This window comes from Cornus florida, unplaced genomic scaffold (assembly GCF_030987335.1).
Source record: "Cornus florida cultivar Cherokee Brave unplaced genomic scaffold, ASM3098733v1 CherokeeBrave_3.0.0_Hap2_Chr06, whole genome shotgun sequence".
Classification (NCBI taxonomy): Eukaryota; Viridiplantae; Streptophyta; class Magnoliopsida; order Cornales; family Cornaceae; genus Cornus; species Cornus florida.
Genome location: NW_026775576.1, coordinates 107,867,062 through 107,930,554, shown reverse-complemented (window position 1 = coordinate 107,930,554; position 63,493 = coordinate 107,867,062). Strand labels below are relative to the sequence as shown.

Here is a 63,493-nt window from a genome sequence, read left to right as displayed (position 1 = left end):
AAACCCCAAACCCGAACCTGAACCCCAAACCCCCGAACCCCGAACCCCAAACCCCGATCCCCAAACCCTAACCCTGAAACCCTAAAACCCTAAACCCTAAACCTTAAAATCCCAATCCCCAAACCCCAAACCCTAAACCCAAAACCCTAAACCCATAGATGATTATTTGTTAAAAGGAGTTTTTGATCCTTCAGTGAGTGTCCATTAGAATTTTCAATAATTCGACACATTATTGTAGTTCTCGAGTGACCTAGTCAATCGTGCCAAAGCATAAAAAAATTTGGGTCACAAGATTATTGGTGTATCACAACATTTGACTCAACTGTCCTAATAGTTGTATAGTATAACCTAGAAGAGAAAACATGAAGTTTTTCAAGTACATGCTTTTTAGAAGTAATGTAGAGATATTCCACATTTTCTTCATTCGTGGTCTCAATATGATACCCATTTTGACCTAAGTCTTTAAAGCTCAACAAATTTCTTTGAAATCTAGTAGAATATAAGGCATTATCAATGTGTATTATTGCCCCACATAGTAAAACGATTTCGGCTTTTCTAGAGCCTTTAATCAGATTTGTGGGATCTGAAATTGTATTAACACTAGCCTTACTCAATATTAAGTGGGAAAAATATTTTTTATCTCGAATAATTGTGTATGTCGTTCCACTATTTACAAGGCATATATCATTACTATTAACCAATGCATTTGTCAAATCCATATATATATATATATATATATATATATATATATATATATATATATATATATATATATATCATGCAAAATTCATATTTAGACTTTATTGTGATAATAGAAACTTTAACACAAGGATAACAAAAGAAACTTTTAATTCAATGGTAACTAAAGAAATTTTAGTAGAAGCACAATAATAAAAACAAAGAACAACAATAAAATAATAGTAATAATAATAATAATAACACAAACTAATGATGACATAATAAAAGAAAGTAAAGTTTAATTGGTGAGGATATTTTCATCACTAATTAAGTGGTTAATTTTTTCATCACGTTCCCCAAATAAATCAGACACATCTAGATTTGTGATATCCATTGGCTCATTGAAATTAGTGAAATTCATTTATATCTTTTTTCCTTTTTTCCTTCAGTGAGGCTTGGTACAGATCAGCCAAGTGTTTAGGCGTACGAAATATACTTTACCAGTGCTTTGTCATTCCACACTGATAACAAATATTTGCATCAGTTTTCAAAGTTTGGGTCATACCTTTCCTCCTTTACCCTTTTCATTATAATCCCTTTATGGGGATATGGTGTGAATATCTGATTGTTAGAATTTGAGGATTGATAACCTTCATGGTAATATGAATGAGTTCTTCCACGATTAGATTCAATTCAATATAAGAAAATAAAAGGGTAAACTACAATGTCTTTGATCTAATTGTAAATAAATTTGAGGTTTATCATTTTTTGGCAAAGGCCTTCCAATGTCAGATTTTGCTGTGAATTTATTTCTCTACCTTCTTTATTATATTTGTTAAAATTAATTAAAATATTTTTGTGTCAATTGCGTTATGAAAGTGGGATCCACTTCATTTCATAAGTGTAAATGCAAGTATATCTTAATAATAAAATGGCATTAAGTGAAGTAACAAGATAATATAAACTATTATAATTTAAGCAATAAAGACGGTAAAACTGGCCATTAAATCATTAAATATTAAAGGCGGTAAAACCGACCATACTATGAGCATATATATCACTTGAGTGAACAAATTAATTAATGAATAATAATAAATAAATAAGATTTTTTTATTCTTTGGAGTGATAAATACAACATTTTCTTCAATAAAGTAAGCAAACCCAATAATTTATCAAAACTAATATTACAAGAGAGATATATAGAGTTAAGATAGAAAGAGGGAAAAAAAGCTTCTTTTTTAAGTTTCAAATGATTAGAGCTCGTGTTGATAACGTTACGTGAATATAAGAAAAGAGATGAAAAGAGAAAAGATAGAGAGCTTTATTTATTCATAAACTGAAAGATACCTCCTATAGTACGATCAAGCATACATGTATATAGCTACAAGACACCGCTTAATGCACCAATCAAATGTATTGCATATCCATCATCAATAAGCCATTAGACACCAATCAAATGCATTGCATATACATCATCAGGCATGTACACACATCAATGGACCAACACAATTTTTGCACGTCGACCATCACCGCCTCACTGATCCCTACGTCCCTAACTTGCATTTACACTTATGAAATGAAGTGGATCCCACTTTTATAACGCAATTGACATACAAAAATATTTTAATTAATTTTAACAAATATAATAAAGAAGGTAGAGAAATAAATTCAGCAAAATCCTTTGCCAAAAAATGATTATATTGAATTGAATCTAATTCTTCTAACAAAAATAATTACAAAACCATCTGCAGTGTTCAAAACATCTTTGTATGTCCTATTCTAGTGATGTCTAACCAGAAAGTAAATATTTAATTTTCTGAACACTTCTAGTCACGTGTTTAATATCTTGTCTTATTCAGTCTCTGGATCTTTCACGATGGTTTTAGCTCAAAATTGTCATGTCCTATTCTAGTGATGTCTAACCAGAAAGTAAATATTTAATTTTCTGGACACTTCTAGTCACGTGTTTAATATCTTGTCTCATTCAGTCTCTGGGTCTTTCACGATGGTTTTAGCTCAAAAATAGCAGTCTTTAACTATGGTTTTAGCTAAAAAATATCTACCTGTTGCATGAGCACAAGTTAGATGTACCATTCACAATAGAGAAGCAAACTACCCGCTAACGCATAATAATATTTAAGAGACCATGGCTGTGGAATATATGTTGGATATCATATACACTAGCCTTTCCGATCTAAAGACAATGTCAATATACAAAGTGATTACATATGACAAATTCTGAGCATTCCGCCCCTCCCGGTTGTATATGTTGATGCATGGAAACCAAGCATATCCATGAACTATCTCCCCCACTCTATTGAGTTTCTATTGTAAATTCACCAAGTAACCATAGCCTCTCAGTCAGACTTCTTGATTTCTCGGAATCTCCGTTCCCACTCTCGGGCATCGTAGTCTTGCTCAACCAAGTCCCGATCAGTAGTGTAGACAATCCGATCCTGTCCGATGAATGTTCTTTGGGCCATGTCCCGCGCACTCAGAAGCTGAACGATATGTGCATCAATAAGTTTATTTCGTAGTAATGGAGGATTAATCTATGGTGAATGAAAGTTCAACACAAGCAAAAGCAAAAGCAAATTCATCTCTTAGAACATATGATATAATCAGAAAAAACCATTGACCAAAGCAGGATTCCAGCTACAACTTAATTTTATTTATTTATTTTTATAGATCCAGTTACAACGTAATTAAAATTACCCGAATGCAACAATAAGAGAAAGGAATTCTCGCACATCAAATGATAAGTGAAGACCCAAGAAGAAAAAGCAGAACGAACACATACAAAACGATTAAACACAGATGTGAACTGCAAACATCAGTATGCAACCAGATACATGTGCAACCACCTCGTGGAAAGAGCAAATTTCCAACTGTGTGAAAAGTGGATGTATTCAATTCTCATCCTAATATGATCACTGCCTGCCTGATTGTCTTATTGTCCGACCATGTCACATGTTCGAAGGTGAAAAATGAAGCACACAGGTCAATTTTAAGCTATTTAGTGTTCAATGTGTAAAAATGACGAAATAGTTATGTTACCCAATATAAGACCCAAGAGGGAGGGTGCATTGGATCTTTGGCAAACAATGGAATTTAAATCAGTTTATTATGTGTGCAAATAATAATCTATTTAAGACAAAGGATAGTAATCAATAATGCACAAACAATAATTATAATCAAAAGAGGATGAATGCAATATAATCAAATATAATTCAATTAAAAGATTCGTGCAAAGATAGATAAATAGAAACAAATTTTTTTTAATTTCCGAAACCAAAAAAAATAAAACCAAGGAATTGTTTGCACTCAAAAGGATTCGAACCTTGGATGCTTTATTAATAAGAAGCATATTGAATCATTGTAAGGCACGTATAAAAAAAAATTCACGACCACGACAACGGACTCCATTATAGCCGATACAGGCCCATGTCCATGTTGGCATTGGCAGTTGCCTCCCCGACTCAAACCATGGTCATAACATAATTATGCATAACCTTGTATAAAGAGCAGCCTAATCCATGCCTCAATGTAGAATGTTTACTCAAAATTCTTTCAACTACCATTATGGATTAAAATTCTCACGAAACCAAAATTCTCCGATCAAAAGATGAAGAGATACTATTGACTCAGATTCCACACAAAAGTCCATTTTAATCGTACCATTAAAGAGACATCGATAAGATAATTCTATCCTGTGGTGATATAGAAAACCAGTACAACGAGTCATACAAGAGATTTTAATCATTACATGCAATGGTGTCAGCTTTCATGTCATCCACTAACAAAGCAATTCGTAATTAAGGAAACACAAAAGATTCCTCATACAAAGGACATGGTTGCACAAGCATCCAAATTTTCTACATACTGTATTTTCTAATAAAGTTGTATGCAATTAATTTCAGAAATGACAATATTTTGGTGTTTTTAGTCACTTGACAAGCACCATGTCAAGTTGAGGTACGACGTTGAGTTGATCCAAAAGGATATGCTTAGGCAACTGTTGGATTATGTGGGAATATTCCTGTAGTTAGCATTGTGGGACTGACCAGAATATTTAGTTAGCATAATCAGTGGGATTTGACCACAATTATTGTAATTCAAATCCCACAATTATTGTAATTACAGTTCTGAATAATATAAATACATGGGTGTAGAGATGTCAGAATCAATTTCTACAACCCTTTCTTACATTCTTTTTCTACTCGTCTTTTCTCTCTTTCTTTTATCTTTCCTCTCCAAACCCTAATCATCCAAAACCCTATAATAATTCAACCTGGTATTAGAGCCAGGTTTCAACATTAGGACTCAAGAATTGTAGAAGGCCTAGAAGTGTGCTGACGTCATCATAGTACGCTGATGTCAGCATATTAGGGCTCAAAAGTCTTCATCCTGGATCGCTTCTCTGTCGAAGATCACAATCCTTTTTCCTGATTGTGAAGCCATCTTCTAGAAAAAAAGAGGGGTGGTTTGTTGTGATTTGGTTGATGGAGCCTTTTCTATTGGATTTTCTGCTTCCATCTATCACAGAGGGGTGCAACTAGGCAGTGTTGACATTTGTTTGAAGTTGGTTGCATGATTTGAAGCATCCAACTCTGGTCTGATAATTATATAAATGTCCTGCTTATTTCTAGTTGAGTTCATCCTTAGATTCCTTGTTTATTCTTTGACTATTGTATCTATTTTTGAGATAAGATGTCGAAAGTCTCTACAAGTACTGAGAACGGTGGATTAGGTCTTGTCTCCACCATTCTTGACAATTCATCTCTTCAGCTAAGTCTTGTGAAATTGGATGGAGCAATTACCTAGCATGGTCTCGATCATGCCTTTTGTCAATTCAGGCACGTGGCTTGAGTGGTTATATGACTGAAGAGCGCAAGAAGCCAAAGTAATGCAATCAGCTATGAAAGAAAAGAAATAAATCTGAAGAAGGAAAAATAGAGAGCTAATTCAAGCTAATGAATAGCTTAAACACCCACAACTCAATCCCAAAGAAAAGGGAGAGGTAAAAGCTGCTGTGGCAGGCAATGTATATTGATACTACGCAAAAAACTGCTGATTACAACTTGTAACAACCCTTTTATAAGAGAACGGACGCCCTAACAATGATTTAATCCTAGCCCTCCATATTAATGTAATCTAAAGGCTAGTATCCTATCCAGCAGAATAAAGAGCTAAAAAAATGACAAAACAACCCTTAAATAGTCACATCACTCACTTAAGAGGCACATGACTCATAAAATAAAACTGAAATGACAATAATACCCTAACTAGAGCTTAAAGCAAACATTAAACATAAAATTAAAACAGATTTAAGACCCATAAACAATGATGCCCCTATTAATGCAATTTTAATCTAGTCTTCTTAGGATCTTCAACTGTTTGAAGAAATTTCTCTTGCCTTTGCACTGCATCAGTCCCTCCAGGTGAGAGAAAACTCGTCCTCGAGTTAGAAGCAAATTTCCACGATGAATAAAAAATTCGAGCATGGCGTTCCATCCTTCTTTCTTCTTTTCCGAACTTGAATCAAACATAATAATCTTCTAATACTAACAAATAACACATTTGCATAATCAACATGAGTTTTGCTAGATTTCTTTTTCCTTTGAAATTGGGTAGAGATTTGCAAAACTTACTGGAATATGTATCCTCAAATAGAAGTTTAATCAACTTTAATTTTTGTTCCAATTCACGCCTAACAGTTGTAGTGCGCTCTAAGAATTCACACCAAATCATATCATAAAAGTTAAATCCATTATTTTTCACCTCCATGAATCCAAAAGCCTTATGATCCACCATATTTTCCAAGCTACGTAAACTTGTTTTAGTGCTCGAATTTTCAAATACCAACCAATAGTCAGACTCGTATTCTTGCAAAACTCCCATCCGCCCTTCCTGTTTCTCCATTGCTATTTCTAACACCACATTCTCATAGCTTCCTTTCATGTTGAGATTCTTCTTTTGTAGCTTCCTTCTCAAAGAGTGCTAATTGATCCCAATCCATAGGCGTTATTATTATTATTTTTTTTTTGATAAGTAAAAGTCGATTAGAAGAGCGCTCAAAAGGGGAACGCGTCCCTAATACAAAAAGCGAAAATTGAACGAAAGGACCAATAGAGTCCAAAAGATCAACTAAATCATCAGTCGAGGAGCAAGCACTTCCTTTTACATAATAGAAAATAGAACGAAGAATATGAAACCAATCCATAGGCATTTTTGGCTCATATGATTCAATGTGTGGTTCATAAAAAATTGGACGCTTACTCCACTCAACGAATGGTTCTACAGTAGTAGATTTTATGAACAACCATGACTGATCACTTGTTGGATCATTCCCTGAATCATGATAGAAACTTTCTAAACATGGCTCCTCACGCTTGACGAAATTTTTTCCATTGGACTCATCATCATTGTTATAGATAGGTTCCTCTTGTGGTTGTTCTTCTTCTCCACCAAGATGTCCTACAAATCAGGAATTTTTACCTTAAAACCACCATCCCAAAGCCTTTCTTCAAATGGAATAGGAGCTGGTCTAGGTGTTGTGTTTCTGCAAAAAGGATTAACAAAATCCTCTTCCAGATTGTCCTCCTCCTCAGATTCGACGCCATCTTGAGAAGGGGCTGGGGCTTGCGCAATGCGCAGGGCTAAAGCTTCAATTTGCCTTCTTAGATCGTCTATCACAGCAAGCGCTTGTTGTTGACCAAATGCTGCGTTCTGATGAGGACGAACGGCTAGTTTGCGAGGCGGGTTTCTTCTTCTTGGTGGCATGTTGCAAAACCTAAGAGAGATATCCGATAACCCTACACAAAACCACCAGACCAGAACTTGCTCTGATACCAACTAATGCAATCAGCTATGAAAGAAAAGAAATAAATCTGAAGAAGGAAAAACAAAGAGCTAATTCAAGCTAATGAATAGCTTAAACACCCACAACTCAATCCCAAAGAAAAGTGAGAGGTCAAAGCTGCTGTAGCAGGCAATGTATATTGATAATACACAAAAGACTACTGATAACAACTTGGAACAACCCTTCTAAAACACCCAACGGATGCCCTAGCAAAGATTTAATCCTAACCCTCCATATAAATGTAATCTAAAGGCTAGTATTCTGTCCAGCAGAATAAAGAGCTAAAAAAATGACAAAACAGCCCTTAAATAGTCACATGACTTATAAAATAAAACCGAAATGACAATAATACCCTAACTAGAGCTTAAAGCAAATATTAAACATAAAATTAAAAAAGGTTTAAGACCATAAACAATGCCGCCCCTATTAATGCAATTTTAATCTAGTCCTCTTAGGATCTTCAACTGTTTGAAGAAAATCCTCTTGCATTTGCACTGCATCACAAAGTCAACTGTATGATCGATGAGTGTCGGACAATTCATTGGTGATGTCTTGGTTGCTACACTCCATGCAACCACACATCGGTTGTGGATACCTTCTTCTTGATTCAGCCCATAGCATTTGGATGGCTGTATCTCAGACTTACTCTCAGTTGGGGAATGATACACAAGTCTATGAATTATGGAAAAAGGTGCATGAAACCACACAGCAAGAATTGTCAATTGTACAGTACTATGCTGAGCTTAATAGCCCGTGGCAAGAGTTGGATTATTATCTGGACTTTCAAGCAGAATGAGATAGAGATAGTGATAGTGCCAAATTTCAAAAACTTTTGGACAAGGAGCGTGTGTATGAATAAGCCAAGTTTTTATTGTTGAACATAAGGTTTGAAATGTGTAAGAAATTACTACTTTTAGCCTACAAAGCCAATTTATTGTTGGCACATATGCAAAACCAGTGCTCAAGCTTGTTGAGTTACGATATTGGTTCCACTTTAAATTGAGATACTGAGACGTAAAACTAATAATAAAACTATTAACAAAAAGGTCCAATTTCCAAGCTATCTGACAAGAAATCATAACTGGAAACACCGTTAACCATATGAAATAAATATGTACAATAAGCCTACATATGTTTACCTTTCGCCTCAGAGAAAGATTGGGCAATTCAAGTGTGCGAGCTTGTTGCTCCCTCGTTTGATTTCTCTTCTCTATTTCAGCATTGGCCTTGCGAATAAGGAACCATCTGACCAATGGAATTGCAAAGAAAGAACCAGCATAGATCTGCAAAGTTGAACTTATAAATAAATACATAGACAAAACAGCTTAAAGCAATATAAGTTAAACAGAAGACTGAAAATGAGAATACATCAATCTAGCCTTTGAAGAATGAACCAAGATTACAGGGAAAGAAAGAACTGAAAACTGTTGACATATTTATGGTCAATGTGGGCAAATACTTGGAAATTGGAGTGCACCAGCAAGCAAAAATACTTGGGAAATTTAAAGGCAATGAGATTGAATTTTTCATAGATATGGTAGTTAGAATTCAAAGCACTGAATCTCATTGCATCAATCAGCTCCATTGCTGGATTAAAATTAATGAGCATCCTTGATTACGCAAATTTGAACATAACTCTTGATAATGCCACGTTGATTACTCTAAAAAGAAAGACTTGCAAATTACAATGTTGCATGACTAATACAACCAGTTGCCAATATAATTTCCAACATAAGACCACATGAGTGCTCTTTTTCTTTCTTTGGTAAGTAAGACCACTAGAGTACGAATCGAAATGGTAATGTAATGAGCTCCGCTTGACCCAAACAAACCTTGTCCTCACTATTCAGGCTCAACTACATTAGTCATGTCTTGCCTATCCACTATATCTAGTTATAGTTCCAGCTAAATCACAAGCCCCATGTCCTTTTAAACCTCAACCCACATCCTTTTTAGTCTTTCCTTTTGTAATACCCCTAATTTTCAGAGCATTTAATTTATTATTTTAATTGCATATTAATTGTCTTATTTGACTAATTGTTTTATTAAATGATTATTGTGCTAATTAGTTGGTTGATTATTTGATTTAAACGGCTTTGATTTATTTGGTTAATTAGGTTATTTTAAATTATTTAATGTGCATTACTTGTCATTATTTGTTTATGTGCAATTTGCTTGTTTAATTAATTGGCTTATTTTATTTAAATTAATCATGGTTTGGGCTTGGAGTTATGACCCAAAGGAATAGGTTTGGGCTAAATGAAGAAGGCTTAGATAAGTTATATAGAATTATGGCCCATGGGAAGGTGTATATATTAATATATATGTGTGTGTGTGTGTGTGTGTTAATTTAGATATATATATATATATATATATATATATATATATATATCAAGTGGATATTGATTTGGTAAAATTATACGTTTGGGGATTTATTTATTTTTTATTATTATTATTTTTTATTTTTATTTTTTATTTTAGTTAGACTTAGGCTAGGATTTATGAGTTAGTATATATATATATATATATATATATATATATATATATATATATATGTATTAGTTAGAAGAAGAGGGTTTTTGTATATACGTGAGTTACAAAGAAAGGCAGAGATCGAGAGAGAGAGAGAGAGAGAAGAGGAAGAAGAAGGTGACCGGAGATAGCTTGAAGGTTATTGGAATTAGAGAAGAAGACCGGAGAGCTTGTGTAGTTGATTTTCAATCCGAAAATCATAAGACAAGTTCTTTATCTATCTCTTCCCCTTTGAATCTATAGTCCTTTTTTTTTTTTTTTTTTTTTTTTCTAGTTGGTACTCACACACACGTCTCTTCTGAAACTTGAACCCCTAACCACCCTTTGGGAGATAAGAGACTAATACCGCTATGCCATTGCTTGTTGGTCCTTTGAATCTATAGTCTCTCCATCACATGCTAGACTTTAGGGTTTTAATCAGAGAATTAATTGGACAATTAATGTTTATATGGGTTTGTTCTCAAATTGATGGGTTCTTTGATTTAATGCATGAAACTTGTTTTTAATCGATGGGTCTTGTGTATTTTCATCATATAAATCGTTGGTAATCATATGAAACTTAGAAACCATGTTTTTGGGACCCAAACGACGAATTTACAGGCCAAAAACGGATTTGCAAAACTACTCCGCGACTTTGTGCTTGAGCACAGAGGGTTGTACTCAAGCACAACACCCTTCCGACCCCAAGTGCTCGAGCATTAGGGTTTATGCTTGAGTATAGAGAGGTTGTGCTCGAGCTCTGGGAACCTGTTTGCTTCAAAAGTGTTTCGAATGACCCCGGTTTGAGTATAAATGATCCCGAACATGTTTATAAGTGTTGGGAACAGTGACATAGGTTTTGAATATATAAATTGTATTAGACTCTTGTGATTTGATATTTGATGGGGAAGATTAAATTAACTAATAGGTTATAAATTAATCTTTATGGCATTTAAATTGTGCAATTCAATGTATTAATCTTATTCAAGATTATAATCATTGTTGTTGATATACTTATGATTTACAAACATGATACATGGTCATTCTTTTACTGCATGTATGTGATCCTAGATTCAATTTATAACTGTTTGTGGTTGCGTGCCATTGTTAGATATGCCTATGATGAGATTTATCCTTGTATATGATGAGATCATTGAGATAGTTAATAAGTTAGGCTCCTTGATATTTTATACCATTGTTAGATATTGTTTTGTTGGATTGATGAGTAAGTGGGTTAACTAATAAGTCTAGACACACTACATTGTGCCATTGTTAGATATGGCTTTATTGATGATGTATTATATATATATATATGAGCCATGATACGAGCTTGAGGTCTCGGTATTAGTGGTTAGGACATAGGCGTATATTGCCAATTTAGATGGGTAGCTGGATATAAGAAATGTGTGTACCTAGTAGAAGGGGACTCTGGACCACCTCGTGTGCGATTTTTCATGAGATACCCACTATCTGGTTGAGACTGCCCTATTGTCCAGTGAGAGTCTCAGTGTGTATATATGTATGTATCGACTATGTAGATATTGCATTAGTTTAGCTAGGGATGTATTGATTGTCGGTTCTCTACTTGGCTTGTAGTAGAAGGAACTTGTTTGTGGTCTAACCCACTATTTATTTTTCGGGTCCTCGGCAGTACCAGTCTCAGAGTTGTTCGTGTAGATCAGAGATCGTTCATCTTCACTCTTCCGTATAATCGATGTAGGACATTATCTCAGATTTCTTTTATTTCTCAGACTTAGTAGCTATTTTTTATTTCACGTTATTTCAGTTATGGGATTTTTATTAGGGAACCTTGTTATACAGATTCTCGAGTTGTACTTTGGAGGTTTATGGTTTATTGGATTTATTTGGAATATTGGTATCAAAAGGGTAATTATTTATTATTTAGTTTTCTTTTCAGCGTTATTTATTTATTTATTTTTACTCCATCTTGTATTCCGTGCTTGTTTTAAAATATTAATTGTTTGATATCCCTTGATTTTTGGACAAGGACCTGATCAACCCGCGTTCGGAAATCGGGGGTATCACACCTTTGTCTCTGCAACACCCTTAAAGTGGACCAAGTAACTCTCTCACTAATGTAATCCCCAATTTTCATTGCACATTTCACATTGAGGCTATGTTTTGTTGTGCGGAAGTGGAATTGTATTAGAATTGCATTGGGATTGTAATTTCATGATATGAAACACAGACACGCCGAAAAGGACAAAGCATCCATGTTGGACACATGTTGGATACCGACACGCGCCGGACACGCCCCAACACATGTCGAACACGCCAAAATACGTGTCCGAATATTTTATAATTTTCCGAATATCTGGACACGGCGTGGACACGATTCCGACACGCCATGGATATGTGTCAAACACTCGTGTCCCACTCTTCGGGGATTTTTATGAAAGTTTTAGAAACAATGTCGAGTTAAAGTGTAAATATTAGGAGTTGTTTAATTACACAATTACTTACAAACTTCTTGTTTCATAAAACAATTTTATATTCAAACAATTGGATATATGTTTCTTTGTTTTTTGTTTTTTTGTTTTCCTCTTTCTTAACCCTCTTTCGATCATTCTTTCTTTTTTCCAGCAAAACAATATTTTTTTTTTTTATCATTATGAGATTGTAAAAAATAATATTACTCTGAATTTCTTAAAGTACAACATCATATATATATAAAATATATTTCTTATTTGCCGTGTTCCTGATGTGTCTGTGTCCTAATTTTGATTTGCCGTATTGCCGTATCTGTGTCGCGTCGTATCCATGTCCCGTATCCGTTTCCGTGCTTCTTAGGATATTACAATCCCACCAATTCAATTCCAAATCCACTGTTTGGATAAATGTTGGAATTCAAATGTAATTGAATTACAATTCCAATGTTATTGCTTGGATAAGATCATTGATTTGGAATTGAATTAAACAATATAAATAGATACGTATATAGGTATATGTAAAATAAATTATATGGAGACATATATATAATATATAAGACAAATTTGAATCAATATTGCACTAATATATTAAATTACATGATAGGTTAGCTCATTTAAAAATAAAATCTTACAAAAGAAAACTGTGAGAAAAGATGATGGATAATAGAAAAGTGCTATCCAAAATCATTGAACTTTTGGAATTATCATCACCTGAATAGCTATGAATAATTTTATTTTTATTTTTTATATTGGCTCTCTCTTTTTTATTTATTTTATTTTTTTATTTTTATTTTTTATTTTGGTACAAATTAACTAATTAAGTTACTTAATTGGTCTGTGAATGATTCAAGCTTTTTTTCTTTTCTTTTTTTTTTCCCCCCTATTATTTAGCGCGAAAAAGAATGTTACCCTAATAAATGTTATTTTTTTAATTTAAAATTACATTTTCTGTAGTGTTTGAAAAAAAATGTTACCCTATTAAATGTTTTTTTGAATTAACCTTTTTTATTATTGAAAAAATATATATTCACTCTCGAGAAAACATTTGTGTAAAAATAAAAAAAAACTCCAAAAATGATATCAAATATCTTCACATATGGGTTTGGCTCGACTGAGACAGTGACGAGGTGGACTTCATCACTGGGTTGACTCAGAAGATGGCCCACTCAACTCTTGTAGATGAGTTATGGAACTGGTTCGCCTCAATCGACACTATGTGGAATGATTGGTGGGTGTCGTTGCAAGAACTGTTCAACTCGTTCATCAACATCGCCGTCAATTTTCTTCTTCTTCAATGGCTTATCGCCGTCGCCGGAGTCCAATGAAGATGCCAAAGCATCAGGCGGGTATGACACGCGCCAAGTTTGACTCGGCGCCAACTAAGAATCGCTTTACTTGATTTTGAAGCTTCAGCACAAGCTTCAACTTCTTCTCTCTCCTCCCCTCGTCCTCTTCATCGTACACGTCGTTGATGTCGAAGTTGTACCTAACATTCCGGCGACATACACTCCGCCGCAGGTCACGCTCCTGTGCCTCCGTGACGGCGACGTGGCGTGCAAGATCTGCCTTTGACGGCCTTCTCTTCTTGTTCCTCTTCACGATCTGACCAATCTTTTCAAGTTCGACCCTCCTTTCCTCACTTTCTCTCTACACTTACTCTCACTAACACTGTCTATCTGTCGTTTTGGGTGAGAAAAATGCTGACATGTAATTTTTGGTCACATGTAAATTGGTGATGGGCTTACTGCTATTGACATATATACATATATATATATATATATATATATATAAACAAAACACACATGGGAGAATGAGATGCACCTAATACATCCTATTCATACCAAAAAGCGTCTTTCTTCAACCTTATCTATGAGAAAGTCTCTCTAATTTTTTCATATTTTTTAATGTCAAATAATCATGTAAATGTGTGTGTATATATATATATATAAACACACAAGAATGAGACACTAAATGTTGCAATTAAAATTTTCATCACCCAATTATGACATTGTATGAGTGCTGGGGTTGAGTGAGTATGGGAGAGAGAGAGGTGTTGTGTTGAGTTTGTTTTGGTATTGGAAATCTTTGCTTGAATTGTAGGGTTCAAATTGCCGATTTGGGATGTTTTGGCTATGTTACATGTACTTGGGTATATGTGTCGGACACAGTATGTATCCATGTGTCGAACATGTCAAATCTCCAAATAGAAGGACACACAGACAAGGCTAAATATTCATTTTATTAATTATTTTATTTTATTTTCTAGAGTAAAGTAATTTTTATTTTTTTTTTTTAATAAAATGTTCTATGTAGGCATTTAACTCATTTTAAAGCAATAATATAATATAATTGAATGATTGAATATGCTTTTTAAGTACACATCCAACCAAAAGTGTCGGACACATATCCCATAACTATGCCCGAGTAATAGGTGTCCAACACGGGTACTTTACTACTTTTGAAGAGTTCATGTAACATAGTGTTTGGGATTACAATGCAATCCCAATCCCAAATTGGTTTGTAGTATCCAAACAATGAATTTGGAATTGAGGCTCCCAATCCCAATTCCGAAGCTTCTGCCAAACATACCCTGAGAATCAAAATGAAGTGCCTGGATGATACAGCAGGGCTCTAATGCTACAATTGATGCAGCACAACCTTAACTTAAGGAATATGGATGCCTTTTTGCTAAATAAGAACGGCACAACTTAGGAGTTACGAGTTTGAAATGAAGTAACAGTGAGAAATAATAAAAATATGGATGTGCTGAAACTGAAAAACAAGAGAAGGAGAAGGATTGAAGAGACTCGTGTTGCTAGAACAACAACAATCACTTTGAGCACATAAGGTTTCTCACCATACAAAAGTACTGAAAGTTTTGAAATTATTCCTCAGCTCATTCATTATTCCTTGGAGTGGAAAGTTACAGCCTTGTCTATAGCGAGCAAAGGATTTTCCTTAAAAGCTAAGAAACTAAAACATTAAGTTAATGGCTAAGCAACCAACTAGGTGGTAACCATTTTCATAATAAATCATATATATGGGGAGAGGTAAAATGATGGCATTGTTTTTGACAAATGAAACTGATCGGACAGGCACTTTACTGTTACCCTAAACAAATTTCGGACATTTCTAACTTAAGAAAATAAAGTACGACCTACATTTCTGTTATGAAGCAGGTACATGTGTTATAATTTCTTATTTTTTGGTAAGTAGTACATGTGTTATAGTTGAATTCATTAAATCATAAAAGCTTGTTTATCTTTTTCCTTTTTGGGAAAATTGAAACAACAATTCATACCTGAAGTAAAGGAAAGATGCCCGACACAAATGTAATGAATCCACTTGGTGTAACTGCAGTATTTCTTTAATAAAAAAAATATATATAATGATAAATAAAAAAACATAGACAAACACACAAAAGAAGTGATGTTAGAGAGACGTGGAGTAAAAATCACTGGGTAAGAGGCAATGTTAATAGAACCATACTTCAACATGGCACCAAGAATAATAACCCCAAAGAGATTAAGCCCACCCAATCCAATTACCATCGCCCTCTCTGCAGTGCTGGTTTTACTGCATGGTCAAGATTATTTGTATTAAGAAACTCAATGGCATGTGACACCTAATAATGTTAATATGACAGGAACAAACACAAAGAGAACCTGAATTGCCATTTCTTCTCCTTGAAAAACTTCTCAACCCCTCCCACCCAATCAGCCCATCTTTTCCCAACATATTCCTTCCTTCCACTCCTCTGATGAGAAGCTGTACGTTGTAGTGATGGAAATTGATATAGAATATTTCCCTGCAAAAATCAGTTTCTATAGTTTTATGATAAAACTAATAGTAGATTAAAAATATACTTCAGCATAAGACAAAGAAGGATACAAAAATGAAGATGAGAAAATTTTGTGGGACAAGAGATAGTGAGCTTGATATCATGTCCTATCCAGAAGTTTCAAACTTGGAACTTTGAGTTAGAGTTCAATGAGTCTAAACGTTATTTGGAAAGAAGAAGAAGAAGAATTGGAATCGGAAATTTTCCAAAATTCAAAACAAACATTAGATGTTTCAAATGAATGTCATGATTTTAAAGCTACCTTTTAAGTTTCAATATGAAGTAAACTTTTCCCACATTCTGTACATTGCCAGAACTTTTGATCCATTATTGATTCGTAGGAAAGCCATGTCTAGTTAAAATAATAATAATAATAACAATAATAATAATAATAATAAAGCAAAAAGAGGGTCTATATTAGAGATTAAAGTGTTTAGAAGTAACTAAAAACGGAAAAAAGTTTATAGCACTTTCCAGAAAGCATTAAAAAAATTATATTATATGATTATAATCTAGAGCTGCCGAAATAGTCTGGTATACTTAGATACTATTTAGAGACTGTCAAAGATGATAAGTCATGAGCTTTGCAAAAGCATGAAGGATATCAAAAAAGCAAGATTAATAAAACAGAACTATCTGAACGTTAAAACTCTTATTGCATTTTGTCCAAATAGAGTACTGAAAACACCTCGTCATCTATTTCTGGCTGACCATCAAACCGCAAAAGCACAGGTAAGATGTACGAGTCATCAGTCTGGCACCCAAAAAAAAAAAAAGAAAACCAGGATGAGTAGCATAACAAGAATTTACACAGATGCAGTGTATTGAGTAATGAGCAAGAAAATTTTCAATTAGTTGATAGAAGTCCAATATTAATTAGACATGCGCAAATATACTATATGCAGAACGGACATTGGAACATAAACAAAAAAAAAGGTACTTGCATAAACAAACAAATGAAATCAAAATATAAAAGACAACAAAAAAATCAAAATCAAAACACACAAAATTAACTTCTTTCAAGTATCGACTGAAACTTTGATTCAAATCTCAATGAACATGAATTCTACTAACTTTCAAGAAGAGAGTTTAAAATTTCTAACTATACAGATTTAGGGGCTATAAAGTGCATAAAGAAAATATATTAAACAATTGAAATAAAAATTAACACGAAACTAATTACAAGAACAAATAAGTCAAACTTTTTGGGGTGGTGAAAGTTACATGCAAAGGGTTCTATCAAGTGAAAAATAAAATAAAATAAAATGATAAATAATTGTTACTTAAAGAAGCCTGTCAAACATTATTGCAAGCTAGCATTATAATGCAAGGGCGAAAGTGCAAACTAGGTTTGCAACAGCAAGCTAGATTACATCAAGCATGAAAATACCGTCTCTTCTGTAGTCTCTAAATCAAGATAAGGAGCAAGTTCTTCAGCTGTGACAACACCGCCATTTGATGCTATGTATTGTCCAATCTGCAAACAGAGTTCAAAGAAAATGATTATATTATTAGACACCAGAACTAACCAATTGCTCATTTATATACAGATAATAAAAATTAAGTTACTAATTCAATTTAAGGACAAAAAAATTTCAAGGAAAAGGGCAGGTCACACAGGCAATGACTGATAATATTTTAAATTCTAGAGCAGACGAATTTGAATGGGTAGATGAGAATACAACATTATTGAATAGCTTACACATTCAAAAACTCTCAAGGAAGGCATTGTTCTTGTTTCTTTTTTAGGACCTCCGCTCCATACAACATAGCTGGTCTAATAACGGTCCTATAAAAAATTTCTTTTAACCTAAGTGTTATTCTCTTATCACATAAATTCCACTAGCTTGTCTCCATTTTGTCCAACCTGCTCCAATTCTACTAGTTACATCACTGTCTATCTCTCTATCCTTTTGTATCATCGATCCTAGATAACAAAAGTGGTTATTTTGAGTAATCTTTTGGTTTTGGAGTGCTACCATTATATTCTCAATGTCCAAATCTTTATTAAATTTACACTCCATATACTCAATAATTCTAATTTAAAGAACTTTTTTGCCAACTAAAACTATGTTTTCAGATATATGACTGGCTACTAAGACTGACACTAATCAACATAGAAACTAGGTATCACGAGGCATCCACACTAAAGCATGTAAAAATGGTATTGTTCTTCTACGTTAAAGCAATGATCTAGACATTTTTTTTTTTTTTTTTGATAAGCATGATCTAGACATTTGTTGACATAGATAATTGTGGTGATACAAGTAAATTGTGTGTATATAAATATGCTAACTTTGGTACAAAATGCTCAGATCGACAGTTATGAAGCACCAATCCAACTAATTTTGGCAGCGGATTACCAACATTTTAGCAGGAGATTCACAGAACAACTGTATTCACTTACTCACAACAAGATCAATAAGAAAGTTGCTAATAGAATAGTATGATGGATGAATTGCAAGGGCAATGAAGTGAAAGGATGCAAACAATAAAAACACTGAAAATAAAAGACCACTAAATTCAGTGCTCAATTATTACCAACTTCCACCTCTCTTCTTCAATACCTTGATTTGGATCACCATCACCAAATACAAATGAGAACACCTATAAAAGCGCCATTGATAAAGTCAAATTTGTTTCAGAAGTTAAAAGCAACCAGTAGAAAGAATATTGGCTGTTTTCCACTCACAGATTCAATGAAGTTCATGCTATCATCATCTTCTCGTATTCGTCGCCTCCTATAGTAATATGGATCCCAATACCTGAAAGAGATACTTACATGAGATAAAATAAACACAAGGATGGCTAAAGTCCCTTTTGAGTGTGTAGCTATCAATTACATGAGAATGAGAGAGGGATTACTAAAGTAGCTTGCCCTGTTTTTAACATAACAGAAGATGAAGCATTCAGTTGACACAAGATGATATCATTATCATAAAGTTATTTACTCTTATTGTTCCACAAACACGTTCACAGAATATTGATGAGAGTCAGACATAAAATTTTGCATCTTCATCTTCCTACACACCCAATGCCAAGAGGTTTACTAATGCTCTGTTCGGTAGAATGAATTAAAATATAAAGGGCATCCCTACGGAAAGAAAAGGGCCTTTCCTACTTTCTATTTGGTTGACAAGAGGAGGAAGGAAGAATAAAAAAATCAACTGAAAAGGCATCCCTAAGGAAAGAAAAGGGCCTTTCCTACTTTCTATTTTATCAAAATAAAAAATAAAAAATAGTAATAATCAAGATCTGGATTTAAAAATCTACAAAAGCCATTGCCTGGCCAACGATTTCAGGTCCATGGAAAAACAGATTCATGGATAGATCCAGATCACATGGAATATTAATTATAAGCAAAAATATATTGTGCTGAAAGAAGTTCTCACTCAATTAAATCACAATTGTATTTAAAATAGATCGCCCATAGTTTTTCATAGATATCTTTTTTTCATATTAATATATTTTCTGCTCAAGGGCCACCCACTGGTAAAACCCATAGCCCAAGCACTTTTACAAATAGAGTTGATTTTGGAAGATCAATGAAGATTATATCATTCTTAAAATATTACCAAAACAGGTCAGATGGACTGAAGTAAAAATTGAAACCCGAGTCATATGATCTGCCCCCGCGTCTCTCACGATTGTCTTCACTGTCACCAAAAAGAAAAGAAAAAAATTACAAAAGAGCATAACCATTGTCAATAACTGCTGTGATGGAAGAATAATAACATTTCTTGTGATCAGTGGCATGGGAATGTTGAAATAAAATAAGGCTTTGCAACAATTGAATAACTAAGATTAGTGGTTAGCTTGAGTGGTATCTCAAGGCACCCTAATGGGGGAGATGCGGTGTTCAATTTTCAGTTGGGAGTGTCTTAACAATTTTATAAAATAAAAAAATAAAATAAAAAGATAGGCCGATACCTTCTACTTGAGAGGAGAGCAATTATTGTTGTATAAACAAGAACAATCGAAGCAATCAGCGCAGTCCCAAATGAAACCCTCACTAAATACTCAGATGTAGACTGTCAAATATAAAATTACATCATATTCCAAAAGGTACAATTATTGTGATATTGGCCTCAATATAAAAGTAACAAGCTTCGATACCTTCACTTTTTCAAGGAATGGTTCAATTTTTATCCTAAATGACTTGGCTGCAAGCTTGGACCGATAATCCTTTGGAAAAATATAGAGAATATCACCTTCATCTGAAACCTGTTGAAACCATCTTGAAAACAATTGCCCTCACGAAATCAAGAACTTCGAGGAATAAATATATTGAAACAGAATATAAGTGTAATCTTTCAAGTTGAACTGAAAGAAGAATTGCCAATATATGGATAATAGTTCTTAAATGTCTTGACTGATTAATGATAAATTTACAAGAAAGGTATTGGACAATGTCAACAAATTACATAATAGACAAATAAACAAAAAATAATAATTTGGTAAATATATTGGCCTCATAGTTGTTAGAACTTAGAATAACTAGGCAACCCAAGGCAATGGCCCCACAAGGCACATTGGCAATCACCTACTGCACAAGTTATATCATCATCATCATCCTTGCCTTTACCCGTATAAACGAAGTTAGCCACGCGGATTCTATTTTTCCAATTTTTTCTATCATAAGCCATTCATCCTACTAGATTCAACTTTTAAAATCAATTCTTATTACTTCATTCCCTACTGCAGAAGTTATATATCATATATATATTTATCAATATATATATATATATATATATATATATATATATAAAATATATGTTATATGTTGTGTACATGGCAATATTCCTACTAATTGATTCCTTGTTATAAAATTCAACAAAATTATTAGTCAAACCTTTGATAACGAACAATCAACAATTAAAACTTTATAATTACTTAATTTTTGAGTAACCAACTTGGTTTCCTGGTACTTCCGAAGTTGCACTCATAAAACCAAGTTCAATCCAATTCGAATTCTAGGGAAGTAAAGTTTGGTATTATCTGTTTTTCGAATCATAAATAATACATTTAAATAATAGGTAAGCAAAAGATAAAGATTCACAAACATAGTTGACAAGAAAGATTTTTCATCACAGTATGTTGCTATGCACGTTCTTTTGGAAGTTGGAAAGAACGTCAAAAGAACACTTTGCTCTTTACTTGCAGAGAGTGGCGAGCAAATTCTTGACTTATCAAAAAAAAAAAAAAAAGAGTGGTGAGCAAATTCTTGCAAATTAAGGCAAAAACAAGTACAGCACCTGAAATCCCAGAAAAGTTTCTACTTTTCTTTCTTTCTTTCTTTCATATATATATATATATATATATATTTTGGGTGCTAAAAATGTATGTTTGTGAGAGTTTTTATTTCTTTTAATGATTGTAAAAAAAAAGAATAAGGTAAGATAGAACAATCCACTAATTAATAGATCTTTAGTCTCCCACGATCATATAGTTATAAAAGGGTGGACTGGACTATAACAAACTTTTTCTCACCAGCCAATATGAAGATAAGGAAGAAAGGAGAAAAATATAAAATCAACTAGATTCTGATGAAGAGGCAACAAGAACTACTATCACTTCAAGCTCAATCCAGGTATGAACAATCCACTATTAGAGAAAGAATTACAACTAGGTTGAAAAAATTCTAACACAAAAACCTTGATTATATCTAACCCAAACTCACCATCATCATCATCCTGGCCTTTATGAATTCTCTTCTTCAAGTCTTTTCTATTAGAACTCATCTCTCCTATAATATTCAACTTTTTAAAATCATTTATAATGATATCATCCCATGTTAACTTCAGTTGCCCTCTTTGCCTACTACCTTCTATGCAAATTAATCTCTCTTCTTACCAGAGCATCTATAGATCGTCTTTGGAAATGTCCATACCACCTAAATCTATTTCCACTATCTTATCACTAATAAGTGTCGCTCCTAATTTCTCCCTCACATGATCAGTAATTCAGTATCCCTACATCTCTTAGTCACACCTATCATGCACAATAACATCCTCATTTTGGCTAATCTTTTGGTTTTGAAGCGTGATTATTGTATTATCGATATCTGACTCTTTACTAAATTTACATTCCATATATTCAGTTTTAGTCCTACTAATTTTTAAACTTTTTGATTCTAATGTCTTTCTCCACATACAAAGAACACAAAAATTTACGTGGTTCGGCGTAAGCCTACGTCCACGATGAAGATCCGGTAAAAGATTTCACTAAGCAAAAATCAGGAGTTTACAAGTTTCAGCCCCCAAACAGGCCAAACCATAGCTCTCCCACTCACTCTCTTTTTTGTGGTTTCAGTGTTCTCCCATATCCCACTCCAAACCCTAAACAGCGCCCTTATATACTGGGGTACAACCATACAAGAGAGTCCTACACAAAATTCGGGCCATAACATCACAATTATCTTGAATATAAATAGACTTAGTGCAGATCTTTGGTGCAATCGAATGAAGTCCTTTGTTCAAAGTTTTTCAAAAACATGTTTAAAACATAATTTCAAACCTGGAAATGGATTGCCAATTAGAATTCTCATGACAGTGGTAGAATTTCGTTTGGTTGGGACCCCATTAGTTTTGATGCGTCCTTTAATTGAAGAAAGCAATCAGTGCTTATTCTTGAGGATTGTTTCTTTGAATTCTCAAGCCTCATTTTATGTTACAGCAGTTTATGGTTTGAATTTAGTGAGGGTAGGTCCTAAGTTCTTATCTTTTTTTGATAAGTAATAATAAATTAAAAAGGGCGTTCAATAAGGGAACGCGTCCCGTGGACAAAGGAACCGGGGTTCAAGGCCCCAAAGAATCCAGAAAAGAAATTAAATCAACAGAAGAGGAACACGAATTTCTGTTCACATAACAAAAAAGAGAGCGAATGATAAAAAGTTTCAGTGTCGCTGTAGACGACTCCTTCCCTTCAAACATTCTACTATTTCGCTCCTTCCAGATACACCACCAAATACAATGTGATACAGATCTCCAATAAGCACGAACGCTCCTACTCACACGACAACCTCTCCAAGTATGAATTAGCTCCCTAGTAGAACGTGGCATTACCCAACACATGCCAAATAAGCCAAGAATGAGATTCCAGCAATCGCGCACTACAGAGCAATGCATTAGGAGATGATCGACTGACTCCCCATTCTGCTTACATAAACAGCACCAATTAACAAGAAAATTTCCCCTTTTCCTCAGATTATCGATCGTCATAATCTTTCCCCAAACAGCAGTCCATACAAAGAATGCCACCCTAGTAGGGACCATGGAGCACCAAATAGTCTTCTAAGGAAAATCATAGGATGCAAAATTAGACAGACAGAAAAACAAGGACCTAACTGTAAAACGCCCTTGAGAGCAGGGAATCCGATTCAAACTGTCAAAACCCCTGCCAATTCCTTCTTGCCGATACAATTGATCCAAGAAAATGCTCACCTCTTCCAACTCCTTCTTGCCGATACAATTGATCCAAGAAAATGCTCACCTCTTCCAACTCCCAATCCTGAAATGAACATTCCACGTAATCCCACTATTATCAAGATGATAACAGTTAGCAACTATGGCATGTTTATCAACTGCAATACTATATAACCTAGGAAATGTACGACATAAAGGCTAGTTCCAACACCAAAGATCATCCCAAAAGCGGACACAGCTACCATCCCGAACTCTGAATCTGATATGAGAGGAAAAGGCATCCCATCCTTGTCGAATGGATTTCCACGCCCCAACTCTTCCCGCAATAGAAACCGGACGTGTAGTCCAACCACCAACATCTTCCCCATACCTGCAAGACACTAAACTGCGCCAAGGACGATGTTTTTCCTTCCCGTATCTCCACAACCACTTACCCAAAAGAGCTTTATTAAAAGGGATCAATCGTCTAATACCAAGACCCCCCAACTTTATAGGCTTGCAAACTTGCTCCCATCTTATCTTACTTTAACCTAGATACATAAATTGAGCTTGAGAGACTTTGGGGTTATTCTTACTATTCTCCATCTTAATTCTCCTTTTGATTGTAGACAAACAACTCAAGACATTCTGTTTTTTTTTTTTTTTTTTTTGATAAGTAACTCAAGACATTTTGTTTAACTTACAACTCAAGACATTTTGGGTAGAAAATTGCCAACACATAACTTAATAACCTAACATATCAATTATTTGATATAATTATATACTCCCTCCGTCCCCAATATAAATATCTCAATTGAAAAGTCATTACTATTTTTTGTAACATTACCAATTTAACCTTTTTGCATTGAACTTATTAAAAGTAAACCATCACATCCGTGTGGACCCACTATGGATAGATTTGGTAATTAATTCACTACCAATACAATAAAAAAATAGTAAAAGTAAGCCTAGCCATTCAGCAGGGAAAGATTTAGCATCAATATAACCTCCCCCTACCCGACACCACAAATGTATGCTTCATTAATGAATAAATACAAATAACCCCTATCATTAAAAATGGGTATATTTAAATTTAAGCTAATGCATAATGCACCGAGAGTACATAAGTTCAGTAAAAGGAAAATATTGGGAATGTATGGCCAGGATAAGCTGAGTTATAATGATGCATGGGGTATTGTCTGAGCTAAGAAATGTGACTTTTAGCATGATTCGGAGATAATTAGGTTCAGTTGTTTACTTTAATATTCAAATAATTAGTTCGTTTTAAGAAATTCAAGAAATTAGTTCATTTTGAGCTTTCAAATTAAATTAATATCAAGTTCTCACTAAATAACAAATCAGGAACAGTTAATATCCAGAACAAAACAGCGGTAATGAGTGAACATTGCATTCTACCATTTTAATCGATCTGTATGGACAATTTGAGTTCATATGCTGATATCCGCAAACGGAATGGAGATATATTTGGGGGAAAAAAAAAAAAGTGAAATGATTACCTCCAAGAAACCATTAGTATCAGCAGCAATTGCCTGCAAAGCCTTTTGAGCTTCATTCAAGTTGAGGCCGGCCTTGCTAGCGACATCACCAATGGTAACCCTCCCACCGCACGCATCGACAGCATCCATGGCTCGATTCCGCACATCAGCTGGCAGCTTATCACTCTCGACAGCCCCTCCGGGCTTGATTGCTGAAGTCGCAACATCAATACTCGCCCTAACCACAACAACAACAGGATGAGGTGGCACATAAGAGCTTTTCTTGTAGGAACGAAGAAGTTTGGGTGTAATGTTGGGAAAAGGGGAAGTTTGTGACCTGAGTGAATGCAATTGGAAATGGAATTGGGAGGGTTTGAGAAGGAGTGAGGGTTTAGAAGAGAAAATTATGAAATGAGGAGACTTGGCTGTGACAGTGAAGCATGAGGACATGAACAAGGCCATTTATTGATTGACCGATTCTGTAATCCTCCAACTCGTCTCTTTTTTAGTACTCTCCTATCATCGGGTTTCAGCCATAGAGAGAGAGAGCGCGAAGCCTTTCGACTCGAGTACAGAGAGAAATCTGTACAACTAATAAGGCTCTATTACTCCTGTATGACAGTATATATAGAATTAAAACTAGTATATAGTAATAATAATAATAATAAAGAATATGTGAGTGGCTCTCACAATTTCGGATTGTTTTGTTTTGGATATTTTGCCTCTCCTTCGAGCCTTTGCTTATTGTCTAATAAATACAGTATTTAAAGACGGAACCAAATCCTTTTCGAATTTGGAATTAGAAATGTAATTGGATTCTAATTAAAATAAAATTTTATTTTTACGTTTGCAATAAAAAAATTGAAATGAAATAAATTCAATTATTTTTTTCACATTTTATATACAATTTTTTAATAACTAAAATTAAAAAATTATACAAAGATCTCCTATAAGAAAATTATACAAATATCTCCTATTAAAAAGTTATTCAAAAATCTGTTTAGTTTGTCTACCATTGTTTTTTTAATAACTCAGTTTTAAAATGTTTGTTTCATATAACTATTTTTTATTTTTTTTAAAATTGTTTTTTATGTAAAGGTAAGGAGGTTGGGGGTAAAGTAAGATTTGAGGTTGAACTGGACTTGGAATTCAGTGGGAGGAGAATAGAAAAAAATTGGGAAGACTTAGCAGAAATTTTAGGAAAAAATAGTGTAATTTATTTAAAAAAATATGTAGTGAAATTATTATTTTATATACCAATTAATTAAATTTTATTTGCTAGTGCCCATTGTTAAAGAACTTATGTATCAGATGTTCAAAAAAGAACTTATGTATCAGATGTTCAAAAAAATAGTAATTCAGTAATTCATAATATTGTGAATTTTTAACGCCTTAAGCTACTTGTTCCACAAACCCCTCAATAAATATATAAATAAAATTTAGAAGAGAGAGAGAGAGAAATGCACATATTAAAAAGGATTAATCACATTACTTATCCTATTTTTGCCCACACACCTCTTCTTACACGGACGTATTCTCCCTCCCTTTTCCCCCTCTCTATTTTTGCCCACACACCTCTCCTACACAGCACACAGGTTGCTGTCCTACTCCTCCTAGCTTGCACCGCTAAACGATGGCAGGAGTAATAAATTTGGCATCGTCTCTAATTTTTCGGCCACTTTCAAGTCGGATAGCGGCAAAGAAGAGTAGAGTGTTCTTTATTACATCATCAGCGGAATCTTCCAAAACGCCTCTCACTTCAACCTCTGACTCTGTAAGCACCAAAGAACAACCAAAATCAGGGTTTTCTACTTCGTCTACCACCTTCTTCCCGCCGCCCAATTTCGAGCCTCCACAGCCCAAGCGCTTTGCGGTGAGACCCGACAAGGTTTTTGACATCTTGGGGGCTTCTCTTGCCATCATATTTCGTTTCGGAACAGGTGTTTTTGTCTCTGGGTACGAATTAATTTTGTTGTTCTCTATATTTGTTCTTTTATTTATAAATACTAATACGGGTTCTCTAATTTTATTCTTTGGTCAAGGTGAGAAAGATGGAGGGGGAAAATATGGGAAAAAAAATTATAATTGTGTTTGTCTGGTAAATTTAGTTTTTGAAATAATTAATACGTGGTTAAAACTTTATCAGCAAAGTTGAAATTATGACTGTTGATTATAAAGTAATTCTTACTCTTAATGTATTAACGCACCCTCTCAGAGAGAGAAAATTTAGAATTTTTTATTGGTATTTAAATTGTACCCGATCCTATTAATCTAAACAAGAATTAACCGAAATGAGAAGAATATACAGTAATCAGATAGTAGCTTCAAAAACAATCTTATGCATGTTACTAGCCAATATAGGTTGCTATCACTTTACTTTGGCCCCTAAGTCTTAAAGAGTGGCTCTTAATCTCAATTAATATTACCAAAGAAAGCTAATATTTTATAAAATAAATTAATTAATAAAGAAAGAGAAATTATCTAAGCAGTAGAGTTGCTCCATATTCTGACACAAATTTGCTACATTTCCAAATGGTATGGTATTATCGAAACAAAACTAGTAATCATGACTAAATGTGCTCTTGCAATGAGATACACCATTCATTAATATAGAAAATATTGCAAAATCAAATGGCTTTTCAAAATACATTGATAAAGCAATTAAGGGTGTGCTTGGATGCAAAAGTAAGGTTGTTTCACTGTGGTCGCATGTTTGAAATAAGGAAACAATCTCTCCGTATGCGGAGGTAAGGTTGTATACATAGGGAGCCCGTGCTGCTGTGCATAGGTTTGCCATATTGATAAAGCAATTAGGCAATTAATGATAATCTACGAAAAGCAAAACATAATTGTTGAAAAAAGAATGAAACCAAGCTTAAATAAAGATTAATTCTTATGAAGGAAAATTGTCACGATAAGACCATATGGGGTTAATTAACGGTGTTATTGTTGGCACCAAAACTTGAAAGCCATCTCAGCAATGATGTGTACCAATGACAATGTGACAAATATTTTTAACATGGCACCATATGGATTGGTGTAACAAGGGTCATTTGTCCCACATCGGATCCGGATGGGAAAGTGATTAGGTATAAATGGGTGGGTATGCAGCACTATCCAACAGTTTGAGTTTTTGGGTAAATGGGCAAGTGCCCACCCATTACAGTTGGTATCAGAGCCAGACCAGTCCTTGATTCGGTGTCACGCCAAGCGCCCGACCTAGAGGGCATCGGCGTTTGCCGCCCGGGTAGGCATGGTGGCCCGAGTCGCAACAAAGGCCTTACAAGTTTGAGTGGGGGAGAATGTAACAAGGATCATTCATTCCACATCGGATCCGAATGGAAAAGTGATTGGATATAAATGGGTAGATATGCAGCACTACCCAACAACTTGAGCTTTTGGGTAAATGGGCAAGCGTCCACGCATTACAAGTGACCATATGGAAATAATTGGAGCAAGTTAGAAGATGACACGTGGAATTTCTAGAAGAAGAAGTGATGCGGCTGCCAAGTTTACGAAGAGGTTGCTAAATTTTAGCAAATAAAGCTGACCAAGTCCGAATGGGTTAACTGGTGTACAAGGAAACCTAGACTTTGGCTGTGAGAAAATAACTAAAATTGCTACAAATTAGGAAGTTTAGTTGGGTTATGAAAGGGAAGACTCATGTGGCACAGAGAGGAATCAGTATATTAATATTGACTCAATTTGAATTTAAAAGGAAAGAAAATCAAGGAAGGAGATTTCTTCGCAAATAATGTTGACAAATCAGTTGATGAAGGAGTCTATATATATAATAGTTGAAGTTCATTCCAAGCCATCCAACACCACACCACAAAAATGCAATTCAATTCCAATTGACTCTATGTCACTTATCTTTCCATCCATGTCAATTCCTTTTCCAGTTTTGTAATTTCCATTCAAGTGATTTAAGTTCCAGCAACTTCCTCTTTTCTTGCAATGTCAAATTATGTCCTTTTCCTTCAAATTTCCTTTTTCGTTTAACAATTCTTTTCAAGTCATTTAGATTCTGAAATTTAATTTCTTTGCACATGCAAGTTTTATTTCTTGTTATTTAAATTCTTTTATTTTATATTATACTTTCTTTTAACACTTTAAAAAGTCTTGCATCAAGGCAAGAAAGAACCTCGTTGGAAGTCCTTATTATATTCTCTTCCACACAACCGCCTGACATGCACGCCTGTAATTTCAATCAGCCGCATGAGACAAATTTACGAGCGAACATAAATTGGCACGCCTGATGGGACACCCCACCTAGTGTTAAAAGAAGTTGCAATGATGATTCGGAAGAAGAACATCAACCAACTCAGGCTGGTAGCTTTACATTGGGCCGTGTGGATGACTTAGATGTACGATCTGAAGTATCGATGGTTCAAGCATAGGTGAGTTCTCTGGTAGAGGCGATGGGAAGAATGAGTGCTCGTCACCATGATCTACATAAGATCACATCTCTGCTCTCAGCTGCCATTATGAACATGCCGACTAAGATTGGAAGCTCCAATAATCAAGAATCGGTCTTTCAACCGACTTCGTCATAGGTTGTTCAGCCACAAGATTGCTGAGCCATCATAGCTATGGTCGCCTGTGGTTTTACTTCAACCAAGCACAACAAGAAGTTTACTAGTAAATTTTCCACCAGCTTGGTCAAAGAATCAACCACATCCCACTGTGTCAACCTTCAATCAACCACTTGTGTTCAATTAACCGCTAATGACAAATCAGCATTAGTGGCTGCAGGTAAGTCAACCCTCCTCGGGTACCCTTTAACTCGCGGGGTAATCAAGTAAAGTGGATGGCTCCAAATCCACTCTATCCTTAAGTACCACCACAACCTGGACTCAGGGGCAGAACATGACCAATCAGCCACAAGATTGGCCGAATTATAATCAGCTGCCAGTGATAAATCAATCACAACAAAAATGGCCAGAATATCAGCTTGCTGCTTTCATACCACAACCTCCGCCACTCGGGGGACAGTCAATGGCCAATCAGTCACAATGCTGGCCTTATCATTATCAACCACCCGCGATAAATCGGCCTCCAGTGGTATATCAGCCGGGACTTGAGGGGCAGCAGATGGCCAATCAGCCACAAGATTGGCCAAATTATAATTAGCCACCAGCGAAAAATCAGCCGCTAGGGGTAAATCAAGATCGACCAATCAACCCAATCAACCAACAACGGTCGATAGGGGTCAGCAAACTGATATAATCAAGCAAGAATATGGTCATGGCCTTAGGCGGATAGGCCAACCAAAGTACTGAAAGCCCTATCCAAACACATATGACTTATAGAGCTTCCTATAGGATACAATGTCCCCAACTTTATGACTTTCAGTGGCGAAGGAAACCAATCGACCGTAGATCACATTGCCTGTTTCATAGTTCAATGTGGTGAGGCTGGTACTAACCCGTGGTTGAAGATGAGGCTTTTTCAAAACTCTTTGACAGGGGCAGCCTTCTCGTGGTATATTCATCTGCTACCAAATTCCATCTTTAATTGGCAGCAAATGGAAGAAATATTTCACACTCAATTTTGCAACACCAAGAAAAATCAGCCACAGGCGGTACTCTGCCATCTACCATGTCGGCCAAAAAGGGAGCGGCTGATATTAGAAAAAAGGCAATTGACAATGGCATTTTGAAGTTCTCCGAAAAGCTGCCAGAAGTCACGGGGGTCAACAATGATCCTTCTTCACTCATAAGAAGAAGTAATGTAATCGACCAGGCTCCTAAAAAGAAGATTGTGCCCTGAGTGGAAGGGTACTAACTGAGCAACATCAAATCAGCTAAAATACCAGCATGCTTGGCTAAGAGTGGTATATAATCCGCAGCCAGAACCATCATTGGCTGAAAGAATTCTTTTAGCTTGTCATCCTCAACCTAATTTTAGGAAAAGAAAGTGGGGATAGCAACGAAAAAGGTTCAGATGAGGAGAAATTTGCGGAAGAAAATAAATCAGCCATTTAGTGAAAAAATTTACGTGGCCGATGTAATACTAGACGACGAGAATCATGTTCTATTAAGATTCAAAAGCATAAATAAAATCGGGCAACCAATATCGGCCAGTATCAAAAGAAGTCTAATTGATTTTAACTTTAAAAAGTTACTCAGAAAGGTTTTTCGGCCGAGTATAAAGCTTCATCGGCCAGTTGTTGAAATGCCTAATAAAGAGTCAAGAAGAAGTCAAGACGTCATGGCCGCTTATATCAAGCTGAAAGCTTACTCGGCTGAGAAAAAATTGGCCACAAAAGAAATATCATTCTTGGTATTTTCTGCCGATATAGCTGAAATCATTGAAGAAGATAAAGATCCAAATAAATTGGAATGAGGTGCTTTCAGAAGCTCCATGGGAATTTAAAACTTAAAGAGTATCAGCCATCAGAAAAACTCCATAGTGGCAGAATGTTGTTCATCCAATAGAGAAGCTAGTTAGATTGGTCCAAATGACATTACATAACAACCTGATCCCGGCCGATCATGATCATGTCTTGCTAGTAGAGTTGGAAAACTTCAATGGTGAGGTCCATCTTGGATTTATAAATTGCCAATACTTTGAAAGGTATCAGCCAGCTTTGTGGGAATAATGGAAGAATCATCATCAATCATGGCTGATATGAAATAAAGTCCAACTTAGTGGTGGTCCAAAAGAAATAAAGTTTTGAAACTCGTTGCTTGCCATCTTATTCCATGTGATTAATTCAATCATGGTGTGAAAATTTTCCTTTCCAATATACTTTAAAATTCCAAAAATCTTATTGGCTTGGGTGGTGAATAAGACATTTGAAATTTGGGAGGCATTTGTTCGCACCAAAACTTGGTAGCCATCTTAGCGATGACGTGGACCAATGACAAGGTGACAAATATTTCCAACATGGCACCATATGGATTGGCCATATGGAAATAGTTGGAGCAAGTTAGAAGATGACACGTGGAATTTCTAGAAGAGGTTATGTGTTTGCCAAGTTTACAAAGAGGTTGCTAAATTTTAGCAAATAAAGTTGACCAAGTCCGAATGGGCTAACTGGTGTACAAGGAAACCTAGAGTTTGGTTGTGAAAAAATAACTAAAATTCCTACAAATTAGCAAGTTTAGTTGGGTTATGAAAGGGAAGACTCATGTGGCGCACAGATTAATCAATATATTAATATTGACTCGATTTGAATTTAAAAGGAAAGAAAATCAAGGAAGGAGATTTTTTGGCAAATAATGAGGACAAATCAGTTGATTAAGTAGTCTATATATAGAAGAGTTGAAGTTCATTCCAAGCCATCCAGCACCACACCACAAAAATGCAATTCAATTCCAATTGACTCTATGTCATTTATCTTTCCATTCATGTCAATTCCTTTTCCAGTATTATAATTTTCATGGCAATTTCCATTCAAGTGATTTAATTTCCAGCAACTTCCTTTTTCTTGCAATGTCAAATTATGCTCTTTTCCTTCAAATTTCCTTTTCCGTTTAACAGTTCTTTTCAAGTCATTTAGATTTTGCAATTTAATTTCTTTGCACATGCAAGTTTTATTTCATGTTATTTAAATTCTTTTATTTTATATTGCACTCTCTTTTAACACTTTAAAAGTCCTTGCATCCAAGGCAAGAAACAACCTCGTTGGAAGTTCTTACTATTCTCTCTTCCACACAACCACCTAAAATCAGCCATCAGTCAAAAGGGATAGTTGATGTTCACATTTTTGAGTTTTCTATAGACTCTGGCATGCCCACAATTTCAATAAGCCATGTGAGCCAAATTTCCAAGTGAACAGTTATCAGAGCAAATCAATGAAGAAATAAAGAATTCTGTTTGGGCAAACTGAATATTCATTTGTACCAAGTGAAGATAGGTGTCAGTTCTTTGCAGATGCAAACCTTGCTTTCCAGTAGAAGTCGACATTAGAAGATTTTATTCTGGTTCGGATTCGATTTTACCTTCTTTTTTTTTTTTTTTTTCTTTTCTTTTTTTGAAAGAAGAAAAAATAGAATGAGGTATGTAAATGATCTGATGGAAGTTCATATACTGAACCAAGTCATTACCTCTTAAAGCCAGAGACGAATGTGTATGCCTTCATAGCTATGGATGAGAATATTGAGACTTGGTACTTCAGAGAATGGGCCAAAAGCATCTATAAAGATGTTATTCTATGAATTTGCTCCTAAAGCCAGAGGCAGATGGATATGCCTACAATCCATGAGATATGGATGAGATCATGTACTCCAGAGTTAGGACCAAGAACATAAGTAGAAGATGTTATTCTGTGAATGTGGTTGTACAGCAGAGATCATATTGATGGATGCAGCTGAAAAGCTATGGAGGAATAAAGAAATCCATGTGCTACAGGAAAAGGTAAAATTACTGACACTTGAAGGGAAGAAACAAAACTCTTATGTCTGGAGAGTGTTGATCCTAGAAAGAATGGTTATGGTGGTATAGATCAAAGTCAGGGCAACGACAGTAGAGCTGTAGTCGGTTCAGCTTTGGGCTATAAAAGTAATTGGAGGGAGGAGGGATACCTTCATCTAGGGACACAGTTAGTAATTGTCTGTTTAGAACTTTAGACGCGTTGGTGCTGGTCTGACACTGACTGGTGATTAACAAGGCAATTTCTGCTTCATAGTTAGAGTAGGAATTTAATGTATATAATTGGGATTGAAGTTGGTAGCAATGGTCCTACATGCTCTTACCTGTGTGGATGTAGTTATGTCTGGTAACAACAGTGTAAATGGCAGTAGGTAAATCACATAATCCAATCAATTCTTTTGTGCGTGTGTGTGTGTTTGTTTCTATGGAAGTATTGTTACATGATGTTAAGAGATGGGACAAACAAATTTATCGGCTTCGGTTGAGTCCAAACAATCAAGAACTATAGGTATCAACCAAAGTTAAAGGTTCACAAATACAGTTTCAGTGATTACAGAAATCAAGTGTAAATATGTATTTAGGATGAACCCCGCTTATGCACCATGACGATCGTAATCTTAATGCAGATTCCTTTGCTGGCTTCTTAGTTTATTTGTGAGATTCAATAGTTGCTTTTTAAAAAGCAAATTGCCACGATATATATTTATATATATATATATATATAAAGGAAGAAGAATACGTTATCTGATTTTTATTTTGGCTACACAAAATGCATGGAACTGAATTTGTAATGGAACAGAACAGAAAAGAATAACTTCGTGGTCAGTTACATCAGGATAGTTACCATTGCCTGGGCATACGAGTTTATGCACCATGACGATCGTAATCTTAATGCAGATTCCTTTGCTGGCTTCTTAGTTTATTTGTGAGATTCAATCTTTGCTTTTTAAAGAGCAAATTGCCACGATTTCTATATATATATATATAAAGGAAGAAGCATACGTTATCTTTTTTTTTTTTTTGGCTACACCAAATATATGGAACTGAATTTGTAATGCAACAGAACAGAAAAGAATAACTTCGTGGTCAGGTACGTCAGGATAGTTACCATTGCCTGGGCATACAGACTGGTATGGGTTGTGATGCAGAAATGACAAAAGAAGTAGTGTTAATTAAAATTTGACTGGTTTTAGTTAGACCGCAAACAAGCGGAACTTTTATACATCAATTTGTACCAAAATTTTGGGGGCCGAACTTAAATGTAATCTACTTTTATGGAGTGAAATTGAGACAAGATGTACTGCTGATGTCTTTTTAACTTCACAGACCCACAAACACATATAATTCCAATTGCACCATATTCTTCATGGAGGTGGGATATTAATTAGTTTTATACATATTTCTTCAAATGTTATTCTGAATGCAATCAGCTCTACTGAATTTTCTTTAATTTATTTTGTACTGTGGCAGGTATTCAGCATCGTTTGTGCCCAAGAATGAGGTTCCACCTGACCAGTATGCACTTGAAATTACTGGTAGCTGTCAAATGTTTTCATTACTGCCATGTCATGTAACTCTAACGTATATATGAAATTTTTTGTTTAACAGCTGGAGGAAGTTTAGACACCTTCAAGAAAAAAAGAAAAGAATATATTTATATATTTTGGTCATTTAGCCTTCGGGCTTGCTTGACCTCCCAATTTGACATGTATACAGATTGAATACTCCTATCCAATCCTGGTACCCACCATTACTTGCAATCTTCTTATCATAGTTTACATTTCAAACCATGGCTGCAATTTTTTACCATAGTTTGTTTCTCAATGCATGTATATCCGCTGCCTCTTACTTACCATCGATTCTATTCTGTTTTCCTTTTTCTTTGGAAGTATTATAATCTCTTTCCTTCGCACAGTTGGATGATCCCACAAATGAGAAGAAAGTTTTTGTTACTTGTGAAATTCATCGGGAAAAAAAAAAAAAAATGAAAAATTCATATTTCATATAATTTAAAATTTTCACTTTGGGTGTCCAAATCTTTAGGTCCCATGATATTATATAAATTAAATTTCAAAAGCATTTAGATTTATCTTGTAGCTCAGTCGGTTCCATTTATGTCACAGTTGTTTTACATCTTACCTTCTATAAGAGGGTGTATCCATTATTTACATAACATGGTCTAAATATGCCATCATATGCCAATTTTTGCATATGTCAGTGCAACAACAACAATAACAACCAAGCCTTTTCTCAACTACTAGGAGTCGGCTACATGAATTCTATGTTTCCATTCCGCTCTATCTAAGGCCATAGCCTCAGTCAATCCGCATGCTATCATATCTTTCTTTACTAACTCTACCTGGACGTTTAACTTTGCTCTTCCTCTTCTCCTAGTATTACCCTCAATGTCACTGTTATTTTAAATTCTGACCTTCTGGAATAAGGTGTATTCATTATTTACATACTATATATGATCCAAAAATGCCATCATATGCCAGTTTTTACCTATTACTGATACGTATGTGGTCTGGTTTTTACATTTTAATTGGCAAAAATAAAATAAAATAAAATAAAATGTAAAGGAAAGAAAGAAAAACCTTTGTCCATTTAACACCTTTTTGCTTTAGGTTTTAAGGTCAGAAAGACTCAGAATAATGAATATATGGGAAAGAAATACAAAAAATACTTAGATGAAGGGAAAAAAAAAAAAAAAAAAATCGCACTCGTTCTTCATGTCCAGTTCCTATTTCTGTATCTTGGCGGTGGTAACATTATAAATTCAGATATATAAGCTCTCGACTTCCTTGTGCAGTTGTTTATTGGGTTCTCGTCCTTCATCCATGAGGATCCTCCTTACAGGCATTAACATGTATTTGATGAAGGAAAATGTCCCAATCCTCTTCACCATCAGTTATCAGCTACCTAATGGTCTATTAAATGCATTCAAGTTAAAGAGACTTCAAAGAAATTTTTTATTATTTATTTCTAGTTTACATTTTGTTTAAACAGGTTTCAAATTAAAAGAGACTTCAAAATTAGGTCCTCTCCCAGAGAAGCCTATAGAGATTTATGAGTTTGAAAGGTACTTAATATACAATATCATTTTCTTCTGTATTGAATTAGTATGCATTAGTTCATGCGAATGGTTCTAAGTTTATACTATTACTCGCTGTTCTTTTGTTTTCTTGTTTTCCTGCAAAACTTTTTGTGTGGCACTGTGATGAATTTAAAACTGAATGAATGTATTGCTTTCTTCCAATGTGGATTATCATGGAACATGCGGAAACTTCAGCTGCCCATTTTGTCGGAAGGTAACATCAACCTTTAGGGATGTCCATTTTTATGTTAAATTTAAGATTTTCATTTATATTTTGAAGTATATGTTTGAATTTTCTAGGTCATTTTATTGTGAGTATGTAAATGAATATTCTATGTCCAACTCTCAGTGGAACCAATATACCACACACTTGACTTTACACTTTTAGAAATTTGGACTTCCAACTGTGATGGAACTTTTGGATAAAGCATTACTAAAAAGTCTAAATCAGTGGACATCTTGTATGATCTAGCTGATTTCAACCATTTAAACGTAAGGATTCTTCTTTTAGGCTGGTTTTGGACTATACTTCACTCAAGAGAAGGACCATTCTTCTGTCTGTCAGTACTTGTTGGGCACTTGTATGAAATAGTGTCCAAGACCTGCTCTGATGATGGGGTCCATCTTAAAATGTAGTTTCCATTTGATTATTCTCTCGGAACACATGACTGAGTTTTCCATGCTATGCATCCATTACTGTCCTAATTGGCATTTTGAAAATTTACAGGTTAGGGAAATTGTTGCTGTGTTGGATCTTGACGTCCTTTATTATCCATGCCCAAGAAATGGTCCAAATTTCCGTCCAAAGGTTGCACAGATGGGAGGAAAACAACAGTTTCCCTACATGGTTTGAAAATATTCCTCATCTTTTGTTCTTTGACTTACCAACACTGTTAACAAAGAGAATTCCAAAAATAGAGAATCAAAATGAACTTAACTATACATATATATATTTTTAAAAAGCAATTCTTTTTTGCATGCTTGGAACATGTTAGACTAATAATACTGACTAAGATGAGTAACTCTCATTTATCAATAAAATCCAACGGGCTTAAGGAAAACTGTTCTATCTTCAATCAACCAAACCCACCACTGATGAAAAGATTATTGAGGCTTTAGAGAAAGAAGATGCTCATATTATGACTTGGTTATGGAATAGCTTGTAACATGAGATCTTCAACAACGTGTCATTCCTAGAATTTGCCAAAGATATCTAGGAAAATCTCAGGGACATGTATTATTCAAAGAAGAATATATCTCAAATTTATCAATTGTACTAGGATATTTTTAATCTCCAGCAAGGAGATTGTTCGATTGAAGATTATTTCTCAGAACTGAAAGGTATGTGGGAAGAATTGAATGTCTACCAACCATTGACTACAAATGTAGAAAACGTAAACAACAGCAGCACATGGAAGAGTTTCGGGTGGCGAAGTTTTTATCCAGACTTAAACCCGAACTCACTCCAATCAGTTCACAAATTTTGTCCCATAGCCATTAAGACTTTTGCTCGAGTTCAAAGAGCATCTATTCATGCCCCTTTGATTGAGCAGGAAAACCACTCTGCTCTTGTTGTTCCTACTGAGCGACATGATACCTTTCGTGGAGGATGAGGGGGCAGAGGTCCTTCCAACCCAGGCTGTGGTATTCGTGGCGGCAAAGGGGGCCGCGGTAGCAAGAAGTGTACTCATTGTGGCCAAAACAATCACTTTGTTGACTTCTGCTGGGCTCTTCAAGGCAAGCCAGCTTGGGCTAATCAGGCTTCAGTTTAGGAGGAGATTACTCTCAATCCTGAACAAATAGTTCTCTCCAAAGCCAAGTTTGATTCTCTAGTAAAGCGTGAGCATGCAAATTAGCCCTCATCCTCCACTGCTGCTATTGTTACTTCAGGTAATACCTGTTTCCATGCTTCATTTCTGCACCTTGGATCATTGATTCAAGGGCATCCGACCACATGACAGATAACCCATCTTTTCTTTTTGATATTTCTCATGTTTTCTCACCTTCGGTTGATACTATAGCGAATGGTGCCAAATCACCTATTCATGGAATTGGTACCTTCTGCACTTCGGGTCTCACTTTTTCATCGGTTTTATATATCCCTTAATTTTCATTCAATTTATTGTCAGTTCGCAAAATCATATCAGATTTAAATTGCTCAAATATTTTTTCTCCTTCCCATTGTGTCTTTCAGGATCTCAAGACGAAAAAGACGATTGGTGGGGGTTTGAGAAGGATGGTCTTTACTACTTCCAGCTGACTCCTGCTCCGACAGTTCTACATTCCACCTCCTCTTCAGCTTATCAACGGCATTGCCGCCTTGGACATCCTTCTTCAAATAGTTGTTGACTTTAAGATATAATCAAATCAAGAGTAAAGTATAAGAAGAGAAAAAAAAGGGAAGAAAGAGGATGAGAGAAAAAGAAAGAGAGATGGGGAAAGAGAGAAAGAATGAAAGAATACTTTCATCTTTTCATCACATTCTATTTATACTAATAAGTTTCAGAGATTACACATAAGCTCCAATATTATATGAGTAATAACAAATAAGCCCCTGACAACACTCTCCCTCAAGCTGGTGCACAGATATCTATAATGCCCAACTTGAATAACTGATGAAACCCTTTGCTAATATGTGGTTGCATTGACTGCAACAACCACGTCATAACTAGTGCATTATTCGTACTCCACTATTTGAATTCAGGATCATTCTTGGAGGGATACGTGACAGTCCCTTCAATATGGTCGATCCTACGACCAGTGATATGCATACGAGCAAATTGAGCCCACTTCAAATAATTCATCTCATCCAGCTTAGCAGTCGTAATACAAAGGCCTGGATGGTGATCACTACTACCACCAAATACTAGAGTCAGATTAGGAGAAGACCCAGCTTCTTTTGAAGCCACCTCTAAGTTAGACATTTTATCAAACAATTTCTGGGTATACAATCCTCATAAACAAAAGCAGCAACAAAAATACGTAGAGAACCACATCTCTAACACACAAACTTCAACTAGAAAGATTATCGTCTTCTGGGATGCATAAAAAAGTAACCACGCAGTCACCACACAAACCCTAGAAAGCAACAAAGTAGACAATACCAGAATCGTGAACGACGAAGAAAAAGCCGTCGTTGCAAAACCACACGAACACGAAGAAAACAACAATCGAGACTGCAACAGATCAAAATAGGTCCAAACAAATCCCATCTTGGAATCTTTTCAAAACCTTTCACATCCACTAGGGTTTACACAAACTTGCCTAGGGTTTCAACTACACACCTAGAGCTTTACAAATCATGCTTAGATACCATGTTGACTTTAAGATATAATCAAATCAAGAGTAAAGTATAAGAAGAAGAAGAAAAAGAAAAAGAGAAGAAAGGGGATGAGAGAAAAAGAGAGAGAGATGGGGAAATTAGAATGAATGAAAGAATACTTTCATCCTTCCATCACATTCTATTTATACTAATATGTTTCAGAAATTACACATAAGCCCAATATTATATAAGTAATAACAAATAAGCCCCTGACAACAATAGTCTTCGAGTCTTGGTCCCTTCTTTAGTTGATTTTTCTAAGTTTAATTGTACTACTTGCGAACTTAGTAAACATCATCGGGCTACTTTTAAGTCTCGTTTTAATAATAAGACTATGAAACATTTTGAGTTAGTACATTCGGATGCTTGGGGACCAGCTCGTACTACTGGTTTATTCGGTGCTCGTTATTTTGTGTCATTTGTTGATGATTATTCACGTTTAATTTGGGTTTATATTCTTAAAAATAAATCTCAAGTGTTCTATGTTTTTCAATCCTTTTATGTTGAAATTCAAAATCAGTTTGATGCAAAATTACTTGTTCTTAGAACTGACAATGCCCTTGAATATAAAAAAAATATTTTTAAACGTTTCTTGAGTTGAGGGGCATTATCCATCAAACATCTTCTGTTGATACCCCTCAACAAAATCGAATTGTTGAACGGAAGAATGGACTACTCCTAGTTATCGCTCGTGCCTTAATAATTCAAATGCATGTTCCAAAACATTTTTGGGCAGCTGCAGTTCTGGTTGGTGCTTATCTTTTAAACTGCATGCCTTATAGGGTCCTTCAAGGAAAATCACCATTCCAAATGATATTTTCTGATAAAGACCCTTTTTCCATCCTCCAAAGGTGTTTGGAGTAGCACAAATTGGAGATAAAATGAGAGAAAATTGATTAACGTGGATAAAGTTAGTAAGGAAGGATATGATAGTATGTGGATTGACCAAGGTTATGGCCTTTAATAGAGCGGAATGGAAACATAGGATTCATGTAGCCAATTCCAAGTAGTAGGGAAAAAGGCTTGGTTGTTGTTGTTGTTATATCTGTTTTTCTCTCCACTCTTTAGTTTAAAATGAATGTGCCCTAGGAATGAGATGCTTAGGATTCAACTTATATTGAACAAGGGTCTCGGCCTTGGACTAATCCTGTTTCTGTTTTTTACTGCAGGTGGATCCAAACACAGGAGTTGCAATGTATGAATCTGATGGCATAATTAAGTATTTGGTTGGGAAATATGGTTTGTGTAGTTCCACCAATCTGATTTTTGTCAGCTTTTCTTGTTGTGCTGGATTGTTTTCCATTGTTTAATTATTTATAAATTAGTTATTTATGAGAAGGGAAGACGTCAATTCTACATTGTTATCTGGGAGAGTGCAATTTTTTTTGGTTACATTTTAAACAGATCTAAAAGCTGGGGAATGCCCCTTCTTTTTGAGGAAGTAGGCTTCCACATCTTAATTAACCCAATTTTTATGTAGGGGCAGTCAAGAAAGCTTGATTCCACATCTCAATTAACCAAAATTTACCTAATATAGAGGCAATCAAAAAAGCTGCATAAGTGGATAACCTACAGAAAAGTGGGCTAATCCTACCAATTTTGGTTGCACATGGGAAGGACCACTGATTTATCTCTTTATCAAATCAAATTGGCCAAGCATGTACTTTCATGAGCCCACGCTAAAATTTCAATCAACTCCTGCCAATATCCTCGCCAGTAGATTAAGAACATAAATCCAGTAGCCCAAACAAGATGTTGCCTGCTCTGGAATTTTTTTCATTAATTCCATTTGGGGAACAATTGTTTTTTATTTCTCTCTCTTGATTGTGACAATGGCTATGTTTTTGGATGATAACCTCTAATGAACTTTGCTTTCTTTTCATGTTTTATATCTTTCTGGTTCTTGCTGCACTCAACAACCATTTAATGTATCTACTATTTTAATTCATTTTCTGTAGGTGATGGAAATGTTCCTTTTATGTTGTCACTTGGTCTTCTAACGGTTAGAACTTGACTCTTTTGCAATCAGTTTTATCAATCACAGAAAGACAATCTGTTGATAGTTCGTCTATACTAACTCATTCTATTACAGACTTTGACTGAAGGTTTTGCTATGATTGGTCGCATGGGAAAGGTATAATGTTTTTATAAGTTCTTACTAACCAGATGATGCAATTTCCTACAACATGTTGGGGGAAAAAAAAAAAAAAAAAAAAAAAAAAAACCCTTTGAATGGGCTAATCACATAGTAGATTAATTTGAGAAAAAATTATTGAAATGAATGACATTTTATAATATTTTATACAAGTCATTATCTACGTTTTCTGCATACACCAACATATTAGATAATACTCCCTCCGTCCCAAAATAAGTGTCATACTTTCCTTTTTGTCTGTCCCATCCCAAAATAAGTGTCATACTTTCCTCTTTCAAATAATATATTTCACATCTTTCCATATATGTCCTTTGAATTTAAAATTTCAAACTTGAATATTCAAAACTTAAAAGGGCAAATTTGTAACTTTCCAGACAAACAATGCATGTCCCACATGTCCCCTTAAAAAGTACTACTCCATAAGCGACACTTAAATTGGGACGGAGGGAGTAATCAATATTATCTATCAGTGTTTGGCTTGTAATATTACAAGCTTGATGTGTGTCAATTAAACAAGACCACTTGCAATAGAACGAATCTTTGTAGGATAAGGCTATTTCAAGGGTGTCGAACTTGAAGGACCGTGTTGGTATTGCCAACTATAAACTAATCCTGATTTGATTTAAATTTTTTTGATAAGTAATCCCGATTTGATTATATGGAAAAGGATTTTGTGATGATTCTAAATCGACTCGGAAGGTCCGGAACATCTCCTTAAGCATAAGGAACACCATTGTAAGCCTCAAATTCATAGGAATGTCCGTCTCTTTTGGTAAAGACCAACAAATAGCAAATAAACAAAAACAAACATAAGAACTGAGATATAGATATTACTAAGGCGTTAACATATGCACGTTTAAGGGCTCGAATATGCAATATTCAGCGCATATCAAAGCTCGAGCTGAACAATCTCATGTGATCTGTGCAGGGGTCTTCCTACATTGCATCAAAATTGCCACCTAAACCTCTTGAAATATGGGCATATGAGGTTAGATTGTGAACTACTGAAGGATTTTTATGTTTACATTTATTACATAATTCTATGTTGAGGTGCCTAATTAAACATTCAACTTCTATAATTCGTTGTCAATACCTATTTTACGGTGCTAGTGTAGCTACAATCTTTTCATTTAGATTTCTATGAAGAAAATAGTAGTATAATCTAAATAGTAATGTTTTATCTTCCCTTTCAGGCTTCCCCATTTTGCAAAGTTGTGCGTGAAGTACTTGTAGAATTAGAGCTACCACACTTGCTTCATAGGTAAAGTTTAATTTTGGCCATTTCCATTGATGATGTATGCATGCAGGTATTTTGAAGTAACATTATTCAACTGTACTCTCAACTTTGCCATCTATTTACCTAGTGTAACATAAATTTAATGTGCTTAAAAAGATCTATGGCATTCTTTTAAAATTTGAAATCATAGTTATATACATGTGATCTTCTGTTGGAAAAAGAAAACTTTGGTTTTTCAAATGGCTATCCTACCCAGAAATTCTATCAGCTATAACCGAATTTGAAATTTGTATTTCTGATGCAATGGTAAAAACTGAACAAACAAGACAGAGATTTGGGTTCAAATTTTATGTAGCTACTTTGTGCAAATAATATCAAATGCTAGGTTTTTACCAGCTAGCCTCTAATATCACCCACGATTAATGTGGGGCCATTATCAAGTACTGATTTTTTTTAATTTATTTTATATATATAAATTACGACTCCAAAAAAGATCCATATGCTCTTGGATCCAATGGTCATATAGCATTAGTTATGACCTTCTGATTATGGCATTGCAAATGCACGTAGCAGTAGTTTGGTGGATTGCAAACCATATACTCCGTAAATAACTGCTAAGGACATGGTCATCTTGCACGAAGAAAACTAAAAAATCTGTGTAGGAAATTTTTTCTATTAATTTAGTATTTTTTACCTCAATTTGCATTCTTTTTCTTTTGCAAATCTCTACTTCTAGAATAGTGTTCTTAGGGGTTTATGGAGTGATGGACCACCTAAAAGTTGATTGCCTAGCCTGCCAAGTCATTCAAACTTGGGTCCAGAGTAAAAAAGTTCATTCTTTCTTTTATTTATTATTAGGGTGATTAATTATCAATATTTAGATGACAAGGATGTTGGGATTATATGCCCTTCAAGCCAGTAGTTGGGTTGTATTTGACTCTTATTATTAATGAATTATGTTTTATTTAAATGCTTTACATACATATGGTGAGTGTTTGTATTGGTTAATCCATGAGATGAATTAAGTTGTTCTTTGACTATGGAATATGGTTTATGTGCATAGAGAGAGTCGTGCATAGGAGATATAAATCATAGAGATTAGATTATCATAAATTACTTCGCATTCAGTGATAGAACATGGATGCTCTATCTGAAAGAATGTAACATGTTGGTTTCTATGAGATTATCAGTCATTTGAGTGGAAGACTCAAAACCATGCATGTTGATGTGTAGGACACATTGAACTGGATCAAGGACAAGTGGAAAAATTGCAGTAGCCGTCGTAGTAATTTTTCACTTATTAGTGTTATAGCAAGTAACGCTTAAACCTGAGAGAGTAGGACTCTTGTCTTAGTGATTGTTTGATTTACTTCAGTGGACCCAAGGATCTAAAATCTGGGTATTTTGGATAATCATTAACTATTGGTGTTGGAATAGTTGACTTATTATTCTTTCGGTATATAGGTTGCACAGATATGATTGTAATTTAGATCATAATTCTTAGCTCTTAATTTAGGAGAGTTACCTAGTCTAGCCTAATGTAAGTCTTCTCTTGTATTTATATATATATATATCTGTGTAATTCTTCTATAATAAAAAGAAGAGTGGTTCATTCTTCACCAATTGACATGGTATCAGAGCCTATTTAGGTTCATTGGGAGTTTTTTCACGGCCTTCATTGCCGTCGGTTTTTCTACAGCCTTCGTTACCATTCTCATCTTCCTTCTTTGCGGTCTTTATCACGCCATTTGTGATTGTTTCAATTTTTTTTTTCAGATAGTCCTTCATTGTCAATCTGTCTGATTATGTCGTCCTCCAACAGCCAGGCCTCCATTCACACTAAAACCCAACCATGCAAATCTCCACTTCCAAGTTGAATGGAAGAAACTTTATAGAGTGGTCCCAATCACCCAAGATTTCCCTGAGAAGCAAAGGGAAAATTAAGTTTGTTACCGGATCTGTAAAGCCTCCAGCAGAAAATGATCCAAAGTATGAAAACTGGGGAGGCCGAGAATTCCATGGCAATGTCTTGGCTACTCCATTCAATGCAACCAGAGATCAGCAAGACATATCTACTCCTGCCAAGGATATTTGGGAAGCAGTCACAAGAACCTACTCTAAGGGAGGTTTTGCCTCTCAAATATTTGAACTAAAGTGGCAGATTATCAGAACCCAGCAAGGTTCTTCAACTGTCACAGAGTATTATAATGCTCTTAAATGGTTGTTGACGGAACTGGATCTCTATCAAAATATAGAGATGGAATCAGCTGCAGATACGAAGAAGATGAAAAACGTGCTGGAAAAGGAGCGGGTGTTTCAGTTTTTGGTAGGCCTAAACCCTGAATTCGATCAAGCGTGTAGCCAAGTGTTGGGTAAAGATCCGTTTCTCAGCTTGAAGCTTTCGCTCATATCCAAGGGAAGAGAGTCGTAAGGAGCTAATGGGTTGTAATTCTGGAAGAGGTCCTATTACCGAGAATTCAGCACTTGCAGTGTCCAAACCAGGCTATAATGGAGGATCTATAATGGAGGATGTTATGACAAACGCAATTAACCCAAGATAAAATCAAGAATTACAATAGAAAAGTAAACACACCACATAAAGAACACAAAGATTTATACGTGGTTCGGCAATAGCTTACGTCTACGGTTGAGATCCGACGAAAGTCTTCACTATGTGTAAAAAATCGAAGATTACAAGTTTTCACCCCATCACTCTATTTCTGTACGAATTTTAGTCTCTCTCTTACACCACTCTAAACCCTAAGTTTCTATATATATCAGGCTATAAGAGACTAATTAGGGTCCACGACCCATGAGCAAAAAATGGATCAAAATTTTTTCTCACCGGCAAGCCCCCGAACTCCCAAAGCTTTGGTGGGCTTGGGCCCACACAAAGCTCATCCAACGGGTCATCGGGTCATAAGCGGGTCACGACCCAGCACCAAATTTGGGCCACAACATCACAAATCTCCACCTTGGCTCGAATTACGCCAAGTTCCACAATCTCTAACTACTCCTTTCGCCTCCTCTATATGTCCCTAAGGGCCTCAACAACTGCAAGTACCAATCAAGTCCAGACAATTTGAGTGTAGGAATGACCTTAGTCATCATATTTGCCGGTTTCTCTGTTATCCCAATCTTTCTCACTGCAATAGCACCCTGTGCAACCACATCTCTGATGAAGTGAAACCTGAAATCAATATGCTTGGTCCTCTCATGGAACGTCTGATTTTTAATCAAATTTATTGCACTCTGGCTGTCGCAAAACACAGTCAAATCACCCTACTACAAGCCCAAATCACCAACCAAGCCTCTCAACCATATAGCTTCCTTCACTACCTCTGTAGCTACCATGTACTCGGCCTCAATAGTAGACAATGCAACTACAGGCTACAAAGCCGTCTTCCAACTGATCACATTCCCACAAAGAGTGAAAACATACCTTGTCAAGGACCTCCTCCTATCAAGATCTATAGCATAATCCGAATCAACATATCCAGCAACACTCCCACACATGTCGCTGCCTCTGCCATAGACTAACCCAACATCTGCAGTGCTTCACAACCTACCAATGGACCTATGATTCGTAGAGATATTACAACAATAGAGTATCAACACCACGTACATGTCTTTTCACCATGTACCCACTCGCATACTAACTCTACCCATCAACTCTCTCATGAGACTACATCTATCTCAATCTCATAAGTCTCAACCCAATGCCTATGTATCTATTTATAGAGTTTCAAACCTAATTCCTTGTTGGATAAGGATTACAATTTCTTAGAGGTCAAGACTTGCCAAACAAGAAATTATGTAACATAATACAACTCTAAAATAGAAACATAATTAGAGTAAGAATTTGTGGTCTCAAATTCCAACACTAATGAAATCTATTGGGAGAAAATATAGGGATTTGATCTGTATTGGGAGTATCTTTAGGGATTGGATTTGATCTGATCTTAATTTGATTTTATATGATATTATTTTCATCATGTGCCTATTAGAGGCATAGGATCAGTGATTTGATTTACTTTCCACTTATATAATATTCAGTCTGTAATATAAATTAGGAGCATGGCTGATGAGAATTTGTGACTTACAAGAGCCTTTTATATTCAACTTGGTATCAGAGCCGAGAACACGACACACACTCCACTGCTTGATCTCTACTTCATATTTTCTTGGTTCATCCTCTCCTCTTTTTGTGTTCTTTAAATTTTTCAGTCACCAACCATCAAAACACACCCAATCAAACCAAACCCCTTCGGGGGTATTTCTTCTTCCCTCCATCACTTCATAAGGTAGAGGGCTCTCTCTAAACCAATGACCGGCTTGGTCGTTATGTGCTGTTGACGAATCGTCCAGCCTCTTTTCATTCTCTGTCGACTTCTGCAAGGTCAGTACATGTTGTTGACAAATTATCCGACCGAGTTTCACTCTTGCATACAGAGCTGCTCACTTGGAAAACTTCTCCAGCCCTTGTGACTTGCAGACAATAGAATTTACAATCTGCAATTCGGTAAGAATCTGCGATTTGATTCTATATCATCACAATCTGAGAAATGGAATCTGTTCAGACTAAGGATAATGCATCCTATGGGCATAGTTCCCAAGCCCAAAGGATTACTACAGTTTTATTAAATGGGAAAAATTTTCCGTCTTGGTCGAGATCAATGAGACTTTATTTAGGGAGTCGGGGTAAAACTGGATATTTATTGGCCACTATTAAAAAACCAGCACCTGCTAAACCCATGTTTAAACAATGGGACATTGATAATTGTACCATTCTTGGGTGGTTATTCAATTCTATGGAGCAATGTATTTATAATATGTTTATGTATCATGTAACTGTACGCACCTTATGGACTAGTCTCACTAAGACTTATGCTCATGCTTGTAATGAAACTTGGATCTATGAGTTGCATCGAGATATCTCACGAGCTACCCATGACGATTTGAAGCTGTCAGTTGCAGATTACTTTACCTTCCTTCAGTCAAGTTGGGAGGAATTTGCTCACTATGAGTCCCTTGGTGATATCTCAGTAGAGGCTGCATGGATTATTAAGGCTAGACATGAACGTCATCAGATTTATCAGTTTCTTATGGGACTTCGTCCAGAATTTGAGGCCCTTCATGCTCAAATCATGTATACTACACCTCTACCCTCTCTTTTCGAGGCTTTTACTATTATTGATGGGGATGATCGTTGAAGTCAGGTTACACCTTCGATGGCTCCTGCTACACGTCCTGCACCTGACACTAATCAGATGGCATTAGTCATTTATTCTAGACCATCTGGTACTCACACCGGTGGCCATGGCAGTAACCATGGACGGGGGAGTTCTACCATATTTACACACTGTGGAAAAATTGGCCATACTAAGGATAGGTGCTTCCAGCTCTACCCACACCTCAGATCTAGCAGCACTACAACTTCTTCTACTGCTGCTATTGTCGAGTCATTTGGTGCCCATGAGCCACCTGCTCCTCCGCCTGAATGTATTGATATGCATCAGTTGCATGCACAAATTGGGTTTATTATCTGAGATCATTTATTACAGGCATCTCTCCCTTCAACTACATCTGCTGCAGCTCATGGGAGCTTGTTACTTTACCACAAGGAGAGAGGGCTGTTGGCTGTAAATGGGTATTTACAATCAAATATAAACCAGATGGTATTGTTGATCACTATAAAGCTAGGTTGGTCGCGAAGGGATTTACACAAACTCCGGGGAAGGACTTTAATGCCACTTTTACTCCAGTCGCCAAGCTGACTACTATCCACCTTCTTATTTCCTTAGCGGCTTGCTACTCTTGGCCTTTTCACCAGTTAGATGTGAAGAATGCCTTTCTTCACAGAAGAAATTTATATGGATCCTCTTCCAGGTTTTCGGTTTCAGGGGGAGTATTCTGGGAAAGTGTGTCGCCTTCTAAAATCCTTATATGGACTGAAGTAGTCACCTCGGGCATGGTTTCACCGATTCAGTGATGTAGTTATTTCTATGGGTTTCACTCGATGTCACTCTCCTTCCGTCGTAGTCCAGAAAATCATTGTGCCATTATCTTAGTATATGATGACATAATCGTCACAGAAAATGATGCACCTTTCATTGACAAGGTAAAAATAGACCTTGGGCAGGCTTTTGAGGTTAAAGACTTAGGTCCTCTTCGATTTTTTCTTGGTATTAAGGTTGCACGCTCTAGGCATGGCATTTCACTCTCTCAGCAGAAGTATACATTAGACCTCCTACAGGACACTGGTATGCTTGGGTGTCATCCTGCTTCCTCTCATGGATTCGACGCAACGGCTTCATGTCAAGTCTGGAGACCTTCTTCCATATCCGTCTGCTTATCAGCGCCTTGTTGGCCGCTTAATTTATCTAACAAACACTAGACCTAAAATCACATTTGCGGTTAGTGTTGTGAGTCAGTTCATGCATTCTCCTTGGACCTAACACTTAGATGCAGTATACCGAATTCTTCGGTGGGCAAGACTTGGTCTATTCTACAAATCCACACCACAGCCTCTTATCTCGTGCTACACTGATGCTGATTATGCTAGATCTCTAATTGATCGTCGTTCTACTTCAGGTTTCTGTACTTTTCACGGGAGCAATTTAATTTCTTGAAAAAGTAAGAAACAAAGCGTTGTGTCTTGTTCTTCTGCAAAGGCAGAGTACAATGCCATGGCTCAGGGCACTTGTGAGATCCTCTGGCTTCGCTCCCTATTGACTGAGCTAGGATTCCCTGTATTTAGTTCATCAACTCTCTTCTGTGATAACCGGTCTGCTATTATGCTCGCATCTTACTCAGTTCTTCATGAGAGGACAAAGCATATTGAGGTTGATATTCACTTTCTTAGGGAGAAAGTGTGATGTGGAGTTATCCATACTTCATTCGTTTCTTCTACTAATCAGCCTGCCGATATGTTCACAAAGTCAGTAGGACAATCTGCTCTTCACTCTGGTATTGGCAAGTTGGGCTTAGTTGATATATTCGCTCCAGCTTGAGGGGGAGTATTGGGAGAAAATATAGGGATTTGATCTGTATTGGGAGTATCTTTAGGGATTGGAATTGATCTGATCTTAATTTGATTTTATATGATATTATTTTCATCATGTGCCTATTAGAGGCATAGGATCAATAATTTGATTTACTTTCCACTTATATAATATTCAGTCTGTAATATAAATTAGGAGCATGGCTAAGGAGAATTTGTGGCTTACAAGAGCCTTTTACATTCAACAAATCCAAGTCCGAAGTCTCATCCAGTTTCCTTGTTTTCCACAAATTTATCAGCACTAAGTTTGGGGCCAAAATTCAAACATTCATAATGGCAAGGAGTACTTCAACCAAGGATTAACAAGCTACTTGGAACGTGAGGGTGTTTTGCACCATTCATAATGCACTGACACCCCCCAACAAAACTGGGTGGCTGAAAGGAAAAATAGGCATCTATCAGAAGTAGCTCATGCTCTCTTGTTCCAAATGAACGTGCCTACAAACTAATGGGGGGAAGCTGTCCTAACAACCACATATCTTATAAATAGGATGCCAACAAAAGTTCTTGAATTCCAGAACCAATCAAAAAGCTCATTGCCTTATTTCCAAATTTCCAAGGAGTTGGCTCTTTATCACCAAAAGTCTTCGGTTGTGTCTCATATGTTCATGTCCAACAACACTTGCGAAGCAAATTGGAACCTAGAGCTGTCAAGTGTATATTCTTAGGGTACTCCACACAAAAAGAATACAAGTGCTATCATTCCCCTACAAGGAAGACATATACCACTATGGATGTGTCATTTGTAGAAAATCAGCCTTACTTTGGGAATTCCTATCTTCAGGGGGAGAATGGTTCAAAAACGGAAGATAGGTGTTGAAATTTGGAAAATCCAAAAACTATGGATGCTGAAGAACGGATGGAAAGATTGTTGTAGAGAAAAATAACCAAGTTGCTGAAGTTACAGAAGGTGCTGAAGAAAATGACAATGGCCCTATCCTGAGTGTTACTCCTAATTCACTACCTAGTGAACCAGTTACTGCACCTCCAGATTGTCCTCCCAGTCTCCCCACAAATGAAGAAGCAGAAGCTGAGAGACCTAAGACTCCCACTTACAACGTGTACTCCAGGAGGAAAAAGTCCATCATCACCTCACCAGCTCTAAGTGCCAGCCTTGAAACAGGTAATGAAAATAATCCAAATTCTGGTTCTGGCTTAGAAATCCATTCTAATAATGACCTCGATCTGCCCATTGCTCTTAGAAAAGGGGTTCGAACTTGTACTCGACACCCCATGTCTAACTTTGTATCCATGCAGAGTTTATCACCACAATACCGAACCTTTCTTTCTCAAGTTCTGTCTCAGCTAGTTCCCTCGTCTGTGCAAGAAGCTTTAACCTCAAAACCATGGAGGGAGGCCATGAACGAGGAGATGAGAGCGCTGAAAAAAAAAAAAGGGAGACCTGGGAAGTTGTTGATTTACTGGAAGGGAAAAAGACAGTGGGTTGCAAATGGATTTTTACAGTCAAATACAAAGCTGATGGCATTTTGGACAGATACAAGGCGAGGCTAGTGGCCAAAGGGTACACTCAAACGTATGGAATAGACTACCACAAGATGTTTGCACCGGTGGCGAAAATACAATTAGAGTTCTTCTATCTTTGCAGCAAATAAGGATTGGCATCTACATCAGTTTGATGTGAAGAATGTTTTCCTCCATGGAGACTTATAAAAAGTCTATATGGATATTCCACTGGGGTATGAGCTGAAATTGTGGAAAAATAAGGTATGCAAACTTAAAATCCCTCTATGGCCTTAAGCAGTCTCTACGGGCTTGGTTTGGGAAGTTCACTAAGTCAATGTTAGAAAGGGGGTACTTTCAATGTCAAGGTGATCACACCTTATTCATAAAAAGATCCTCCATTGGAAGAGTCACTGCCTTAATTGTATTTATAGACGACATTATTGTCACGGGTGATGACATTGAAGAAATGATGGCGTTGAAGATTTATTTAGCAAAAGAATTCGAGATCAAAGAGTTGCGAAAACTAAGATATTTTCTTGGAATTGAAGTTGCTAGATCTAAGCAGGGGATCTTCATTTCTCAACAAAAATACACCCAAGATCTTCTTCGGAAACAGGTATGCTCCGCTGCAAACCCATTGATACTCCGATAGAACCAACCACAAGTTAGGAGGAAAAAGGGAAGAAGAAATGGTTGATCGTGGAATGTACCAGAGAATGGTTGGAAAACTGATTTACTTGTCACATACAAGGCCGGACATAGCCTATGCAGTAAGTGTAGTGAGTCAGTTTATGCATTCCTCACTTAGATCACACCTCGATGCAGTTTATAGAATCATCAGATACTTGAAAGGGACATCGGGCAAGGGACTATTATTTCGGAAAGATAAGGAGGTTAAATTAGAAGCATATTCCGATGTCGATTGGGTTGGATCCATGGTTGATAGGCGGTCAACTACCGGCTACTATACCTTCTTAGGAGGGAATTTAGTTACGTGGAGAAGTAAGAAACAACCAATGGTTGCTCTCTCTAGTGCAGAGGCAGAATTCAGAGCTATGACTCAAGGGATATGTGAACTACTCTGGCTGAAAATGATACTCTCAGATTTTAGGGTAGAAGTGAAGGACCCACTGATGTTATACTGTGATAATAAAGTAGCTATAAATATAAATCAAAAATATATATATATATATATATATATATATATAGATCATAATCCAGTACATCACGACCGGACCAAACATGTGGAAGTGGATAGACATTTCATTAAGAAAAAATTGGACTCGAGACAAGTTTGCACTCCATACGTTCCATCCTCTAAACAGATTGTTGATGTGCTCACTAAAGGATTATCTAGCACAATTTTTCATCAGATTGTAGACAAGCTTGGGATGCAAAATATCTTTGCACCTGCTTGAGGGGGAGTGCTAGAATAGTTGACTTATTATTCTTTCTGTAAATAGGCTGTACAAATATGATTGTAATTTAGATCCCTTAGCTCTTAATTTAGGAGAGTAAGGAAAGTTACCTAGTTTAGCCTAATGTAGGTCTACTCTAGTATTTATATATATTTGTGTAATTCTTCTATAATAAAAAGCAAAGTGATTCATTCTTCACCAATTGACAATTGGCATTGGAACATGTATTCTCAAGATGATATGTATGATAGATAATTTATTTTGACTTGATTAGCTTGATCACATAAATTTGGATCCAGTTGATGAAATTATTTTATTACATATTTATTTACTAAATATATATATTATTTTCTCAAAATAAATTTTTATGTGATCAAATGGAATTAATCAAAAAGTTAAAATAAGGGTAAATTACTAATTGGATTGTTTACATTATGTTAGCATATATGATAGCCACGATTTATGAAATGACTTACCATATTAGCAGAGATTTGATTATGCATATGTTAGTATATATGATAGCCACGATTTATAGAATGACTTACCATATTAGCAGAGATTTGATTATGTTATAGAATATGCCATAGAATATGTTGTGATTGGATTTAGATTTGATTTAGTTTCTTATCTTGTAATATGAGCATATGCTCTTTTTATCTATAAATAGTAGAGATGTGAATGAGTGATTCATCTCATTCAAGCCTTTACATAATTCTCTCTTTTGTCTTGTATATTGTATTTCTACTTGATATCAGAGCCAGCACCTTTTCACACCTTTCAGCAGTCTTGCTACTTATGCAACAGCCTCCTTAGGTTGTTTGTGACATTGTGTGACGTTGCCTACACCTGTTTTTCTATGTTGTTATTTTGTGATCGAAAACAAGTAAATTTAAGTTTTACAATTTCTTTTTTACTCGTCTAGGGTTGGGCAAATTGCGATAGTTGATCTCCAACACCTAGAAGTGCTTGGGTAAAAAAAAAAATTAGTCTACAGAGAGGTTCCTGATATTAAGAAAGAGGTTGTCTAACTATATATAAGCGGACAGCGCTCCTTAAAAAAAGTATGTATCTGGATTTTTCGGGAATGGTCTGAGGAGATATTGTTATTGTTTATGGTCTGAGGAGAGTAGGAGACCATTTGATTTATTAACAGAATTTGTGGTGTTTTGGAGTTTTTCATTGTCGTGTGACATATTATGGCAGATTCAGGGTCCTCAGCTATTAATTCCAACAACCCCCCTAAATACAGAGTTGTCGAGAGTCCGAGACGAGTTGATCCGAAGATCTGAGACGAATTGATCCAAAGATCCGAGATGAGTTGATCTAAAGATTCGAGAGGAGACGAATTGAGTATAAAGTAGGGTATGATAAACCTACTCTGATACCATGTTGAAAGATATAAAAGGTGAAGAGAGAAATTAAACATGAAGACCACAACACACAAAGCCCAAAGGGCCACATCACTTTTGTTATATTCTCTCTTCAGATTGTTTACAATGAGAACCTATATTTATAGGTGAAAGAATACAAGTGCTAAATATGAAAAATGCTTTGATGGAGAATTTCTAAAATCAATTCTATAAATCACTCCAGTCCATATTCTATCATAGGCTAAAATCACTCATATAATATTCTCCAAAAAGATGGATTTAAACCCAATGGCAGAGATGGAATCTTATATGGATTTTGGGGCTATTGGGCTGATGAATTCTTTGAGCATTACTTGTGAAACAGTGCGTTGGGCCAAACTTATATCATTTGGGCTAAATGATTTAAAATGCAAATGGATTATGGACCTTAGAATCAACAAACTTGTTCACAAGCTTTACAAGCCGAGCTCGACAGTGTTCAGGCTCAGCTCATTTACTAAACGAGCTTGAAAATTGAGTTCAAGCTCGGCTTGTTTACTAAGTGAATGAGCCCTAGCTGTATCATTTGCAGCCCTACTTGTGGATTCCATACAAGGTCATAGGAGTGAAGATTTGGGAATGTTTGAAGCCATTAAAGTGCAGCCTAAAGCTTGAAGAAAGCTGAAAGAATTGAAGTTTTCTCATAGTAGACGATCTACCATTTGTCCAACGGTCGTATATTCTTCTTCTTCTCCACTAATACTTGATTCACAAAAACAAATGGGATAAAATTTTGCTTCCCCTAAATAAACCCGTTTTCCAACAAATGATCCATATAATATCAATTTAGAGAAAGCATGAGATTTCATGAGGTGCTACTAACATATATGAAGAAGTTTTGAATACTGGATGAACTTTTGACAGTGACAAGTGAATAGCCTTGCATCATGGCATCATTTCCTTATGTTTATGTTATTTGTGGAAAAAATGACCAGACATTGAAAAAGGTCATATGTTGTTTTGATCTTCCAACAAATCGGGTAACTGAAAGTGGAAGAGCGCCTAGCTTTGTTTTAAAATCAGCCCCACTATGTACGTGCTCTCCCCAGTTTGTATACCTTTTTTTTTTCACCATGAATATATGGTTTATGTTAATGAAACTAAAATAGGGATAATTGCTAAGTTAGATTTGTGGAGACTAAGACATGAAATGTTGACTTAGGAAAACCAAAAATAGAAATGGAAAACTAGTTAATATTAGTGATCAAAAGATATAAATAGCCACCCCATTTTCACTATTTAGGCCTGGCTGTCCACGAGGAGCAAGACATTTAGAGGATGTTGGCATGGAATGTATTAAGTGGAGTATTGTTTTGGGAGTGTTGTGCAATGGTTGCATAGCTACAAAATTTAGTGGAAAGTTTTGCCAGACAATTAGAAAACTAGCCAAGTTATATGGGATAAATTGTGGGTAAGTAAGAAACTCATTGGTAAAATAATAGTGACATGAAAGTTGAGATTAATGAGTAGTGACTGCAATCAATAGAATTATGGATGAATTTGTGAATTAAAATTTGGAACTGAACTAGGTCCAATTAAGGAGAAAACATGGACCAACAAGTGAGAACTGAAATGACTCATGTTGAAGGTATGGCAAGGGTGGGGAAGACCAAAAATGATGTAGGTAGCGAGTCAATGAAATTAAGGATAATAAATATAGCTGATTGGCCAAATTGGATTTGTGTGGCCAACCTCGACTAGTTAAAAAAAAAAATAGGTTTTCTTTTGTTGAGTTAAATTGATTTGATTTGACATCCGTAAAATGGAAAACATACCCATCAGTTTCTAGTGGACCTTCTCAATAGTTGATTTATATATTGGTATCTTTCACTTAAACTTGCATATTTTGGTGTAACTCCTTTCCAGTACAATGCTGTTTTTTTATATCCTTATTTCTTCCCTTGAGGTTTTTCTTAAAAACGTTTGTATTACAGTTGTGCTCGCGGCAGCCCAAAACGACAGATATTGTATCAGAAAGCTGGACTTTTTCAGGTACTTTCCTTTTTCAATCTTTAACAAGTTCTATGCTTGCTGCATCAAATTGCAGAAATTATTAAGTGGATGCTATTAATTTTACTGCTACTATTGACAGGTGCCTTATTTGGAAGATCCAAATACCGGGGTTCAATTGTTTGAGAGCGCAGAAATAGTTGATTATTTAAGAGCAACTTACATTCTTTAGGTGAGGCTGCTCAAAACTAGATGATTGTTGAAGCATATAGTCATTCCAGTGCAATGACTTCTATTAGTTCAAATATAACTTTCATTATATCCTTCATGTACTAATGATTATTGGTGTAATGTGTTATTTGTCAGAAAAAATAAAATTTCTTTCATTGGTTTGTTTTCCATCAATTTGATTTGCCATTTTGTGATTATTTGAGTAAGGTTGAAAGAGAGAATTTGAATGGGTAAAGCAGTTGCAAATTGGTTGGTTTGCCTTCTCAGGTTATAGCTTCAACAGGTTTTTTCAGACTTACCAAGCACTTCAGTTGATGGTGTACTAGAGAGAAAAAACAAAATACTTTTTTTTCCATCAAATTGGGATATGTTTGGCAACAGATTTTGTACAACAATATCACATCTTTGACTCTGTCTAGACCTTTTAATGATTGTTTATATTTGACTCTCCCCAGTAATGGACAGGTTAACCCTTTCATATATGTACAACAAAATATACACAGTAGGGGATGTGATACAGATATTGCGCAAGAAATTGGTAATGACATTGAAAACTAAAAATGAAATGTTAAAGTTAAACTGATCTACTGTAGAATGCCTAAATAACAGGACATTTTGTCCAATTTCAAAATAAACCCGTCAGTGTCATGTTTGAAATGTACTTAAACTCCAATTTGCCCTTAAAACACTTGTAAAGTCATTTTTGTTCATATGTTGTAATTATAAATAACTAAAATGCCCCCCATTACATAAAATAAGTAGGCAAAAGTACTATTTGGTAAAATATTTTATAAAATCTCCTCTCCACACCCAATTCCACCCATTTTGAAGTCTCTCTCTCACTACAGAGCTGGAGAATGAAGAGTTGTAGCGGTTCGGATCACATGATTCCCATATGTAGAGAAGCACAAAGGCATTTTCTAGTTTAGAATATTTCCGTAGGGAGAAAAATAGCAACAAAATGAAGCAAATTATATCACTTTAATCTGTTCCCCAAAGTGAAATAAAATACGAAGTATCAACACATAAACTGGACAAATTTCCTTTCAAACCAAGATATCAAAATGCGGACAGTAATTCTTTTGTCAGTTTTGCAATAAGGTGTCATCATGAATCAATTAATAACTAAATGATAAAAAAAATAATAATAATAATAAATAAATAAATAAATAAACAACAACAACAACATTTACCGTGATTGTGAATACTAGAGCATAAATAAAATTAAATAAGAATTTGATGCAGGCATAATTTCAAATTCTGCAAGTGGGATTTATGTTTTCCAGCAAGCTTTCATATTTTGAAAGTTTCTTTATTTTTATCAGTTCTCCTTTTTGAGTAGTTTTCTGATTTTCAACCGCTTTCTTGTTTTGGTTTTATTTCATATTTGGTAGTTAGCTAATATAAGATTAGGATTGGGGAGGAAGAAATTTTATATAAAGCCTTATAATTTTTATGGTTCAATCAGTTTTAGTTGAAGAGATTATTATTATATTTTATAGCAAATAAAATTTTCTTTGCAATTTCTCCTTTTCTCTTGCATCTTTCTTTTATTTCGTTTTACAATTATTGTGAAGACGATTTGATCGTCTCCTCTTGGTAAGGCAGCATCAGTTTGGTATCAGAGCTGAAAAACCAGGAGGAAATCATAGGATGGAGAATCTGGCTGAACCCTTACCCAAGCAACACAAAAGCGAGATGGAATTTTTGTGGAGACAAGTTGAGTTGTTGACTCAACTATTGGGTCAACGTATTGTCAACACGCTGATTGATGGCGATGTTTCGGTGGATGATGATGTGTTAGATTCTGAGACTATTGCGAAAAATTCTTTCTATTTTTTGCGTCGCCATATATCACTCAACAAGTAGACTAATCATTGTTGGCCAACATATATCGATTTCCAGGTTTCTGATTTTTATAAGGACAATCTTGAAGAGGATTTTTTGAATCCTTTTTGTAGTAACACAACATCCAAACCAGCACCTATTCCAATTGATGAAAAGCGTTGGAATGGTGACTTTATGGAGGAAAGTCCTGAATTTGTAGGAAATCTTGAAGGAAAGGAAAAACAACTTTTGATCGTGTGAGATGATGCAACCCCAATGGTCAAACCAAAATATGATGATTACCCAGAGGATGATATCATATATGGAGATATAGGTGAATTCTTGGTTATGCAAAAGCCAGTATTGATTCTGAAACATGAGGATGATAAGAAAGTTACAAAGGAAGGATCTTAAGATGAAGTATGTGTGGTTATCATGAAGATTTTGGATCCATGGAGATAAAATAAAATAAATGAAGGATTTTACTTTTATGATATGGATTAGGATGAATTCTTGGAGTGCAATACGACTGTCAGGCGGTTGTTGGAAGAAAAATTAAATTTGATTAAACTTTTAGTTCAGGATATCGAGTCTTGCGAACATACCTAATTTCAAAGGACATCTAGCAAAATTCATGTTTGTTCTGCAACTGTGTTCTTTGTTAGTATAAGAAGATTAACATATTTGGTTCGAGTTCAGAAAAGAAAAAAGAACTACATTGGCTGGAAGAGAAATTTTCACATTGTGCTTACTACGCAGGAGTATAACTTTGTGCTCACTCAAGAATGCCTTCCTATGCCTGGCCTTAATGATAGCCATGAGCTAAAGGAAATGTACAAGAAGTTGCAAAAGGTTGATGAAATGGCTTAGTACTATATTTTAGCTTCAATGTCAAACGTTTTACAACATCAGCATCAGTCTTTTGTCACTGCTTGTGACATTTTGTTGAACCTTAAGGATTTGGGGAACAAAGTAGAGCGGCACGACAAGTCGCAATGAAATAGATTATGAACGCTAGTATGCCTAAAAGAACTCCAGTTGGCGATCACCTTTTTAAAAATGATTTCTTATTTAAGTGGACTATAGGTTCTTGGGGCAAACATTGATGGTGAGACTCAGGTTGATATAATTTTGCAATCATTGCCAGAGTCGTTCAATCAGTTTAAACTAAATTATTCTATGAACAACATGGCTTATTCTTTATCGGAACTGATGAATGCTCTGCAAGCTGTAGAAGGAATTTTTAAGGGTCAAGGGAGTGTTCACACAGTGGGAAAGGTTTCTTCTTCTCATGGAAAGTCGAAAGGCAAGAACCATAATAAGAAACAAGGTTTCACTGTCCCCAAAAAGGTTGGTACTAGTGTTGGGATTGTCAAGGCTAAGGGTAAGGCTAAAATCAAAGGAAATTGTTTCCATTGTGGTAAAGAAGGGCACGAGAAAAGGAATTGTCAGGTGTATCTAGCAAAGAAGCAGCCTGAAGGTATGCTTCAGTCTTTAGTCACTCATTATTAATACATGAAATGTGGTTGGATATACGGATACCTGGTTTGTAGATTCTGGAGCCACTAACCATGTTTGCAATTTATTGCAGGGTTCCAGGAAATTAGAAGACTGAGTGAAGGGAAGATATTTATCTTCATCATCCTTCACAAGCAAGGGTAGCGCCAGTATCAATAACAATAGTTATTTTAAAATAAATTATAGGAGTTTATTATTAAGGATTGTCTTTATGTACTAGAGAGTAAAAGATATTTGATTTCTATTTTAGTTTTTTCAAACTCTGGGTTTTCAATATCTTTTGATTCAGAAGTTTTAATAAATAAAAATAAAAGGTTTATTTATTCTGGTACATTGGTCTTTATTTAATTATTGAAATAATTGATGTGTTGAATGTTTTACAATTAAAAGGAAAGATTCCTTCGAATGACTTTATATATTTTTGGCATATGCAGTTAGGTCATATTATTCTAAATAGGATCCAAAAACTGTCCAAGGATGGGCCTTTGGGATTTTTAGTGGTTAAACCACTTCCAGTTTGTGAATCCTACTTAGAGGGTAAAATGACCAAATGCCTTTTAAGGACAAGAGGCATACAAGCTAAAAAAGTACTAAAGTTAGTGCATACAGATGTATGTGGTCCTATAAATGGGATCATATCCCAAACTTCTGCACCAGACACACCATAACAAAATGGTATTATAGAAAGAAGGAATAGAACTTTACTGGACATGGTAAGATTGATGATCAGTTTTTTCAAGTCTACCAGTATTCTTTTGGGGCTCTATCTAAAGCAGTTTCAAACACTCCCAAGGAATTGTATACCAGGTGTAAGCCTAGTTTACAAAAATTATGTAAATGGGAGTGTCCTGCACGTGTGTGGAAAGGAAAGCTTGAAAAGTTGGGGCCGAGATTAGATGTTTGTCTATTTGTGTGGGCTACCCAAATGGTATAAAGAGTTATTCATTTTATGATCCTAAAGAGAAAAAAGTGTTCATTAGAACGAATGCTACTTTTCTTGAGGAGGATTATATAATGAATCACCATCCTCAAAGCATGACAATTTTAGAGGAGATGATAGATATACCAATCAATCCAAGAGTGGATATGACAGTTGTGGATGATGAGACATCAAAAACTATGAGTCCAGAACCTTTTATTATGTCAAAACCTCAACGTAGTGGGAGGGTTATTAGGCTATCTAACAGGTTAATGCTCTTGGAAAAATCTAACGAGATGATCCCAAAAGAGCAAGATCACTCTATACTTATGAAAAGGTTACGAATGATTGTGACTCAGAACGTTCGGTTTGATTGAGTGGTCAAATCATTTGAACTTGATTAGAATCTTAATAGGCTTGGGTATACAAGAAGAGTAATGGAAATGTGGTGGTGTTTTAAAGAAATAGTTCAGCATAGGGATATTGTTGTCACTGAGGTTGCATCTGCGAGTAATCTTTTTACAAAGACTTTACCTATTTCGGTTTTGGTGTCTCTTGTAGAAGGAATGGATGGTAATTGTTTTTGAGTGTAAGTGGGAGATTGTTAGGATTATATACCCTAAAATCCAATTATATACTTTTAATATTTGACATTTGGTTAATAAATATGATTTATTAAATTAGATATTAATGCATTGGGTTTTTCATATATTTGGATGAGATGCATTTTAGTCCTAAAGTTGCATTATAGGTTACTTAAGTGTGTCAATGAGATTTACACACAAGAGATTTGAGTTCACCAGTTTCTTGCACCTTAGTATCGTTCACAGTCGATGATAAAAGTTACGCACTTTTATCTGTAAGATTATAACACACTTGACCTCTATGGGATAAGATGGTTTGTCTCAACCATTAGGGTAGTTGACTCTAAATTAGTGTGTTAGTGTGCTTAAAGTACACTGAACTAGATTACCATAAGATCACACCATACAAATTACTGTTATTATTTTGGTGTAATTCTTATCTACTAAATACATTAAGCTCTAAATCCTGAGAGTTTTAATGGACTCAAATTTCAGTATTAGTCACTTTGACTTACTAACGTGTGAGATCTTTTAAAATCAATACCACGGTATCTTGGGTGGCTAATGTTGGAGCTCTGGGAACACAAATGCTCAACATGGAATCCATACTCTATAAGAGTTAGAATATCCCCTTGATGCAATTTAATAAGTTTAATCACTGAACAGGAATTTTTAGTAAAATGTTTACTAAATTAATTTTCTATTATTTATTTAGAAAAATATTTATTTTGTAAAAGAATTTATTCAGTGATCATAAGGATTAAATTGGTTACTCAAGGAATATAAGATATAAGTAAGCCTTAGGTGGGACGGTATATATTTTCCTATGGCTACTTATGGATATTCGGTAGTGGAGGAATTTATATATAATTATTTAGTAGGATAGGGCCTTGTTGTAATTTTCAAATCTTAGAGTGCAATTACAATAATATAGTGGTAATTATTGTAATTAATTGGATAGGGTAGAGTTATGAGATAACTCAACCTCTATCCAATTGAAGCTAAGATAAGGATTCCCTTTGATCCTCATCTCTAGCCCTATCGCTTAGATGGTGCATATATTGTCGTTGCTCTCAGGTTTGTATTACGAAAATAACAGACGTAAAAACTATTTTTTGAAAATAGAGAGAGTGAGGCTAATAGGCATACGATTCCAATAAGCCAGACTATCTATTCAGGGGTCACAGAGGTGAAGTTTCACTGGTGTTCAGGCTAAAGGAGGAGTGCGTGTGTTTCACTGTTGTTCTCAGAGTGTTGTCGTATTGACGATTAATCAATCGTCCAAAGCTATGAAATTCTATTTTTAGTACTTCTTAATTTGATGAAAAATTACATGGTCACGTTCCAAAAAAATTTATAATCGCCTCCGTTTTGCCTTCAACCATATACATATAAGGTTTACTTGTTCATCACATATAACCCCTTCTATATAAAGCAAAATTGTTGATACACCACTTGAGCACAACACAAGACTTAATCTACATGATGGTGAAGACCTTCTAGATGGTACTTTATATCGACAGTTGGTTAGTAGTCTGGTTTATGTCATTGTCACATGTCCAGACATCTCTCGTCCACATAGTTAGTCAGTTCATGGTTGTTCCTAGATCTACTCATTTTGCCGCAGTTCTTCACATCCTTCGTTATCTCAAAGGCACTATGTTTTATGGGATTTACTT

The 63,493-nt window shown here is 35.5% G+C and overlaps 2 protein-coding genes across 3 annotated transcripts; one reads left to right on the top strand and one right to left on the bottom strand.

Moving 5' to 3' along the window:
• Positions 1 to 2,791: 2,791 nt before the first annotated feature.
• On the bottom strand, positions 2,792 to 25,861 carry LOC132313785 (uncharacterized protein At5g03900, chloroplastic). Of its 2 annotated transcripts, none has more exons than XM_059812731.1 (13): positions 25,263 to 25,861; positions 20,459 to 20,566; positions 20,273 to 20,373; positions 19,918 to 19,998; positions 19,035 to 19,107; positions 18,884 to 18,949; positions 17,733 to 17,819; positions 17,031 to 17,096; positions 16,167 to 16,309; positions 15,991 to 16,077; positions 15,803 to 15,866; positions 8,680 to 8,823; positions 2,792 to 3,179 (listed from the first exon to the last, which is right to left on the bottom strand). In XM_059812731.1, exons 1-13 carry the CDS (start codon positions 25,701 to 25,703, stop codon positions 3,036 to 3,038), a joined length of 1,605 nt encoding a protein of 534 aa, XP_059668714.1. In that variant the 5' UTR covers positions 25,704 to 25,861; the 3' UTR covers positions 2,792 to 3,035. The 2 variants fall into 2 exon arrangements, with proteins under 2 accessions (XP_059668714.1, XP_059668716.1); XM_059812733.1 differs by having other exon boundaries at positions 20,459 to 20,579; positions 25,263 to 25,403.
• Positions 25,862 to 26,732: 871 nt separating this feature from the next.
• Positions 26,733 to 57,140, top strand: LOC132313784 (uncharacterized). The gene is made up of 12 exons (XM_059812730.1): positions 26,733 to 27,197; positions 35,091 to 35,155; positions 36,630 to 36,702; positions 36,913 to 36,931; positions 37,445 to 37,564; positions 41,209 to 41,278; positions 41,998 to 42,041; positions 42,132 to 42,173; positions 43,123 to 43,182; positions 43,388 to 43,455; positions 56,720 to 56,777; positions 56,878 to 57,140. The coding sequence occupies exons 1-12, from the start codon at positions 26,875 to 26,877 to the stop codon at positions 56,965 to 56,967; spliced, it is 1,032 nt and encodes a 343-aa protein (XP_059668713.1). The 5' UTR covers positions 26,733 to 26,874; the 3' UTR covers positions 56,968 to 57,140.
• The last annotated feature ends 6,353 nt before the right edge of the window (positions 57,141 to 63,493 follow it).

Excerpts from the sequence above, each read along its gene's own strand:
- LOC132313784 (XM_059812730.1), top strand. The coding sequence starts at position 26,875 with ATGGCAGGAGTAATAAATTTGGCATCGTCTCTAATTTTTCGGCCACTT. Across the intron at positions 27,198-35,090 it reads ACAGGTGTTTTTGTCTCTGG|GTATTCAGCATCGTTTGTGC; the intron begins GTACGAATTAAT and ends GTACTGTGGCAG. Across the intron at positions 35,156-36,629 it reads GTATGCACTTGAAATTACTG|GTTTCAAATTAAAAGAGACT; the intron begins GTAGCTGTCAAA and ends TTGTTTAAACAG.
- LOC132313785 (XM_059812731.1), bottom strand. The coding sequence starts at position 25,703 with ATGGCCTTGTTCATGTCCTCATGCTTCACTGTCACAGCCAAGTCTCCT. Across the intron at positions 18,950-19,034 it reads GCATGAACTTCATTGAATCT|GTGTTCTCATTTGTATTTGG; the intron begins GTGAGTGGAAAA and ends GCGCTTTTATAG. Across the intron at positions 15,867-15,990 it reads ATTCTTGGTGCCATGTTGAA|AAATACTGCAGTTACACCAA; the intron begins GTATGGTTCTAT and ends TTTTTATTAAAG.